Source organism: Schistocerca gregaria, chromosome 8 (assembly GCF_023897955.1).
Source record: "Schistocerca gregaria isolate iqSchGreg1 chromosome 8, iqSchGreg1.2, whole genome shotgun sequence".
Lineage (NCBI taxonomy): Eukaryota > Metazoa > Arthropoda > Insecta > Orthoptera > Acrididae > Schistocerca > Schistocerca gregaria.
Genome location: NC_064927.1, coordinates 454,931,969 through 455,004,057, shown reverse-complemented (window position 1 = coordinate 455,004,057; position 72,089 = coordinate 454,931,969). Strand labels below are relative to the sequence as shown.

Genomic DNA, 72,089 nt, shown 5'->3' with positions numbered 1-72,089 from the left:
CGTACTGCTTTGTGAAAGTGATGGACATAAAGTTTTAACAAAATTGTGGTAACAATTGCGTTCCCGCAATAACGTGCTGTGTATTCGTAATGAGATTTTACTTTTTTAGTGTTTGGGCAATTTTTTGGTTTCTTTTGCAGATTTGAATTGAAATGCACATAGTGAAGAGATAATAACCATGTTGCCTGTTATTTTTGCTTTCCTGCGCACATATGCACCTTACATCACCCTTCCTGTAGCTGCCGTTGTCGGCGTAATAGGTTACAAAATCGAAGGCTATGTATCGGATAAGTATACACCGTATCAGGGAAGTATCGAAGAAAGAAGAGAAGAAAGACTGTTGGATGAAAAACTAAGCAAAGATGTAACGAAAGTTGATAGTCTGAAAGAGAAGAAATTTGTGCCACGAACCGTGTTTGAAAAAAATGTATCGCCTTCGCTATTGAATGAATCAAAACAATAGTTTCTGCAATAAAAACATGAATGTCTAGACCTTTTGCTTGAAACTGTAGTTGACTTTGTTCACACCAGGGAAGTTTAGTGAAAAGTTTCGTTTAGATGTATACAAATTTTTACGGTCGACAGAAAAACTGGTTGTCGTGGTTCTGTACTATACCGTACTAATTAAAGTAAAAAGTCGTGACAAGTAACAGCCGAAGTACTTATACCAAAGGGTTAGCACGCCAGATTTTACCAATTTTACGTACAGATTTATTAACATCGAACATGGCAGCTAGTTTTTTCTTGGACTGAAATAAAGTGTCCTAGCTTTGGTAAAACTGAGAAAAATGCATTATTTGTGCTGAAGTTGTTGTAGAGCGCCCTAATTTAATTTCGCCATTCAGTTATGAAGAGAGAATGAGCATTACCCTAAGGGAGAAGTTATTGCAGTGCATATCAGTACAGAGTGCCAGATTAAGGTTTACAGAAAATTTCGGCTGCATTAGCCGTAGGTGTTGTATTTTGTAATGGAGTTTCCACTGTAAATATTGGTTATAATTGTGTGAAAATTAAATTGATAACTGAGGTGTAAGTTTCTGTTGTTTTATACATTATGTTGAGAAACTGACTGTATTTTTTCTTTTAGATACCCGAAATGTTTTTATTTTCCCATTTTGGCTAGGAATTACATTTTTATGCATAATATATCAGTGACTGACAAAGTTGTTCTTATCAGATGCTGTTAGTGATGGTTCTGTTGGAGACTGAGTCAGTACACAAATCTAAGATTCATCATTCACCGATTGTGACAAAGTGCATTATTCAAAATATGCTTAAAAATGGATTCTCTGACCTATGCATATTGATCACATTGGCTAAACCTCAACTTTGTTGTCAAGGTGATCTCAACTAAACTTTTGATAAATGCCTATATCATTATTTGGTGCATGGGTGCTAAATAGATGTCTGTCTCTTAGACAGAAAATAAATAAAAAATATTATTACAGTAGAGTGAAACCATTGGTTTCGAGCCTTTCCTTTTCAAATAGAACGGCACACGAACTTTAGGCGTGGGTGCGTTGTATCTGAAAATGGAAGGAGAAAAATTCAGGATGTGCGTTATCTGCCTTCTTGACATTGTTTTGTCTTGTTTTGCTCCAATGTGATATCCCTCTGCCCAAATAGGTTGTAGGTATCTGCATATTTGAGGGCTTTTATCAGTGACAAATATCCAGTAGTATTTCATTTATTTATAATCGAAGAGATTGTCCCTAGCATTTTTTAAATAGCTCTGTTCTTGTTATTGATAAATTTTCAAAAGGTATCACTAAAACTTTGACCAAGCATCTGCTCACCCTCAGGTGAATGTTGGTGAAATCTCATAGCAGGGTACTGACTGTGGTAGGTTCCAAGTAATGATATCTAGCACTATTGTGCTTATACTGTGTGCACAGTTGAAAAGTTTTGAAAAACAAGCCACAATACGGACAAGACACACATGTATACTGCCACATTATTAAACAATATAATAATATTTGTTTACAAATGTGGCAGTATACATGTGATGTGTTAAGACAGCAAAAGGAACCTGTGACCACTGGAGGCGATGCCACAAGTTCCTCCAAAAATCTTAACACAACACACACAAATGCAATACTAATTACTGTAAATCCACCCGATGATGGAGGTTTAAACCTTCGAAACATGTCATGGAAATAAATAAAACAGTTACTGGTAACAGTGAACTTGTTGTTTAATTTAAGATAGTAATAAGTTCATTACAGACCCAGCAATAGTATACACTTCATCAGCTTCTTAGTGAACTGAAAAATATTGAATGGGAATAAGATTCCTGATACAGAAATGGAAGAAAGATTAGGGTTTAACATCCCATTGTAGATGAGAATATTACAGAAAAGCATGTCCTATCAAAGGAACCATCCCGGCCTTTGCCTTAAGCAATGTAGGGAGATCGCAAGTAACCTAAATGTATATTGCCCAGTGGGGAGTTGAGCTGCAGAGCTTCAGAATATGAGTGCGGTGTCTTTATCACTGGACCACCTCACTTGGTCACCAGGAACAGAATGAGTAAAAGAAAATAATTTGCTAGATAGTGGTGTTACTTATGAACATCATTTATGTCCTGCATTGTAAGTAGATCAACAGTTAACATCTCCACTATATCATTGGTGACTATCAGCCATAATTCAAACAAGTGCAAGTGCCATGAAGGGATGATATTTATCATGAATCTTTCAATGGATCTAGATAATCAAATGATTTGTAGGAGTGGATAATAAATTTTTAATGTGCTTTGACATTTATAGTCTCAAATTACTTCTGTACAATACAAGGGAGCTCGTTGGTGACTTTTCACCCCAAAGTAGAGAACCCCTCTCTGAACCATGTACAAAGAGGCAAGGGCTTTGCAGATCGTTTTGTGAAATATTGTTGAAAAAATTACAGTTCATATGACATTGATTTTAATTATTGACAACAAATGTCACAAAAAGTAAATGTAGTGGGAAAATAGTGTAAGGATTCAGAGAGCTTAAGAAAGGCCTCTGGAGTATCTGTGATTATCTACTTTGCAAAGTAATCTTACCACTTAAGTTTGCAAATTGAATACTAAATTTTCTTTACAGTTGTTACTCCTAATGGTAAGACCATAGGGGTGAGAGTGTAAAGTAAGCTAATTGCTTGGTCTTCAAATCAATGCATTGATGTATACTTCCAATTGCAGATCCTGTTAAATTGAGCATCTAGATTTGTTTATTACTCCATTGTAGCATATTATTGGGTCTGACCTAAAATATCTTTGAAGAGTCTTTCTCTTACAAGGGAAAAATCCCCATCTCAACACAGCCCTTGCCCCCACACGGGTTTAGCGGTAAGAGCCCAGTTCGCTAAAACTGAATAATGGTCAAGCATGAAAACAAGAAGAAGGTATACTGAACTGTGGGGGGGAAAAAGCAAATTAGAAACAGTCCAAGGACAAGAAGTGCAATATAGACCAGCCTGAAACAGCAGGGGCGTTGTGGTGAAGTAGTCACGATGTTGGACTGCCAAGTGGAGGAGCCGTGTTCAAATTTTCTTCATTCCAATACTTTTTATTTATTCTCGCTTCTTTCATATTTGAGTATGTGTTGTGGTGTAACGTCCGTTCGCTACAGCGAGGTGTAAGGAAGGCACCTATAATGACAGTTGATTCTGCACAACTACTCTACTAGCAGCCAAAACGAAGTGGCTTTAGAATGGGAACCGCAAATGTTTGATGACAAGTCAACCAAATACTCCACCAGAAAACATGTCTGGTTTGTCACACGTGGCATTAGTAATGTTACATATGTAATATGATAGGAATCTCTTACCAATGAACCTAATTTGTATGCTTGGTGAGTGAGTGAGATATGCCTCCTTGCCCAACTTAGGTGTTTGTGTGAATGTGATCATTCCCGAGGAAATGATGAAAACTGAACAGTTTGTCACAAAAGCTGCAACAAATGAACACAATTGTTTCACTCTCACAGAGTCTCTCTCTGTTCTCCGTCAAAACACGCGTTTTTGAAGTTGCTTCGTTTCGGAAGTTTTGACTCTTTGAATTCCTTTTTGTTACACAGTTCACACCTGTTTCTTTATTGTTTTCATATCTATGAGACGTGTGTTGTCTCACTATTCAGCACATTTACTTGCAACAGTGACTTATACTTACCATATGACTTGTATTCTATAGCCAGTGTACAGTGCGACAATTGCCAAGACTACAGAAAGGGGACAAACATTTCAATGGCTGGACAGACAGTTCATAATGTTGTGAAAAATAAAATAAAAATGAATAACATGAGGGAGTTCTGAACATGGCTCATCCAGTTCACAGTACAACACTGTGACCACTTAACCACGACGCTGCGGCTGTTCATCTGCTCTCAATATTGTATTGCACTTGTTAAAATTGGACCGTTCACTGTTTTTTTTTTTTTTTCACAGTGCGGTACACCTTCTTCCTGTTTATGATGCGCTATCCACTGGGCCATCTTACCATAAATCTGAGGGAGGGGGGGGGGTGCAATGGGCAATTTCCTATTAGTAATGACCAGTACTGCCAACTTCTGGTACTAGAAGAGCCCTAGAAATTGCGTAATACGAATATTTTTGGAAACAATGTTTTACAGTTTTGTCTGTATTTGGTGCCTTCATTAGTGGTGTTCATTTCATTTGCATACATTAGTGTGTGAATACTTCTAGAAATTCATTGTAAGATAATTGATACAGGCTGGGAAGGAGAGTGGACCGTGTACTGAAAGTTTCAGCAGTCAACATTTGTTGGTTTCACAATTCTGAATGTGTTTTATTCCTGTTCCTAGTTTGTCATTGTGGTGCTATTTTTGTTTTGAAGGTAAGACTCCAACCATAGACAAGGAATGCCATCAGTGCTACAGCATTTTTGTTTCCCCAAGTACAGTTTTCTAATGAACACAGGTCAAATGCTCGCCAAGGCTACAGAATATATCAAACTAGTTTTTTGTCACTTAGTTCCACTTATTCTGTGATAAATGAATCGGTATTCCATTGTAGATAACTATCTCAAAAGTTTATGATAAGACAGGGAGGAGTGGATTGGGTTTTTACAAGGGTCAGCTAGAAAAATAGATACTGTTTAGTTATATAAAATGGAAACAATATTTATTGCAAAAAGATTATTCTGTTACATACATAAAGCTTCCTTGACTTCTCCTCATAATAACCTCCACTATATAAAAAAATATGGTATCTGGTCGTGAGCTTCAGAATTCCGATTATACTCTTCTGTTGCCAGTTCATTAAGCTAGGTGACTACTTCAAATGAAGGTCACTCAGTTACATCATTAACAAATTGCAGTCTATGCCTGTTATCCTGAGCTTTTGATTCTTGCTCCAGTTGGATTTTGTAAGGTGCAGTTTAAGATCTTTTTGAAGAATTCAGTGTAGTGATGACCTAAGCTGGTTAATCCAAATGAAGTGGTCCAGTAAAAATTAAGTTGGTTGCTTGACCATTTTTAAATATTTTTATTTTTTTAAGTGTGATTACCCTAAATTGAGAAGTTTAGAATAGTTTTTAAAAAAGTTTTACGTTTCACCTTTACTGAATAGCGGCCATTTTTGTTTCTAAGCACGTGATGATGTTTCAGTTTAGAGATGTTAGCAAACATATGAATATCTCTGCTGTGGGTTAAGTTACAACATTGCAGTTGACACGATTGTTTTTAGAAAAGTGTCCACTGTGACATTATCTATTACATGAAGTACCCTAAATTCAAAAATAACCTCCAAAGCTTTGTATCCAAATTTTCAAAAATCCACTTTTTAGACCCAAAAATAACAAACAAGACGTGATTTGTGAGAGTCTATTTCATCCTATAGTTAGATATCGTACACTAATAGTGTCATATAGGGCAAGAACACTTAAAAATGTTTCCTTAATTTTTTATGAATTTTTGAAAATTTTCATTTTTGGTAAAGTTTGAGGTTAGTTATCTTAGGTGGGACTGAATATAAGAATATGATTTTTGCGCAGTTTGTACACCTATATAATAGCAAAGTACTGTAAAAATTTCAACATTGATATCTGACTGTGAACAAAGATATGAATTTTTAAACTGAGATAATTCACATTACTGTACAACTGATCTTGTGGCTGTTGCCTATTCATGTGTGATACTGGTGGGATATAATCAATTATTATTGAAGTAAAGCACTGAATTATATACAAAAAGTAGAAACATCGCTGAAATTAACATTTATATTATTTTGACATACTTAAAATAAATATTTTCAATTAACATAATTCAAGATGTGACTGTTTAGAACACTTATTTCTTCAGACAGTTTCTGTGGTATAGAATAATACCTCTCAGTTGCTGTTGTAAGTTCAAGCACTGAAAGTTTCCTTAAAACATTTTTCATTGGTGTCCAAACTTTGTCACTAGTAGATTTCTTGGATGATGTTCTTGGGCCAGCAGGGTGTTAAAAATGCACAAAAACTTCATTGTTTTCCAAACTTTTCTTTCAACCTCTGCAAGCCACCACTGTGCATCATACACACATGCCACTATGTCATTCAACGTTAAAGACAGAGCTGTAATTTTACTGACAATGATCGTCATAAATTTCGGTTTCTGATTATACATAGCATCGAACTAAGTTTTCTGCAATGTCCAGGAATTTGTGGAAATGCCTTGTTCCTTGTATTGCTATACCTTCTTTAAATCTGGTTTGAAGTGTTGTTTTCATATGCAGAACCACTTCTCTTGATCAGAAAATAGGTAATGCCTTTAATATTATCCTTGCAAAAGACATACATGTCCTGTACTGTGAGAATTTGGTCTGTGATTGGTCTTTGTAGGCTGGCTTTACTTACTTCACATTTTGTTGTACCAGTACTCCATCACATGCATTATTTACCATAGCAAGTTGCAAAAAAGTGCCATTCAACCTCCAATCCAAAGTCTACTTTTTGGTTACTCAGATTTCAAAAATTCTTTTTGTTCTTATACTGACTAAAACTTCCATCTGAAAAGTATATCAGCTTCTCAACCTTGGGAAAATTTTCTTTTATGTAATTTATTACATAATTTTGAAACACATGTACAGCCAAAGTGTCGTGCTTCAATTAGTTGCTTAGAATGCAAAATTAAGCACTGCAAACTTCATGTTTCTCATTTTTAAAGTAGAGAATGAGTGGATGCAGTGCTGCCTGGTCGTTGGCCCAGTGGTACCCTTGTATTGCATCCTGAATCACAAATGTAAAATTTTCTGCAAAATCAGCTAGCAATATGCATTCAGTTTCATGAAGTTGTGCTTTTTTGTCCTTCAGAAACTTATTTTGGATTTTAGAAACATAGTGATGACTTTTGAATTTTTGTAAGTTATCAATTAAAAATTTCTAGTACTCTTCCTGAGATTTAACCACTGTATCATTTCTTCCCTGTCAGTTGTGAACCACTGTCTGGCATTTCCTCATCATATTGGTGAAACAATACAATAATGGTTTCCTTACCAGGGCATTTATTACACAAACTCATCATGCAGTGTCACAGACCATTAAATTTCTGCAACTCTTTGTAGTTACGATCACCGAGTTTTGCACCCGCAGTCATCAGTATGACATTTTGATGATATAAACGAACGCATACGGAGTGTGTCCCTCAGGATCCAGCCAAAATACACCACTTAGGGTGGAGGTCACAAAATTCTGACCTTCCAATTTTGCATTCAGATGAGAATTTTGGAAAGCTACATCAAGTTCATTTAAATTTGACAGCACTATTCGTTTCTGCTTTTCTACTTTAACTCCATTTATAACAACTCTTTTGCTATCTTTGCAACCTGGGCACATTCTACTGTTTTCTTCATCCTTAAAAAACTGCTGGATCTTTTTAATTGTTTCTTCACTTATACCTACTCCTTTCTTCTTTCCGAAAACTGGAAGAATACCTTGCTCTTTCACTAATTTTTGGGTTAGTTTAACCAAATGATGAGAAAAGTTGAATTCATAAACTATTTTTCTCTTTTAAGTTTTTCCTCTTTAGATGTCACTGGACATTTAATTTTTAATTTCTCTATTAAGCTCAAATATTCAGTGTTAGATGACGCTGGTGGCAGGTTTTCAATAATGTTGGTACCTGTATTATTAAAGCATGATTCCAAGTCTTTTCTAATTTTGTCTGAAATTTGTTGTACCTTATTTTCAATAGCTGCCTTTCTTTTTCTGCTACTTAATTTAATTATTTTTGAAGCAGGAGGTACGTCTGACTTAGAACAGGCAAAATCCAATATGCTGACAGCTTCCTCATTAGGAACATAAATGTCATTAACAAGATTACATGATTCTGGTTTTGGATTCACATCAAATATTTTTGAGTCACAATTTGGGCCCAGGGAATTTCCAGGAATTACATTACGTTTCACTTGGGAAGCTGTTTCACTCTCACATATCCTCAAACCCTTAGTAATAGGCTTTTTATGAACTTTGAGTGGATCACAGCACTTTCTTCCAAAAATACATTTCTTCTCATGACTGAAGAACTTACTCGAAATTTAAACAAAGTCATAATGCCACATCCAGCAACAATGTACTTCTACAATGCCACACCAAGCAATAATGTACATTTTTATTGACAATAAATGTAAATGGGCATTTTTATTACCATAACTCCTATTGTTTAATATTGCATTATTAAAAGAAAATAAACTAAATGAATATTGGGTGATGTGTTAACTAAATATATGCCATAATCAAATTTTATTAGAATGAAACAATAAACCATTTAAATAGGCAACTGCCATAAGATCACTTGTAGAGTAATGTGAATTATTTCTTCATTTTCAAAAATTCATATCTTTGTTCACAGTCGGATATCAATGTTGAAATTTTTACAGTACGTTGCTATCATATAGGTGTCCAAACTGTGCAAAAATCAAATTTTTATATTCAATCCCACCTGAGATAACTAACCCCAAATTTTACAAAAAATGGAAATTTTCAAAATTTATTAAAAATTAAGGAAACATTTGTAAGTGTTCTTGTCCTATATGATCTATTAGTGTACAATATCTAACTATAAGAAAAAAATAGACACACGTAAATCACTCCTTGTTTGTTATTTTTGCGCCAAAAAGTGGATTTTTGAAAATTTGGATACCAAACTTTTGGAGGTCATTTTGACAAGTTATTTTTGAATTTAGGGTATTTTGTGTAATGGACAATGTTGTAGAGGACACTTTTCTAAAAACAATTATGTCAATCGCAATGTTGTAACTTAACCCAGTGCAGAGATATTCAAATTTCCGGTAATCATCTCCAGACTAACCACTCGTCGCACGCCTACAAATAAAAATGGCGACCATCCAGTAAAGGAGCAAGATAAATTATTAAAAAAAAACTGTTTTGAATTTCTCAAATATAGGGCAATCACACACAAAAAAATTAAAATATTTAAAAAAAATTGTCAAGCAACCATCTCTGGACCACTTCATATGGATTGACCCAGGCACATTTAAAGAACTTGCACGCTTATGAGTGGAGAAGTTAGTATTGTCACAAACAGACCAATTTACACTCTCCAAAGATCTTGGTTGCTTGGATTTTGGTTTGACCCATGCTGAACTGGTTTCTTCCGAGATTTTGATCCATTTCTGGATAAGAGGAACACTTGGAGCATCATTTACTTGTGTGCAATCCACGATAACTGCAAAATTTCCTCCATGCTGCAGTTATCAAAACACTGTTTGTAAAATTCTTTCACACAGAATGCGCAGTCCACTCTCGAGATTTGCTTCATATCGACTGAATTTCTAAAGGCCAAGCAAGCTCCTCCAATTTCTTGCACATGCACAATGAGCTCTTCAGATATAAACTTTCTTTTGAGACTCGTGTATTACTAGATGGGCTTTACTTTCTGGATACACTTGCTGGATGAAACATGATTTTATCAAGTGTTGGTCTGCCAGAAATACTGATATAACCAAGTGGATCATGACAACACAATATTTTATTGTAATCTTGCAAATTGTTCTTCGAAACTAACAGTTGTCAATGTGTGCTGTAGTAAATTTAATGCGAGTGAATTTGATTATTTAGTGCAAGACTCCATACGTGTTTATTTCTCCCATAGCTATTGTAATTGGAATCACAAGTGATGGCAGGCAAGTGGCTCATTCTGCACAACTGGCATCATGTATTCTCAGACAGCTAATGAATGTTCAGTACTGTTCTGGGTGGTATGCTGTGAACATTGTTGCTAGTCGAGCATTAAACCATGATACTATCAAATTATTCCATTTATTGTAGTCCTGGATGATGGAGGAAAGTGGCAAATGCTACATAAGCAAGTGAGAGAGAGAATTTGCAGCATCCACACTTTCTTCAGCACAAAGCCCCCCTATGCAATGCTCATGTCGTCGTTACATTGCCCTCTTGATTACACCACAGGAGGGTACAAAACTGGTGGGCTGAAAATGCAAACACCCTTTGCCACGTTGAATAATGTTCATATTTTGTCCAATGGTTTTGAATGTTGCCTAGTCATTCAGCCCTGTATACTAGAGAACACGTTGTGGTAACACTACCTCAAGATGTGTCAAAAGAAAGGGTTTGATGACCTTCCCATTGTATGACATGTCAGTGGTGGTGTTGGGGACAATTGTGGTAAAATCTGGTGCCAGTGTGATATCATTAACCCATCTTATGTCTCACATGAACTAAGTTCTGACCCTTTTTTTCCACGGGTCGAGACCTTGCTGTTTGAAGCATCGCCGAGCCCAGGAGTGACACACTTGACACCATTACAGAGGAAGGTTGAAGGCACCTTTGAACCAAATTTCAAATTTATGCGTCTCAATTGGAGACAATTCTGGGGTTTTGAAAAGGCGATACTTTTTTGCGCAGTGTAGTTATCAGCAGCATTTTTTATCTCTGGGTGTTTGCAGTAAAGATATCTCCTCCAGTACACTTCATACTCACCACGAGAATATGACAAGCCTTCTAATTTAGTGTTTGATATAATAGGTTTTGTGTTTTCAGCTGCTTTGGCTATTATGTACTGGTGGAACTCAAATTTGGTGCTGGGGCAGGCGAATATGAAAACTACTGCACCAGGATATTGCTTCTGCTTTTTTTTCTGGTTACATGTTTAAGCACTGAAAATTTTTCATTTATTTGTTAATATTTTTGCTGCCACAGCTTGAAGTAGATTTCATGTTCATTTGTACAGAGTATTGCTTATAATCGTGTCAGTTGTTGCTGGTTTCTGTGCTGGCAAGTGTCTAGATTCAAATCTTAAGTCATCTCAAATGCTCCTTGCTATTGTGTTAAAGTTTCTTGTCATTGCAGTGTATAATGATTGGAACATATTGCATCCTAGTTGGTATATTCTAGGTATGGAGTCTCTCTCTCTCTCTCTCTCTCTCTCTCTCTCTCTCTCTCTCTCTCTCTCTCTCTCTGTCTGTCTCTCTCCGCTCCCCTCCAATACTACATTCATGGTCTCTTGATGTCTCATAATGTGTTATATCAACCAGTCCCTTCTTCAAGCCAGGTTGTGCTACAAATTTCTTTCCTCCCCGGTTCTATTCAATACTTTCATCTAATCTTTAGCATTCTTCTGTAGCACCATATTTTAAAAGCATTTATTCTCTTCTTGCTAATCTGTTTATCATCCACATTTCCCTTCTGAACATGGCTACATTCCATACAAAAACTTTCAAAAAGAACTTCCTAAAACTATATTTGCTGTTAACAAATTTCTTTCTTCAGAAACACTTTTCTTGCCATTGCCAGTCTGCATTTTATATCCTCTACTTCAACCATCAGTTATTTTGCTTCGCAAATAGCAAAACTTGTCTATAACTTTTAAGTGTCTGGTTTCCTAATTTAATTCAAGTACATTCCATTATCCTTGTCTTCCTTTGTGGATGTTCAGTTTATATTCTCTTTTCAAGACAGTGTATATTTCAATCAATTGCTCTCCCAATCCTTTGCTGTCTGTCAGAATTTCAATGTCATCAGCAAACCTTAAGGTTTTTATTTCTTCTCGCTGAACTTAAATTCCTACTCCAGTTTTTTCTTTGCTTTCCTTTATAGCTTGCTCAATGTACAGACTGAATAATTTTGGCAACAGGCTACAACCCTGTCTCACTCCCTTCTCAGCTGCAAGTACAGGGTGGAGCAGAGGAAACACACGTTTTTCACTATTGAATGACTGGGACACGGTTTGATAAAAGAAAAAAAAAATCATTAAGTGATAGATTTTTTTAATGCTGTTTTGAAATATACATATTGTAATTGGGTTCGAAAAATAACAAATTTGGATCCTCACACGAATGTTACACATGGCTCTCTCCAACATTTCATTCAATTTACTGATGAATGGAATTCTTCAGGTCATGATTGTGCAAGGCTTTGTTCATGTAGACTTTTGATTTTAAATATCCCCACAAAAAGAAGTTGCATATTGACAAATTGGGTGAGTGAGGAGGCCAATAAACATCACCATATCTCGAAATAACATGTCCTGGGAACATTTGTTGAGCCACTTCCATGGACATTCTCGCTGTGTGAGCTGTGGCATTGTCCTGCTTAAACCATATTTCTCTCTAGTTCACTTGACGTCTTTCAAGTTCTGGATGAAGAAAGTTGTTTAACATAGCGTGCTGATGTCACAGTAACTGCAGTTCCTTCCTCTTCAAAAAAATAGGGTCCAACAATCCCTACCAATTCTGACAATTTTGAACACTGACATAACCATCTACATGAAAATGTGCTTCATCACTCACGTGAACTGTAGCATCTGCATCTTCTGTAAAAATTTCGTACATTATGCGACAAAAGTCTCTGCGCTGCACAAAATCCCCTTCACTAAGCTGCTGGACGATCATTATCTTGTATGGGTGATGTAAGATGCGGTGAATCGAACGACATAACATTCCCAGCGCTACAGCCTGTTGTGTAGCAAATCATTCCAGACTAGCAAGAACTGCCATTCTCACTCGGTCTACCTTTTTGCGGAGTACGAACTGAATGGGGAAGACCAGGTGGTTTCTTCTTCATCTCAGATCCAGTACTTCTAAATGCTGCAACCCATTGGAGTACAGTGTTTTGATCAGGCTCTGCACCTCGACGTCCAACTCAAATTTTGATGGAAAAGACGTTGCACTGTGACTACGGAATCATTGTTTCTAAAGTACTGCTCGACAACGAACACACGATGCTCTATGCTCCAACACTCCATAGTGACAAACTTTTTTTATTTTTATTTATTTTACAGCTCGAAACATGTATTTAACATGCATGGGCAATGTTATAATAATTACATTTAGATTATTGATACACAGTATAAATAGATTACATGCTACTAAGTAAAGTATCATTTAATTATATTTAACATAGCATTCCTGAGGTCAAATCATGTCAGCACCATACTGTATGGACATTTCAATATAAGCCATTTTTTTAACTCGTTTTTAAAAATTCTACCAGAGAGCTGTTTGACGTTGTTTGGCAGAGAATTATAAAATATTGCTCCCTTAATGAATGGGGTATTTGTTGTTAGATTCAATCGTCTGCTCACCATATGAAAGTCTGATTTTTGTCTTTTCTTGTAATAATGGATTTCCGTATTCCTGTTTGTCACTTTTTCGTCTTTTTTAACTAATAATATTGATTGAAACATATATACTGCATAGATTGTCATAATATTAAACTTAATAAACAGGTTTTTACATGAAGTTCTGGGTCTTACTTTTGCCATAGTTCTTATTACTCTTTTCTGCATTACAAATACCCTTTTTATATTGTATTGACTACACCCACCCCACAATACAGGGTGATTCAAAAAGAATACCACAACTTTAGGAATTTAAAACTCTGCAACGACAAAAGGCAGAGCTAAGCACTATCTGTCGGCGAATTAAGGGAGCTATAAAGTTTCATTTAGTTGTACATTTGTTCCGTAGCACGCATCCAGCAAGCATTTGTTCGCAGCCCAGGAAAATCGACTCGCAGAGCTAGCAGAGAGCTGCAAATTCCACAATCAACTGTATGGAGAGTCCTACGAAAAAAGTTAGTTATGAAACCTTATCGTCTGAAATTGGTTCAAGCACTGTCTGCAGCTGATAAGATTAAAAGAATCGATTTCTGTGATTTTATCCTTGCTCAAATGGAAACAGATGAATCTTTCGTTTCAAAGATTGTGTTTAGTGATGAAGCAACTTTCCACACTAACGAGAAAGTCAACTGTCACAATGTCTGTATATGGGGCACTGAGAATCCGCGGGAAACAACTCAGTATGAACGTGACTCGCCTAAGGTGAACGTTTTCTGTGCCATTTCAGCCAATAAAGTTTTTGGTCCTTTTTTCTTCAAAGGTGCTACTGTAACTGGACTACAGTATCTGGAGATGTTAGAGAATTGGCTGTTCCCTCAGCTCAAACAAGAAGCACAACAATTCATATTTCAGCAGGATGGAGCACCACCACATTGGCACTTATCTGTCCGTAACTATCTGAACGTCAGCTACCCGAGGCGATGGATCGGCTGCCAGGCAGCCAGTGACACAGCACTTCATCACTGGCCTCCAAGAAGCCCTGATCTTACCCCCTGCAATTTTTTCTTATGGGGGTATGTTAAGGATATGGTGTTTCGGCCACCTCTCCCAGCCACCATTGACGATTTGAAACGAGAAATAACAGCAGCTATCCAAACTGTTACGCCTGATATGGTACAGAGAGTGTGGAACGAGTTGGAATATCGGGTTGATATTGCTTGAGAGTCTGGAGGGTGCCATATTGATCATCTGTGAACTTGTTTTTGAGTGAAAAAAAAAACACCTTTTTAAATACTCTTTGTAATGATGTATAACAGAAGGTTATATTATGTTTCTTTCATTAAATACTCATTTTTAAAGTCGTGGTATTCTTTTTGAATCACCCTGTACAATTCCATAAGATAGATGGGGATACAGCAACCCAAAATACTCTATTTTTATTGCTTCGATATCTAAATATTGAACTAATCTCCTTAGTAAATACAGACTACATGTTATTTTACCACAGACATGATCTATTTGCTGATTCCACAAAAGTCTGTAAAATAGAAAGAAACTTCCACATGGGAAAAATATATTAAAAACAAAGATTCCAAGACTTACCAAGCGGGAAAGCGCCGGCAGACAGGCACATGAACAAAACACACACACAGAATTACTAGCTTTCGCAACCGATGGTTGCTTCTTCAGGAAGGAGAGGGAAAGACGAAAGGATGTGGGTTTTATGGGAGAGAGTAAGGAGTCATTCCAATCCCGGGAACGGAAAGACTTCCCTTAGGGGGAAAAAAAGGACAGGTGTACACTCGCACACACACACACACACATCCATATTCCCCTAAGGGAAGTCTTTCCGCTCCCGGGATTGGAATGACTCCTTACTCTCTCCCTTAAAACCCACATCCTTTCGTCTTTCCCTCTCCTTCCTGAAGAAGCAACCATTGGTGTGTGTGTTTTGTTCATGTGCCTGTCTGCCGGCGCTTTCCCGTATATATATATATATATATATATATATATATATATATATATATATATATATATATATATATACCCAGAAATTTACATTCTGAACAGGTATTTTCCTGAATGTCCTCATTTAGAACAGTATTTTTATTTGAACTACTTGTCCTAAAATAAATTAAATTAGTTTTGTTAATAATGACCCTCAGGTTTTCTTTTCAAAATGTGTTTGGGCTTTTTCAACAAAATTCTGTACCACTGAATTTAGGTCATCATTACTACGTGCCCAGCAAACCCCAGAGGTGTCATCAGCATACATAGTAATATGATGACTGGCATCTAATACTTTTGGGAAATCATTCACGTGGCAAATAAACAAGAAGGGGTCCAAGATAGAGCCTTGTGGCACACCAAAATTTAAATTCCTTATCTTTGACCTTCGTTTTTCAATTACCTTTCCATTATCATACACAACTTCTGTGCATTGTAGTCTATCTTTAAGGCGAGATTTTATTAATAACAACAGTTTCCCACTGACACCATTATAAGAAGTTTACTTAAAAGAGCACCATGATGGACTCTGTCAAACGCTTTGGAAAGATCTAAAAACACATCTGCCGTTTTGTAACCCTCATTTACTTTCTCCATCAGACAGCGTACAAATTGTACTGCTGCAGATATGGTGCTCCGGCCACTTCTAAAGCCGTGTTGGAAATCTCCTATTAAGTTATTCATTTTAGTGTGCTCAATTAGGATTTCTAGCATTATTTTTTCAATTAATTTACCAAACACTGAGGTTAAGGCAACTGGTCTGTAGTTCTGTGGTTGTTTTCTTTCCCCTTTTTTATTATAAAGGTTTAACTATAGCAAGTTTCAGTTTCTTCGGAAACACACCTTCTTCAAGTACACAATTTATAAGATGGACTAATGGTCTGGCTAACTCACCCTTGCATTTTTTTCAGTAGAAAAGGAGAGAATTCATCCCATCCAGCTGATCTTTTATTTTTTATGTTGTCAATTATCTGTGTTACGTCCTTGATGGTTACACGTCCTTGATGGTTACTGTAGGTAGCTTACAAGAGTACCATTCCTTCATATTTGAACTGCCTTTCCTGTTTCATGCAAGTATCATTTTCAATAGCATCTATAAAGTAATCATTAAATATATTGCTAATTATATAAGGATCAGAAAAATTATCATTATGCATACTTAACTCTCTATTATTAATTTTAGTTTCTGAATCAGCGTTCCTCTTATCATTAACTACTGCCCAGCATGACTGAGACACAGTCAGAATTTCGGATTGTTTACTAACATGTTCTACTTTCCTTCCCCTTACTTCCTTGCGATACTCATATTTATATTTTTTTATAATCCTCTTTATATGAATCAAGACTGGTTTCTCTGTGTTGCTTATACATATACTCCATTCCTTCTTCGAGTCTTTTCATCCAGTTTTACACGTTTGACTACTGGAGGTTTATTTTTATTTACATTGATCTTCTTTGCCAGGATAGTAATATCAATATGTCTAGTTAAAATTTTTACAAATACTTCCCATTTGCTGTCAACTCCCCTTTCTCTATAAACTGATTCCCAAGATTCATGACCCAAAGTTTTCTTTAGCAAGGTGATGATGTATTCAGAAAATAATCTTCTATTCTCATATTTTTGGTTTTGTTTAAGTTTATTAAGACAACCAATCACTAATAATTGTCCTAGATGATCAGATATGTGCCCGTTTACAGTCTGTGCCGACACAACAATTTCATAATTGGTCATTACATGATCTATGGAACTGCTGCTTGACTCAGTTAACTCTAGTGGGCACATGACCAAGTAGATCTTTAATATCATAGGATCGTACGCAGTCTTGTAAACCTTTGCATTCCTGGCTGTTGCTTAGTGTGTTTATATTAAAGTCTCCTAACATTATAATATTTACTGTATTGCCACCCTTGCTTAGCTTCCCCAATACACTATCCAGTGCTTCCAGGAAAACCTCGAGATTACCAGAAGGGGCTCGATATATACCTACCACAATAAGTGGGACAGATACAATAATCATAAATCCTTGATACTTTTTCTACAGAACTTATTAGGTTACATTTCCTTACGTAAGTAAGAACACCCCCTCCTTTATGTTAGGTTCTACAAAAAAACGATTTAAGATTATACTCCTGTAACTTATAATACTGAATATTATGGTTAGCTTTTTGATGCTCTGTAACCATGATTACATGTGGAGCTAGATCTGTAACTAAGGCCTCAAATATATCGATTTTGTTACCCAAGCCCTCAACATTATAGTGTAAAAATTATACATTAGTACAATCATGAGAGGATATATCCTTCTCAAGCTTAATACACTCCTGGAAATTGAAATAAGAACACCGTGAATTCATTGTCCCAGGAAAGGGAAACTTTATTGACACATTCCTGGGGTCAGATACATCACATGATCACACTGACAGAACCACAGGCACATAGACACAGGCAACAGAGCATGCACAATGTCGGCACTAGTACAGTGTATATCCACCTTTCGCAGCAATGCAGGCTGCTATTCTCCGATGGAGACGATCGTAGAGATGCTGGATGTAGTCCTGTGGAACGGCTTGCCATGCCATTTCCACCTGGCGTTCGTGCTGGACGTGCAGACCGCGTGAGACGACGCTTCATCCAGTCCCAAACATGCTCAATGGGGGACAGATCCGGAGATCTTGCTGGGCAGGGTAGTTGACTTACACCTTCTAGAGCACGTTGGGTGGCACGGGATACATGCGGATGTGCATTGTCCTGTTGGAACAGCAAGTTCCCTTGCCGGTCTAGGAATGGTAGAATGACGGGTTCGATGACGGTTTGGATGTACCGTGCACTATTCAGTGTCCCCTCGACGATCACCAGAGGTGTACGGCCAGTGTAGGAGATCGCTCCCCACACCATGATGCCGGGTGTTGGCCCTGTGTGCCTCGGTCGTATGCAGTCCTGATTGTGGCGCTCACCTGCACGGCGCCAAACACGCATAAGACCATCATTGGCAGCAAGGCAGAAGCGACTCTCATCGCTGAAGACGACACGTCTCCATTCGTCCCTCCATTCAGACCCGTCGCGACACCACTGGGGGCGGGCTGCACGATGTTGGGGCGTGAGCGGAATACGGCCTAACGGTGTGCGGGACCGTAGCTCAGCTTCATGGAGACGGTTGCGAATGGTCCTCGCCGATACCCCAGGAGCAACAGTGTCCCTAATTTGCTGGGAAGTGGCGGTGCGGTCCCCTACGGCACTGCGTATGATCCTACGGTCTTGGCGTGCATCCGTGCGTCGCTGCAGTCTGGTCCCAGGTCGACGGGCACGTGCACCTTCCGCCGACCACTGGCGACAACATCAATGTACTGTGAAGACCTCACGCCCCACGTATTGAGCAATTCGGCAGTACGTCCACCCGGCCTCCCGCATGCCCACTATACACCCTCGCTCAAAGTCCGTCAACTGCACATGCGGTTCACGTCCACGCTGTCGCGGCATGCTACCAGTGTTAAAGATTGCGATGGAGCTCCGTATGCCACGGCAAACTGGCTGATACTGACGGCGGCGGTGCACAAATGCTGCGCAGCTAGCTCCATTCGACGGCCAACACCGCGGTTCCTGTTGTGTCCGCTGTGCCGTGCGTGTGATCATTGCTTGTACAGCCCTCTCGCAGTGTCCGGAGCAAGTATGGTGGGTCTGACACACCGGTGTCAATGTGTTCTTTTTTCCATTTCCAGGAGTGTATTATCACACAAATTGATAGTTTCTAAATTGGGAAGCCCTCAGGGGCTCAGCATTCACTTGCTGAGTACGGGCTTGGCGACCCCGGGATCCTGAGCTGGGGACTGGTCTGCGCCACCGGTCTCTTGTCACCGTAACCCCCGGACATGCTTCAGCGACCACCGTACGGCGCGGCGGTGAAATGTTGTGTGCTGCGGTGCGCATATTATGAAACGAGTCGATGGGGACCTCGTCAAATCTGACTCGTTTATTCTCACGTTCAGTTGCCCGAGACTTCCAGAGCATGTTAAAGCGGGGTTCTTACGTTTGCCAGTACAGCCATATTTCCCCAACCCAATGCGCTGTTTTAAATGTCAGCACTTTGGGCATACTACGTTGGGGTGCAATGGGATAGCCACTTGTGGTAAATGTGGTCAGCCTGCCCATGACAGAGCCGATTGTTCATTGCCTGTGAAGTGCGTGAATTGCTCTGGGAGTCACCCTGTCTGGAGCCGGATCTGCCCCATGTACCTCGAAGAACGGAAGGTACAGGAGATTAAAACATCTAAGCGCATCCCCTATGGTGAGGCCAAGAAGCTCTTTAAGGCCAAGCAACCTCCTGTGTTTTCAACATCTTTCGCTTCCGCTCTCAAAAAACCGGTACAACTGGCCACTGTTGCTACACAAACGGAGGTTGCTAGTGTTAGCACTAATACCTGCACTTGCCAGTGCACTTGTGCTGCTGCGGTTGTTTTGCAACCTGCGGTTCTCCCCGCTACGTCGGACAAGGCCGCGGTTGCTGACATTGGGGTACTTCCTGCCTATCCCCAAGCCTTCTGCCCAGGCGAGTAAAGCTCCAACTGTTGACAAGGCTCTGCATTCTAAGCCCCCAAGACAAAGCCTCAGAAGGTGAAGGTTTTGCCACCTGAGGAGACTAGTCAGCGTTGGTCCGATGACGAGGCCATCGTACTGTCTGACATCTCCCGTGGGTCGTCATCGGAGCTTATGGACATTGATGTCGACCGGGGACGATCTTCTCGCCCCAGGAATAAATCTCTGGCCAGTACGGGCTCACCTCCAAAGCACAGAGGCAGGGTGAAAGTTCAGCCATCCTGATAACTGGGTCCCATATTACAGTGGAACCTGAATGGGTTCAGGACACATGTGGCCGAATTACAACTCCTTATACGAGAGTGCCCCTTGTGCTTATGTCTCCAAGAGACACATTTTCGGGCCACTGATGCTCCTTCTTTACGGGGCTATATCGTATATCGAAAAGATGATCTGACGAGGGAAAGGGCAAAGGGTGGTGTTGCGGTTTTTGTCCGTGACATGCACCCCTCATCTGAGCTCCCTCTCGTCACCGACTTGCAAGCAGTTGCAGTTGACATTCTTGTGGGTCGGAGGCTCACAGTCTGTTCAGTTTATTTACGGCCTCAGGATGCAGACCTTATTAGCCAACCCTCCCCCCCCCCCCCCCCCATTTCTTCTTCTGGGGGACTTCAACGCTCATAATGTCGTATGGGGCTCTCCGACTACTTGCCCCAGGGGTCGCATTCTGGAAAGCCTCATGATGTCTGAAGAACTGTGCATCCTCAACTCTGGTGCTCCCACTCATTTCTGTAATGCTTCCGGGTCGTCATCGGCTATTGACCTTTCCTTTTCCTCTACAGCACTTGCGGATTCTGCTCTGTGGGAGGCTGCTGCTGACCTCCATTCTAGTGACCACTTCCCCCTTTGGATTCGCCTCCTGGATGAGGCTGTGGCATTACCAGTGCCGCCCCGGTGGCACCTCTGCAGAGCTGACTGGACACGTTTCAGCCAACTGGCTGTTTTGGATCACCGTGCCAGCGTCCACGAATGGGTAGACCATGTTACAGCCGTGATCTCCCATGCTGCTGAATTGTCAATCCCACGGTCATCCGGTCATCCCAAGAGGCGTCCTGTCCCTTGGTGGACCACTGAGTGCCGCTCAGCCATCCGAGCCCCGCCGTGCAGCTCTGTTCCGCTTCAAGTGCCATCCCTCAGCTGACAATCTTGCGGCCTTTCGGGTGGCAAGGGCCAGAGCGCGGCGAGTGATTAAAGAGAGCAAACGATGGTCATGGCAATCATTCTTGAACTCCATCTCTCGCTCCACTAGTTCTATGAAAGTATGGGAATCCATCAGGCGGATTTCCGGGAAACTCAGCCAGCTACCTGTCACGGCATTGCTGCATCAGGGATGTCTCCTCATGGCGCCAAGAGACATTGCCCAGACACTGGCCATGCATTTTGCGGACTCTACCGCCACTATTAACTGTGATCCAGATTTCTGCCGCTACCGCACTGCCATCGAGAGGGGCCATTTGGACTTCTGGTCTCTAAATTCTGAACCCTATAACTGCCCCTTCACAATGTGGGAACTGGATTCTGCGCTGTCTGTGGCTCATGATACTGCGCCTGGTCATGATCAAATCTGGTACAGCATGCTGCGGCACTTGTTGCTGCCATCCAAGGAAGTTCTCCTGAACTGTTTTAATATGATATGGTTATCTGGCACGTACCCTGACTCGTGGAGGGAGGCGATTTTGATTCCCCTCCTCAAACCAGGGAAGGACCGAACGCATCGCAGTAGTTATCGGAGTATTGCTTTGACGAGCTGTGTTGGGAAGACGTTGGAACGCATGGTCAACCGCCGCCTGGTTTGGCTGCTCGAGACCAGGCAGCTCCTTAGCCCCTCTCAGTGTGGCTTTCGGAGATGTCGTTCCACTATAGACAACTTGACCCTGCTTGAGGCCGCCATCCAGCAGGCCTTCCTACGTAACCAGCATTGTCTAGGGGTCTTCTTTGACATTAATAAGGCGTATGACACTACTTGGTGCCGCCTTATCCTCAATTAACTCCATGAGTGGGGCTTTCGTGGTCGTCTCCCCATCTTCATTCGGTCCTTTCTTTCTCACCGCCTCTTTTGGTATCGGGTTGGTAATGTGCTATCTGATTTGTACATGCAGGAGAATGGTGTTCCTCAGGGCAGCGTTTTAAGTGTCACCCTCTTTGCCATCGCTATTAACAGTATCACGTCCACTATCCGGAGTCCTGCCCAATGCTCCTTGTGGCATTTTGCTGTTTTCTGTTCTTCCTCCAGTCTTGTCACTGCTAGTCGGCAGTTGCAGCTTACGATAAAGCGCTTAGAGGCAGGGACTGCAAAGACGGGTTTTACCTTTTCTACAGACAAATCTGTGTGTGTTCATTTTAATTGTTCTCGGCGTCCTTTTACCTTCCCTGAATTGCGTCTGAGGGACACCGTTCTTCCTTTTAGAGACACTGTGAGGTTCCTGGGCCTCACTTTTGATTCCAAGTTGTCGTGGTTGCCTCACCTTAAAGACCTCAAGGTGCGGGCCCTGAAGGCACTGAATATTTTGAAGTGTCTGAGCCATCGGTCCTGGGGAGCACATCGGGCGCATCTGCTGCAGTTTTATAGGGCTTTCGTCCAATCGCGTCTTGACTATGCTTGCACCGTGTATGGGTTAGCAAGGCCTTCGTATCTGAAGATCCTTGACGCAGTACACCTTGAGGGTATCAGGCTGGCCACTGGTGCCTTCCGTACCAGTCCCATCCCCAGCCTGTGTGCTGAGGCAGGGGAACCGCCGCACGCCATCCGGCGGGTATTCCTCATGGTGAGACGGGTGTGTCATTTCCTTGCCTGTCCTACCTCCCCTGCGTACCCTACCGTTACCCGACCACCTATGGAACGTCTCTTTTCCAGTCATCCCAGGGCAACGAGACCATTTGGGATTTGTTCCAAGAATTTGCTTGAGTCCCTTGGTATGGAGCGTGTGGCCCCCCAACAACAAGGTTTTACTCGCCTGCCTCCCTGGTTGCTTCAGAGGCCCAGCATCCTTCTAGACTTGTCGGAGAACCGGAGGAACTGCACTCCAGCGTTTGTTTTTACCTCCTTATTTTACGATATTTTAAACCAGCATCTGGACCATGTACCTGTATTCACAAATGGCTCTAAACAGGGGAACTCTGTTGGTTGTGCTGTGGTTTTCCCTGATCGAGTCGTCTAGTTACGGCTTCCTGCGGCGTTTACCATCCTTGATGCCGAATTGTTTGCAATCTTGTGGGCATTGGAACAGATGAGATGTGTTCCCAGTCTTAAGTTTCTCATCTGTTCTGACTCCCTGATTGCCCTTCAGACCATGCAACACTTGTACCCAGCGGATACGGTCGTCCAGAACATCCACCTGCAACAGCAGGGGAAGGAGGTTTCTTTCTGCTGGGTGCCGGGGCATGTGGGTATTAGGGGAAATGAACTGGCGGATGTGGCTGCCAAAGATGCATGTTCCCTCCCTCACGTTGTTGAATGTGCCGTCCCCCTCCATTCTGTAACCTCCTTTTTGCGTTTTCGTGTTATACATCGATGGGAAGAGGAGTGGCTGGCAGTTTTTGACAATAAGCTGCGTCTGGTAAAGGCCACTACACTACCATGACGTACGTCCTACCAGTCATACAGGCGGGATGAGGTTCTCACTTGCCTCTGCATCGGGCATAGTCCCTTAACGCATGGTTTTTTATTCCGGCGGGAGGACCCCCCAATCTGCAGTGCTTGTGGCGTCCAGATTACTGTCCGCCACATTTTACTTGACTGTCTTTTATTCTCTAACCAGAGGGCGGTGGTTTCTTTGCCACTGGATTTGCCCTCTATTTTGCAAGACGCAGCGTCTGTGGTTAAGGTCTTACGGTTTTGTGTCCTGTCCAATCTGTTGCCTCGGATTTTAGGGAGAGGGTTTTAATGTGCTGCTGGGTGACTGGCTCACCCAGGTTTTAGGTAAGAGGTCCGCCAGTCATGATTACCTCCTTGTTTCCCTTCGGTTTCTGTTCTCTTTTCCTTGTGTTTCCTTTCCTTTTGTAGTGTGTTTTTTCTCCTCTTGTTGTGCCCCTGTATGTGGGGATTTGGAACTGCGTCAGGTCTGCATCTTTTAGCCATTCTCCTTGATCGGTGTTCGTCTTAGTCCCTTCACTGCATGTGTTCCTGCTTTTATGTGCTTGGGCGCTGATGACCACGCTGTTTAGCGCCCGTAACCCTCAAACACACACACACACACACACACACACACACACACACACACACACACACACACACACACTAAATTGGGAACACTGAGGGACTTTTTTATCCTAAAAAAACAACCGTCTTGACACTGCAGTGAGGAATTATTTCCGTTTGCTTGCTCTGCAGGCATATATAATTATCACTTCCGTCTTTCGTGTGTATGACATCTGAGGTACAAGGTAGCAGATTTGAATGATTACTTTTTGTTTCCTCAATAGCTCTGTTGATATCAGTTGCTAGAGTATTCTTACCCAGACGATTAAGATGTAGTCCATGTACAGTGAAGCTGCTTCTTTGATAGCTCTTAAGGTCCAGCAGTCTCACATTTTTTAACTTGGAGCAGAAATGTTTTAATTTTTTATTTGTAGATCGGATTTCTTGGTTCACACACGACCAGCCAGGCAGATCAAATCTCACCGGAATATTTGACAAGATCACATTTGTATGGGACAACATCATTAACAGAACAATCAACTTTTTAATAAATGAACTGGCCTCGTTGCAATAAACGTCGTTCGAACCTGCTATAATAACGGCATCACTTTCTGTGAAATCGGTGCAGTCATTGTTTACAGAGCTTGTTACATCAACAAACTTCGCCCCAGGTTTAATAACAGATGAAATGCGCACGTTTTCTGTGGTCGAGTTAGACATACAATCTGAAATATTGCATGCATGACTATCTCCGTAAATTTTAACATTCGTTTTACACTGAAATTGAGCTTGTTTAACCTTAGTACTGCTTTTTCTAGTTTTGGTCACACTACTTGCATTTGCAGTTGCACTTTCACACATGGTTTTCAATTCTTGTTGCTGTTTTGTTTTATGTATTTCACCCACATCGGACTGTTTTTCAAGTATTAAGCTAGAATTTTCTTCCTTTAAACATAATATTTCAGTTTTTAATGCCTGAATGTCATTTTGAAGTAATTTTATAATTTCATTTTTGGAGTCCACTATAGTTACAAGATCAGCCGTTTCATTATGTAAACAAGCGTGACACGTCCACGGAAAATCCTCACTGATGTATTTTAAGTTTATTTTTGCGCACTTTCCGTGTAACCAATAGTTGCACTTGACACACCAAATACCTTTCATAACTCGCTTTTCACATTCTTTACACGCCGAACTGCTTATTTTTTGTCTTTTGGACGAGAGCACAGTGCCACTACACTTTTCTATCGGCGCCATGACAAACTGCATTGTATGGGCAGTCTACCAACATTCATTCAAGGTGAATACCCATCGTACTAGGGGTTCAAAAATCACGTGTTTGCTCTGCTCCATTTACAGTTATTTTCACATCTTAGCCAATTTTGATGTCGCAGCAGCATTGCTCTTCCCGAGAGAAACAGTGTACAGAAGGATGTTGACTTAAAAGTAGATCATATTTATATATATATATTTAAAAAAAAGCTATTTTGCTAGAAATCAAAAGTCCTTTACTGCAGGGATGAGAACTTGTCATCTTGGCATAATAAATAGTTAGGAATGTGACAAATAAGGACTCATTTTTGCATCTAATATTTCACAATATTTTATAATGATTGCGCATGTACACGTAAAACGGATTACCACAAACCTGAGAAAATACAGAGGTCGAAATGTCAGGACAGTCTTATAAGAATCAGTTCATATAAACAGGACACAAAGTGAATATAAACACAGTATAAACATGTAAAATTTGTCTTTTGCAATGTCTTACATTTTTAAAATGTGATTCCAAACCCAATTCACCTATGTCCTATACTTTTTAACACATTACAGTGGTCTGAGAACTACTGCAGATGCAGCTCATTTGTTGCCTTAAAACTACTCTTGCTGCTATACTTTCATTCTTTTGTTTAAGTTTCTTTACAGTCTTATGCAGTGCTGAACTGGTACACCATTGTGTGTGAGTATCTGCGTCCAGGATTCAGTATGCTATTTGGGAAGTTTTTCTGCAATAAAATAAAAAAAAAACATTCAATACTTTCCACACAAGAATTAGTTTTTTCTGAACACATTTTACAGACTATAGAGAAATAACAAATTAACTTACAGAGTAAGCAGGAAGAAATCACAACTGGAACAGACAATTTTAAAGCGGCATATGGAACCTTAAGATATTCTACAATATAGTTTTGAAACATTTTCTGCAGTATGGTAATAAAATTACTTATCGTTACTCACATGGTTCACAGCATCTGGATAATTCTGTGTCTCAAGGCAGAGTGCACCATACTTGTTGTACTGTGCACCACCTTTTCCAATTACTACTGTATTTGGATCAGTTGTTCCTTCTTCTGGAAGCCCACCTGCCGTGTAAAACTGCACTCCAGGCTGATCAGAATGGACTTCCAAAACACGGCCAGAATCTGGATGCACAACCCTGCACAAGAAAATTTTGGAAATGGAATGAGTTAATTAGAGAGATCAGAGAGTGACTGCTTTCAGCCACAGCTATGAAGAAAGGGGCAACACTAATGGTCTGAAAATTCCATTTTTGTTCATAGTATTCTGATCACAGACTTACTTTTACTTGTCTTATCAGGCATGTGGGGCAATGGTCATACATTTGCTTGTGGGCTGGCCTTTAATATCATAAATCACATTTTCCAGTAGCATTTCAGTTCCAGGAATGGCCTTTAAATGGTACGCATCTTACAATTTCATAAAGCTGTAGAGTGACTTTAATTTTTATCACTGTGAAACATTTTATGTACAGAGAAACAGACTCAGCAGATACAAATCCACATTTAGTTGTTTACTCACAATATTTTCACACCATCAGTCCTCAGACAAATCTGTTTAGCTGCATAATGGACCTGTTCCATTCTACTAGATGTTTGTTTTTGTACGCCTGTTTTACTCTGATGTATGTACGTACATCTACTGTATTTTGCCTATATTTAGTGATGCTAAAAGTGAAGTTCACCCATATTTGTCAATTATTCAGGCAGCCAATATAAACTATAGATCATTTCTTTGGTTTATATAGTTCATTTTAGCCACGTAGTCCATGATAGTTGACACAAGCAGATATGTATGCTCATATGAATTGCATAACATTTTGCAGGTGATAATTTTTCCCAATAGGGAAAAAATTATAAAATGTTATACGATATTAAAAACGTGTGGCTAAATTAAAACCTCAAGCCCTTCTGAATACTGCTAGAATAACAATGCATTGGAAAGTGAAAGATGCCATTATAGTATAAACAGTGTGCTGCAGTTTCCTTGTGCATTGTGTACCATTACCTTGCAACAAATGTCATCCCACATACACTGGCCTGGTTGACACACAGATTGTTGTCATACCCGCCAGAAACTTGAGGAAGAACATCTCCCAGACGACGTGGTATTCTCAAGTCCAGAAGAGTGCCACCAACGTTCACAATCTCACCTGCATGAACAATATGAAAAATATAGGAAATACTTTGTAAAAGAACAAATACAATAAGAATTTTAAAACCTCTTTGGGAAGCGCATAGCATATTTGCCAGGCTGATTCACAAAAAGGAATTTCATTTTTATTAAACGAAAAGCCAAATTAGGAGAGAGAAGAATTGTTAAGAAAACATACCTGTTGGAATCAGGTCAGAATCAACTGGAGTGTACTTGTTTGCATTAATGGAAACAATGTGCTCATTTATCCCACTTACACCGGCAGACTGAAAAAAAAAATTTTCTTTTAAAATCATGTTAACATTATACTGCATTATAATATCAAACATTTCCCAAGTTTTCAAATCTCAGCCAACAATAGTAGTAAAAATGACAGCACTTTGCAAGTAAAAGATAAAACTGTCTTCAGAGTAAAAAATGGTTTGATGTCTAGGGTGTTTTATTAGGACTGGCTGTATTGGAAGTAGTACACACCTACTTTGACCTGACTTACCCTGGGCTAACTCCAGACATTTGCATTTGCTATTCAGATATTTACCCACTTAGGACTAACTGAAAATTAAAAGTCATAAGGTCCTCCTACTGAAAGTTGTGAATTCCGGTACACTTTTGAACTTCAGAGACATACACACAATAGCATCAACTACACTCTATTTTAACAAATTGAATAATGTATGACTATTACATGTTGTCCACTGTCATTCTCTATGTGGTATTTATTTTCCATCAACCATGGAGGCAAAATGTTAAAACCTTGACTATGGATAAGCACTGCCAGAATAAAGGTCGACTTCTCCTTATGCTCACCTTCCTAACAAGGTATTGAGATGAACAAGTTGTACATATGTTTACCAAACGTGGACATCAAAGGGAGGGTATAGTGGGTGTCAGGAGTTGGAATAGTGACATAGGACCAAAAACATTTCATAAGTCTGGTTGGTTGGCAGCAAGTACATAAAGAAATGAAAGGGTCAGTTCTCAAGATATTGTGCACAACATTGAAACAATAATGCCGATGAACACCTGACATTACACCATTAACTAGAGAAGAGTTCACACTTATTGCCAAAGTTTCAAGCACTCCTAAAAACAGTGGAACTCACGATACTAGGTGCGGAGAGCTGGCTAAAACCTAAAAGTCACAGCAGGGAGATTTTTACAGCAGACCACATGTTTATATTGAAAGGATGAAGGCTAATGGAAAGTCGACAGTCTGTACTCATTGCAGTAAACCAGATCCACTGAGATTGAATCACAACTGCATTTGAGATTGTGTGGACAAGAATTGGTACCAAAGGTGGGCATAAAATTGCAACTGGATCTCCCTATCCACTACCAGACTCACTCCCAGATATAACTGAAAACTTAAAAATATCAGATGGGCATGACAAGACATCTTGCAAAACAATATAAAATTGTTTATATGGAAACTACTTGGTAAACCCACTGTTAAAGGAAATATATTAGAGCTAATAGCAGCAACTATACCAGCTCTCTTTGAGGTTGTCCACACTGAAGCTTTTATAACTGATCGTGTGACAGTGGTAGCGACAGTGATTACCAAATTACAAAGGAAGCATTTGTATGTTCCGTACTCACTCCCAGCGGTAGCACTGTTTTTAGTGCAAATGCAAGAGGCAGTAGTTTCATACCTGAAGGATATGTAAAAGCACTTTAAATATTTCTCTGTGGGCATTAGCATTTAGAGGAATTGTGTCTCTGGTTTAAAAAAATAATGGAACAAGCAGTTGATAGGTAGGTTTCTAATACAACAGTTCATGACAGGAGGAATACACTCTCAGTAAAGAAACAGACTACAGCACAGAAGGTGAAATGAAGCATGGGGCTATAGATAGATATATGCCGAATGAAACGTATTTTGCTGCTAAAATGGCAATGGGTGCTGCTTTCAATGAGTACTGAATCAGAATCATATCTAAAGACCATATTTCGGTCATATGTTAAAGCAGTCAGTAGCAATGAAGATGCATGTTCAGACACTCAAGGATGAAATTTAGGGTAACAAAGCAAAAGCATATATATATATATATATATATATATATATATATATATATATATATATATATATATATATATATATATATATATATATATGAAATTCCATTTTTAAATGTTCCTTTATGAAGGGAAGTCCATCAGCACACCACAGTTTACATCTTGCACTGCTACAAAGAGAAATGACTTAGCTATTAGTGTTAGTGACATTGAGAAACAGCTGAATTTGTTAAAACTGAAATTTGCAACCAAGTTAGACACTATCATGACCATAATGCACGAAAGCTCATGTGCCTGGTGGTTGGAAGAAAGCTCAAGACAGGTAGCTGAATTTTTAAGCAAAACTACTATTCAATATTACTGACATCCTTTCATTGAAAAACCTTACATCATATTCTGAAATCTAACATCTTGACTGGAATGAACTCCTCCACATTGACTGGCCAGGTCAGGGAACACAATGGTCATGCGAAAACCAGTGTCTACTTCTTGCTTGACATCCTGAAAAACATGGATCAACATAATCAGATCAATGATGCGCTACTTCTTAACTTCCAAAAAGCATTTGACTCAATGGTATCACAACAACACTTACAAATGTGGTCTCTGATGCAGAGTGGTCAGTGTGTCCGACAGCCAATGCTAGGTACAAATTCTCAGTACTGCCAGTTTTCCTTTTTCGCCCCACTGGTGGGAGGACTTAAACGGGATGCACTTAGCCCCTCAACACTGCCAGAAAAACTACTTGTGTCAGAGGTAGTGGCTCCATCATCAAGAAAGCCAATGATGACTGACCCCATGTGTCTCCATCCTGCATCTGAATTGTGCCATACGGCAAAGGACGACATGGCAGACAGCTGGCATCGTGCAGTTCTCTAGCCTTAATCACAGAACTATTTACTATAATCACATAGGCTAACAACTGAAATTGGGAGTAACTGGTAGGGACAACATAGCATGTTATTTTGGATGGAGAGTCACTGACAGATGTACACGTTTTTTCTGCACGTGTACACAATTTTGAACAATTCAGACAGGTGGCAGAGCTGTAGCCATCAAAATAGTATCTACATGAGACACTCGTTACAAGCAATATGCTGCAATTGAATTCTTGGTTGCAGGAAAAGGAATCATGATGAACATCCGTAAATGTTTTTGTGTGGCAGTTGGCAGGAGTGAAGATGATGGGTAAAGAAAGTTAAAGTGCTAAGAAATGTCACAATGACCTGTCACAGCCCATTCCCGACAAGGCGAATTGTCATTATTCATGCAGACTGCTGCATCACACGATGACAATAGGCTCTACAGCTATCAGTGTGCATCAGAAAAGCATGTGCAATGATCGAGACTCGGAAATTCCTGGACGGAGCAATATATAAAATAAGGAAAAGGCAAATTACTCACCTATAGTGTACCAACACATGGAGCACAGAGACACATAACAGGAAACAGCATTCACACTGGATTTGAGTTCTTGCTCTTTTTCTAGCAAAAGTACACACACACACACACACACACACACAACACACACACACACACACACACACAGACATCCAAATGTGCGTGCCCATGATGAAGATGGGGATGGAGTAAGGAAGGATGCAAAGAGAGGGTAGTGGAAAAGAGACATGTCTTTGGACAGCTGGAGCCCATGGCCACACAAGATGATGAAAGGAGTACAGAGGGTAGAGCACAAAAACATATAGGAAGAAGGGAAAGAAAAGGGAGAGAAAGGTGGAAATGAATGGGGGGAGGGAGAGAGAGAGAGGGGGAGGGACACACACACGAACTGGAGATGGGGGGGGGGGGGGGGGGGCGTGGAGAGAATTGTGGGAGAAGGGAGTACCAACATCTGGACAGGGTGAGGTGAGACTGGTATGCAGAGAAGAGAGAAGGGAAAAGGTAAGTAAAGTGAGGCAGTGGAACAGTTTAACAGAGGTCTAGGCCAAGGGGATTGTGAGAACACAGGAAATGCTGGAGAGAGAATTCCCATTTGCACTGTTCAGTGAAACCTTTGCTGGAGGGAGTATCCAAATGTCCAGCATAGTGAATTAGCTGTTGAAGTCATTTGTGTTGTCGCGTGCAGCATGTTCGGCAACTGGATGGTCAAGTTCACAGTTTGTCAACTACAAGGTCATTAGAGACAAAGCACAAGCTTGGATTAGGAAAGGATGGAGAAGGAAAGTTGCCATGCCCTTACAAAGGAAGCATCTTGGCATTTGCCTTATGTAATTTAGATAAATCGTGGAAAACAGAAATCAGAATAGCCAGATGTGGGTTTGAACCATCATCCTTTCAAATGTGAGTCCAGCGCTTGTTTTGTTTTAGGGTGCAAAAACAACTATAGTCATACACGCCCAAGTCAAAACTGTAGAAGAAGACAAACAGCAGTTGAAAACGACTACATGTCAAGAGGAAGTGTGAGGAGTGTAAAGTTGAGCAGTAGTAAGGATAATGTGTGTAAGATACTCTACTTGGTCATCACAAATGGGGAAATGTTGTTTGTTGAGGGTCACCAGGGAGGAGTAAAGCCTCCAGTCGGCCTTAACAAGATGCCATTTGGATGTGCACATAGGAGGTGAAGGAGTCAGCAAATGGATAGCACATGGGAAATGGTTGCTCAAGTATGTGTCAGAGAGAACAGACCACTTGAGATGATGGGCAAGCTAGGCAGTGCAGAAGGATAGGTCCAAATGGGAAAAGGTTTGCGTGGGGCCTGAAAGGAACGTGGGTGCTCCCATCTTAAGGCAGACGAGGTTAAGTTGATTGAGAAGGTCAGCCAAGAGGGCACCTCTTGGACAGATTCTGGCAGAACCCCGAAAGGGGTGGTGTGCATTAAAGTCAATGAGCAGCAGAAAGGGGTGAGATAGCTGCCTAATATGATGGAGGAAGTCTGCCCTGGTGACCTCGTATGACAGAGGGATGTAAACAGTACAAAGAGAAAAAGTCAAGTGTGGAAGAAAAGGGCAAACTGCAACAGCTTGAAGGTGGGTAGTTAGGGAGATGGGTTGACTACAAACGTCATTCTGTATGAGCAGCATGACTCCCCCACGAGATGGAATGCCGTACTCATACTCGGGGGGAGGGGGGAGATCAAAACAGACTGGGAAGAAACACAAAAGCTCAAAGTGGTTGTGAGGACACAATTTTGTTTCCTAAAGGCAGAGAACAAGTGGACTCTGCGATTCTAAGTGCAGCTGTAAATCCTCTTTGTTGGATCAAAGGCCACGAACATTTCATTGGAGGTGGAGCAGAGACATGACTAGAAAAAATGAAGGGGTGTCATCTCGGCAGCTGCCAAGTGGCAACCTTTGAAGACTCCCCGCTACAGCACACTGCGGCAAGAGGATGCAGCTCCACGAGGTCTACAGAAGCATTGACATTTTCCTTCTGTCGGCCTGCGGAGTCCACAGCAGAAAAATGGTTCATGGTGCGCACCAGGGACATGGAGGTCAGGCGGGTGAGGGTATCACATGGAGACTCTGTTGAAGAGGATCTCCGAGTTGGGCCCTGGTGCCTTTGTTTGAATTCTTGGAGCCTTTCTGGTTGTCGGAGGTTGGCTGTAGAAATGTGGGAAGTCTTCACGGAAGTATTCCTTCTGTCCTTTCTGGCCTGGCGGTTGTGTAGCTGGTGACTTTGCTCCACGAGGCAAAAGTTTGGTGGCCTGTTGCACAGCTGGACGAGGAGGCGTGGATGCTAACATGACGGTGGGCAATTTTACAACTGTGCTGCTAAATTTGAGATCACATGTCTATGTGGTCATGTCATTTGTGGAGCGAGATGTAGCAAGAACAGCACTGTAGGTGCCAGATGGTAGAATGCAGGGTTTCCGACTAGCCAACACCTTGGGAGAGAGCAGGTAAGGCACTTTTTCCTTCACTCACTTTTCCCGGACAGCCCGGTCATCGAGATACGCAGGAAAATCACAGGAGGCGGCAGCATGGTTACCACTGCAGTTGATGCACTGGAGAGAAGGCACCAGACAATCGCCCTCGTGAGCATCCCTACCACAGGTTACATATTTGGCTGGCTGTCAACAGGACTCTTGAGTGTGGTTGTAAGGATGAAAATGGTAGCAGCACATCGGGTTTGGAATACATGGTCTGACTGTGATAACTTCATAACCTGCTTTGACCTTTTCCAGAAGAACCACGCTATCAAAAGTGAGAAAGAGAGTGCATGTGGGCATTAAGGAGGCATCTACTTTTTCACCACCCGATGGACTGCTATGACACTCTGATCAGAGAGGTACATTTGGATTTCTGCCTCAGTCAGACCATCGAGCAACCTAGTGTAAATAACACCACGGGAAGAATTCAGCATTTGATGGGCTTCTACACGAACAAAATAGCTGTGGAGGAGCGAAGTTGCAAGTAGTTGTTATGCTTGAGAGTCAGAAGTAGTCTCCAAAAGCAACGTGCCAGTGCGCAAACAAGAGTAGGATTTCACAGGGCCAGCAATTGCATCAACACTTTTCTGAATAATGAATGGATTTACTGTAGCAAAGGACTGACAGTCTTCAGTACATGAAACCACGAGGAATCGTGGCGCAGCTGGGAGTGTCTTTGAATCGTTAGCCTCATTCCATTTAAGTTTCATAGCCATTGATTGTGAAGATGATTGGAACATTGCAAGAAAATCCCCGATTGCTGGCTTCTCTGATGGCGCACTCCTTCCAACTGGAAGCCCACTTCAGAAAGGGGTGCATCCGCCTAAGGTGATTGTTCACACCTTCTGAATACCTGACGGAGGGATCAACTGGCAATTTGGGACAGTATCAGCTCAAGGCAATCACACCACCTGGGCTTTGCCTGTACCAGGGGCTATGTACAAACCCTACCTGTCATCCCGGGGCTGGGAATTACGCATTACCAAGTCACATGTTACACGTCAGACACATGGGAAGGCCTTCAGGAGCACGTGGGGAGGAAGAAGAAAAAGAGAAACCTCAAAAGCCAAAACAGAAGAATGATAGGAGGAGGTGAATGAAGAAAGAGAAAAGGAATAAAAAACAGTGGAGAGTATTTTGATATTGACTACCAAAAATGCAGAACACATTTCCAAAAACAGCCCAGATATGTTCCCAAGAAAGGAGAAAAAGAGCAGCAAGAGTATAAACATGCAGCACGGAAGGGAAAATATGCTGCAAAGGCTTGGGCCCCGTGGTAGCCAAGCATGAACCCGCCGAAAGGGGGTGAGCCCCCAGCAGGGGCAGGGGGCGGGGGCGGTGGCGAGTCCAGTTTGTTAACGACGGCGAAGCCCCACTCGGTGGTATAACAAGTAACAAACTGTCTACTCACACGAGTGCTGTTTGTCACAATTTGGCAGTGACCAAACTTCGTCATTCACTTTCTGAACGCGCTGCACAACATGCCTAAACCTCTGCCAATCTGTTCCCACTGCCTCACCTTACCTATTCCCTTCTGTCTTCTGTCCACAACACTGCCTCCCATCCATCTCATGCACTGGCTTCTTCCAACACTCTTCCCTCCCCCTCCCCTTTTGTCCTGTCTGGACAAGAAGGCATCTGCCAAAAGACACACTTCTATCCCAGTACCCCATCTTTGAATCCTTCCCTACCTCCTCCCTAACTCCATACGCTAAGGCACCTGCTTGCAATAACTGATTATCAGTCTTGCTGTAGCCACGGGAGTTCAACATTTGGGTGTGTGTGTTAATGTGTATACTTTTGCTAGAAAACAAGCAAGGATTCGAAAGATGGCGTGAATGCTTTTTCCCATTACACGTGTCTGTGCTCCATGTATCAGTCTGCTATACATAAGTGGTTGCCTTTCCCCTATTTCACAGACAGACTCTTGGATATTCAAAGGTGTGCTGAAGATGAGTTCCACGAGTGTTCATAATAAGACTACAAGAATAAAACCCATCTCATCTGAATCACTGGAGCACTTTGAGGCAAACTGAGAGGCCTTTCCGTCGCTGATCCTTACTGGTGACAAGAACTGGGTGCATCATGTTCAGTTGGAAACAAAAATGCAGTCACTGGAGTGGCAATACCCTCAATCAACAAAAATGGAGAAATTCAAAGCAACTACCTCTACTGGCAAAGTCACGATGACAATCTTTTCGGAGAGCAATGGTGCCGTTCAAGTGGGAGTGTCGCTGAAAGGGCCAGCTATTAATTCAGAACAAATGTGAAGACTCAAACTCAAGAACCATTTTTGAAGTGCCCTGTCTGACAAGAATCCAAAATAAATCTTGTTCCAACATGGTAATGCATGCCCACACACACATCTCAGAACTCGAGAACACATCTTCAAACTGGGTTGAACATCATTACCTGAACTACCTTACAGTGCAGGCCTGGCTCTTCAGATTTCCATCTGCTAGGGACACACAAGGACTATTTATGTGGGTCACACTTTGAGATGACGAGAGAATAATTCACAATGTGAAAACATGGCTACAAGCAAAAGACTACAACTTTTACCAATAGGAAATATATGCTCTTACACAACACTGGTGTAAGAACATAGAAAGTGAAACTATATAAAAAATAGTAGATCTACAAAGGTTGATTAATTTATCCATCAAATTCTCACACTTAAAAATATACATGTTCTGAGGGGGTGGGAGGGAGAGGGGGGGGGGGAGGGGGGAAGCATTACTTATTTAACAACCCTCGTAGAAGCAACTTCTGGTGTGACCCAGCCCAGAAAAATGTGTTGGGATCCTTTCTGTTTACGTTGTAAATTATTTTGTAATGATCTGGCACACAATATTAATAGTAATGTCAGGCTTTTCACAGAAATATTCGGAAATATAAAACTGTATGTTTCACAAACTGTAGAAATGTTCATCGAGTTCCAATTTTCCAATTGGAATCAATAAACTTTTGCAATTAGCCAAGTATAAAGATTTGTGAGGATACGAAATAGAGTGATCACACAAGCTTAGCTTTAGATAAGGCAGGTGGCAGACTTCATTTTACTGGTAGCATACTGGGGAAGTGCAGTATAACTACATAGGAAACTGTTTACAAAACTCTCCTTTGACCCATCCTAGCATATTGTTCAACTGTGTGGGACTAACACGATTAGTTCAACAGTTTGTCTGATCCATGGGAGATCATTACAGAAAAGCTGGAAAGCTATAATTGGCAGAGGCACTTTAAGACAAAGTTTTGGTACCCATTATTAAGTGTGGAATCTAGAAATATACTACTGCCCACAATGGAAAGCAATGCTTTGCTTTCACAACGACCACAAAAGCACATTAGACTAATTATAGCATGCACAGAGCATGGCTCAATATGTGATCGAAATAGTAAGAAACCTTCATTGTGGTACAGTGGGAAGTACAACCATACACTTCACAATGGTTTGCAGAATATGGGTGACAAAAAAGATGGAAGGACAGCTGTAGTATACTGTATTAACAAATATGCCACCTTGGTCAGTTTAATTGCACAAAAGTATTCTAGGATAATAATGTGGTATTCTCGGAGAATAATACGCGGTGCTTTTTCCACCATGATCCAGTCTGTACCTCTTCAAAAGAGTCCAACCTTTGTCTAAAGTGCTGAAATACTAATACCTCATACCAGCCTTCACTGATGGATCGAGGCTAGTTTTCCACTTGTTCTGAATTAATAATTAAGATCTCTCCTTAGATATACAACTTTTACCCACTTAAAAAGACATTTACAAGTTGTTAAAAAATCATGGTTGCTCGCAACTCTGTTAATTTATTATACAACCAGTTCCAGTCATAAGCAAAACATCTTAAGGTGTATTGTGAAGTCAATCAGTTGTGACAGCCCATAACTAGTATTAAGCTTCATGTCACAAACAAACATCTTCATTCAGCTATGAATGAGGAGCAGGTGAAGTAAATCAGCAGCAATGCACTTGGGAGTATAGATAGCAGCAGCTCACGGGAAGCAAGATGTAGTGGGGGACAGCACGATAAGTCGAATTTTGTTATTGAAATTCAGAAGGAGGAGAACATGGAAGACTTGGTGTTTACATTTGAAAGAATGAAGAGCTCTGTGTTCAGGATATGAGATTATAAAGTTTATTTTTACCTTTCTTTCTAGACAGCAAGTGGCTGTATAGTGCAATCGTTGGGATTTAGATTATTTCAGAAGTCCAGTTCACATCATGACTTATTTTGCATGTTGGGCCACAAGGAACAGTAACACTTTTACGTGGAAATATGTTGATGTACTTTGTAGACTCAAGTGTTTGATTATTCATTAATAAACTGAAGGCACACTTTGGGTTAGCTACTGTGGATTTGGCTGCCAGCAAACATTGCCGAGAGAACCTCTGCTGCTACAACAGAGTTAGGTTTTAGTGAATAAAATATTGAATTTGAAAGTAACTTCTTGTGTCACATAGCTCATTTGATAAAAATCAGCTCCGAATACATTTATTTATTTGAACTGCAGCTTACAAATCTGAAAAAACTTTAATAGCAATTATTAAAAGAAAAAAAATAGGAACTGTTTTGCACCAGTGTGCAATAGCTCTCTAGGCAACTACTGATGGGCCAAAATCGTTCCAAGTAAATCCGATCAAGCATTTACATTCCTCTCCCAAGATACATTTATTAAAATTGGGTGGTGGCTATAAACTTGTCTTACAAATCACACAGAATTACCATCTTTCTTCATGTATCTGAAGTTTATTGGAAACAAAAAGAATGACACATTTACATTAAGTTGAATTGTAGCGGTACAATCTGTCACATATGCAGATTCAAACATCAACACGGAACAACACTTGGCAGGGACAGGACAACTGATAAACTGGCCAGACCAGCACCAGTGGACCTTCTCAATGGCGTATATACAAATTTTAATTTTCTGATTCTATGTGGCCAAGGAAGCTGGTTCTTCAGGTTGGATAAAGGTCACCTTCAATATGAGCATGCATAGCAAAGCACTACAAGTCAAACTAATCACAGGATTGGTGATTGCTTTACTTTAAGCTACATAAAATTGAAGCTTTCAGAGAAAGCACATTGAGATTATTATTATTTCTTTCCTTTCTCAGACGTTATGTCTGGTTAAAAATGGAAAGTGACGCAGACCTTGATCAAGCGTGACTTCCTTTTAACTGTACGGTATATGTTACATTGCATTTAGGAACTTTCGGGTATTTGAACATGTATCAATAATTACAAATTTCTGTAGCTGTATATATATATGTTTGGATGTAGCTGTATTGCGTTGATGTACTGGTGGATATTGTGTGGTATGACTCCTGTAGTTGATAGTATAATTGGTATAATGTCAACTTTATCCTGATACCACATGTACTTGACTTCCTCAGCCAGTTGGATGTATTTTTTCAATTTTTTCTCCTGTATATTTGTTGCATTGTGTATGGATATTTCGATTAGTTGTGTTACTTTCTTCTTTTTATTGGTGAGTATGATGTCAGGTTTGTTATGTGTTGTTGTTTTATCTGTTATAATGGTTCTGTTCCAGTATAATTTGTATTCATCATTCTCCAGTACATTTTGTGGTGCATCCTTGTATGTGGGAACGTGTTGTTTCATTAGTTTATGTTGTATGGCGAGTTGTTGATGTATTATTTCTGCTACGTTGTCATGTCTTCTGGGGTATTCTGTATTTGCTAGTATTGTACATCCGCTTGTGATGTGATCTACTGTTTCTATTTGCTGTTTGCAAAGTCTGCATTAATTTGTTGTTATGCTAGCTGTAATATCTGGTGTTTATTGTTTGATCCTGTATTGCAATCATGAATCCTTCCGTCTCACTGTATATATTGCCTTTTCTTAGCCATGTGTTGGATGCGTCTTGATCGATGTGTGGCTGTGTTATATGGTACGGGTGCTTGCCATGTAGTGTTTTCTTTTTCCAATTTACTTTCTTCGTATCTGTTGATGTTATGTGATCTAAAGGGTTGTAGAAGTGGTTATGAAATTGCAATGGTGTAGCCGATGTATTTATATGAGTGATTGCTTTGTGTATTTTGCTAGTTTCTGCTCGTTCTAGAAAGAATTTTCTTAAATTGTCTACCTGTCCATAATGTAGGTTTTTTATGTCGATAAATCCCCTTCCTCCTTCCTTTCTGCTTGATGTGAATCTTTCTGTTGCTGAATGTATGTGAATGTATTCTATATTTGTGGCATTGTGATCGTGTAAGTGTATTGAGTGCTTCTAGGTCTGTGTTACTCCATTTCACTACTCAAAATGAGTAGGTCAATATTGGTATAGCATAAGTATTTATAGCTTTTGTTTTGTTTCTTGCTGTCAATTCTGTTTTCAGTAATTTTGTTAGTCTTTGTCTATATTTTTGTTTTAGTTCATCTTTAATATTTGTATTATCTATTCCTATTTTTTGTCTGTATCCTAGATATTTATAGGCATCTGTTTTTTCCATCACTTCTATGCAGTCGCTGTGGTTATCCAATATGTTATCTTCTTGTTTAGTATGCTTTCCCTTGACTATGCTATTTTTCTTACATTTGTCTGTTCCAAAAGCCATAGTTATATCATTGCTGAATACTTATGTTATCTTTAGTAATTGATTGAGTTGTTGATTTGTTGCTGCCAGTAGTTTTAGATCATACATGTATAGCAAATGTGTGATTTTGTGTGGGTATGTTACAGTAATATTGTATCCATAATTTGTATTATTTAGCATGTTGGATAGTGGGTTCAGAGCAAGGCAGAACCAGAAAGGACTTAATGAGTCTCCTTGGTATATTCCACGCTTAATCTGCATTGGCTGTGATGTGATATTATTTGAATTTGTTTGGATATTAAGTGTGATTTTCCAATTTTTCATTACTATGTTTAGGAACTGTATCAATTTAGGATCTATTTTGTATATTTCCAATATTTGTAGTAACCATGAGTGGGGTACACTATCAAAAACTTTTCGGTAATCAATGTATGCATAGTGTAGCGACCTTTGCTTAGTTTTAGCTTGATATGTCACCTCTGCATCTATTATCAGTTGCTCTTTACATCCTCGTGCTCCTTTGCAACAGCCTTTTTGTTCTTCATTTATAATTTTGTTCTGTGTTGTATGTGTCATTAATTTCTGTGTAATGACTGAAGTTAATATTTTGTATATTGTTGGTAGGCATGTTATGGGGCGGTGTTTAGCTGGGTTTGCTGTGTCTGCTTGATCTTTAGGTTTCATATAAGTTATTCCATGTGTAAGTGTATCAGGGAATGTGTATGGGTCTGCAATGTAACTTAAATCATTTAGTTAGATGTGAATATGGTGAGGTGAACTACTTTAGCCAGAAATTTGCTATTTTATCTTTTCCAGGGGCTTTCCAATTGTGAGTAGAATTAATTGCTTTGGTGACTTCATGTTGCAAAATTATCACTTCAGGCATTTGTGGTATCATCTTGTATGTGTCTGTTTCTGCTTCTATCCACCGTGCATGCCTGTTACGTGGTACCGGGTTTGACCATATGTTGCTCCAGAAGTGTTCCATGTCTGTTATGTTTGGTGGATTGTCTATTTTAATTGTGTGTGTTATCTATTGTCTGGTAAAATTTCTTTTGGTTTGTGTTGAATGTTTGGTTTTGTTTCCTTCTATTTTCACTTTTTTTGTATCTTCTAAGTCGTTTGGCCAATGCTTGTAATTTCTGCTTCTTTTCATCTAATTGCTCCATCGCTTCTTGTTGTGAGATTTTACCTAACCTTTTTCGGTTTTTTTTCTGACATTTGATGTCTTATAAATTGTGTTAGCTGTCCAATGTCTTTTCTCAGTTTTTCTATTCTGATCTGTAGCCTGTGTTGCCATGCTGGTTTTGTGGGTTTCTACTGTGTGTTGGTTGGTTCTGATCTCTGCCTAGTGTGTATATTTAGTGTAGTGAGTGTTCCTATATAAACAAGTAGTTGTAACTCTTCCATAGTTGTGTTTTCATTTATTTTGTTGTGTATGATTGTGTTTATAGTTTTTATTGTTGTTTCGACTTGTGGGTTATTTGGCGGTCTATGCAAGAATGGTCTAATGTCTGTCACTTCGTGTTCTATTTGAAATTGTTCTGGTGGCAGTCTTAAGATTTCGTTTTCCTCTGATTGTTGTTCTTTGTTTGTTTGCTCTGGGATGTGTGGGTCCATTACTGTATTTTCTTCTTCTTCTTCTGATTGCACATTATTTTGTTTCAGTATTTGTTGTACTTGTTGTTTGATGTTTTCTAATTCTGACTGGGGTATCCTGTTATTTTTGATTATTCCACGGATCTGATCAGCTAGTCGTTGTTCTGTTAAAAAATTTAATTCTGGGTATCTGGTAATAAATGTTGTGTATACTTGTGATCTGTATCCAGTTGTATTGGTTCCTAGGTTTGTTGCTTGGTAATAACAGAACATGAGGTGTTGATTAACTTCATCTGACCGTCTCATCCTCTGTCTTTGTTTTCCTTCTAGGGTGGTTGCAGGAAGCATATCCTGCAAAACACCTATTTGGATTTAAATCATTTTGCAGTTGGCTAGCAGTGTCGTTACCATTGTGGGCAGGCATAGGGTTCAAGCATCGTACCCGACCATGACGGCGCTTGTCCGGGGCTTCTTTAGTTGTGTCCTGAACCGACTAATCGCACTAAAAGGGGGGTTAGCCCTATTAGTGGTTTGTTCTTTTTGTCGCCTTTTACGACTGGCAGAACAAACCGGAGGCCTATTTATTATTATTATTATTATTATTATTATTATTATTATTATTCTGAAAATGTTCATAGGGAGCATTTGCATGTATTCAGTACCAAATCACACAGCTGTTGCTGGTATGAGCACACAGTGCCTGGGGCTAACGCCAATCCAACAAAATTTCGCCTACTGTGTTGTGATATTTGACAGCCAATCTCTAACATTATGATCTGGGTATGATACATTTTTCCTATTGAAGCTACTGATGTTAACACCCAGACAATATACTGGCATCAAATAGTGTATTATACAGAATATTATTTTATTCATGGATACAATTTTCAGCAACTGTAGTATTATTTTTTCAGGATAAATTTTAGTCATCAGTTGCAAATAAATTTTTATCTTTACCAGTTTCAACAAATTAATTTGTCGTACTTAGAAGCTTAGTTTAGCAGACAGTCAAGATGTTCCTCGCTGCAAGCACATCAGATACAGAGATCTGATTCTGTTACTGTAAATTGTCAAACAATGTTTAAAATAATCTCATACGACATGTTAATTTCTGAATGTACACATGGCGTTACCCTTCTTTGAAGAAGATCTGACTGACTACTAAACTACACTTCTGAAGATGACAATTCATCAAAACTGGTAAATATAGCAACAATTTATTTGCAACTGATGATACTGAAAAAATTATACTGAATAGCTTGTAATCTGATTGTTGTCTATGTAGCATACAAAGAGTAATTACAGCAAACACTTTGTACGGGATCATTGTAGTTCAGGAACTTAATCACAGAAAATGATTTGACATTGAAACAAATTTAAAACACTCATGGGAGATGGACTTTCATCATATTGTAATGGTGATGTGGATTACAATTTTAGGGGATTGCCTGTGATCTCTTGAAAGTAGTCTAGACTTAGTGGATTTCCTATTGCCCTACCTTCAGCTCTTGGAAACAGAGAAGCACCATACACAAATGTAACTGTGTGTGTTATCCCCAACCAAAACACCTAACTGCAGACTTGGGGGCGGGCAGGGTGGGGGGGGGGGGGGGGGGGGGAAGCAGTATTTTTACCTGTGAGACACAGTCCTAGTAATCACTAAATATTCACTTGAGTTGAGAGAGGAGTTTTTATTTCAGAAGTGGTGAGGAACTCTTACACACCAACAGCAGTTATGACCCACACTGACAACTATATGCTTCCTGAAGTCCCACAGGCTGCTTATCGACAAGCATGTAGCCTTCAATACTTAATTTCCTGAGCACCCTGCTCGTAACAAGAAGCATTTTTAATAGTTTTATATAGATTTTCTGCAAATTAAAGCCAAAAACAAATTACATTGCACTGGCATTCCCAATGATAGTCACTGAAATATGCACTGGGTTTATGGTGTTTGATGACTGACAAACAGCCAATACTGCCACGTGCTGTGAATATTGATTGTGAGCTACCTACGTGTAAAGTAATTTTAAAGAGTAAAAACAATGTAATACCTTAAACAGACATCACTAAAAGAAAGAAAACAATACAGGGACTAAGTCATAAAATAGCTGGAGAAACCTATACACAATGAAAAGGATTTATGCTACATGGCATGCAATGAGAAGGTTAAGTTTGTACTCACATGTCCGGCAAGATTGAAGTAAGAATGGTTGATGATGTTAACGGGTGTCGGCTTTGTTGATGTAGCTTTAACCTCAATTACTAATACATTGTCTTGGGTCAGATGGTAAGTCACTTGTGCCAGCAGTTCTCCAGGGTAGCCTTCTTCCCCGTCTTTGCTTAAATAACTCATTGTCACCTTCTTGCCATGTACATGAGATTCCCAAAGGACCTGCAAACAGTATAATGATATCTTCTTGTTAATACAATATACAAATTAAGTTCTACGAATTGCTTGTCTTTTGTTACTCTCATTTCATATGTCTGAAGGTTATTCTACTTGATAGAAACTATGGATGACAGAGAATGAATTAAAAACACTTATTTACACATATAAAATCAAGTATCACACAAGATAAACTACAGTCCATTCACTTGGTCCAGTCACAAACAAACATATGACAAAAGTATTACACAAAGGCAGTTGTTAAATACATGCAGTACAAAAATGTGTAACAAATTTGATTGTTACTGCAATGTAGCATCTATTTACCTAGTTTGTAACCATGCTATGCCAGTTCTCTGTTTATCATTCTTCTTCTATGGACTTTATGAAAGTTATACTTCAGCTGTATGACCAGGCAGATCTGTGTTTTCAATAGCTGATTGATATGTCACACATTGACACACTTGACAGCACAGAAACTTAGATACATTTCAAACTGCTGCTATTTTACCTGGTCTAAGTACACATACAAACATATCCACAGCAAATCCAACTTCAAAGTGTCATTATTGTAGAAACTCTGTGGTAGTCTGCTCTTGCTGTTGTCATTCACAATAAATGTCATACACATGAAAGTGAAGGCACAATGTAGGCTTCTATATTCTGGGGACACTGACAAGGGCAGGCCACGACATTGGGATCATGGATTTACTTCAAACTTTGTATTGTACACCTTTAGTAGGCCATTAAAACAACATGATGTGCAAGTAGTAAGGTGAACTACTACAGCAATTCCGAGAAAATCATAAGAGAAGTTTTATGGGTCTATCATGTAACTGATGTATCTGTGCATGGACGCCATGGTGATCAAGTGTTAGTGTTCAAGCTTCGCAAGACACATATGTAACAGATTATGGTTTGACTTTCGCTCAAATTGTAATTTTAGAGTGCAAGTGTAAATTCCGTGATATTAAAAAAAAAATTTGTACCTACACTCTTCATTCTCGCTACATTAGCAATGTCTCACCACTGCAGAGGACAACTAACAAAATGGGACCTGCCTCTGTGTCTACAACTCTAAGTGTTGAAGTGCAAAGTAGTTCTGGGTACCTTATCAGACTGCATGTATAAGGGATTTTGCAAATCACGAAAGGCATATGTTTTCAGGAAAACTGTGTGTTTCTTCATTTACTTGTCGATAGTTATAATTTTGTTTGTTTCAATAATTAAATTTATTAAAATTAGTAAGTAGTCAAATATCATTAAATTCACTAAAACCTCATGCAGATACACATTTTTTTTTAATTACATTCTCTCTCAAACGTCAAATTAAATATTATGATCAGTGATGAAAGAAATATACAGTAAAAGTTAAGTGTGGGTGGGAGTCGAACCATCACTTTACACATGTCTGTCTTGCTATGCTCAAATGCTAACAACTTGACCATCATGAACTCTAACATCTGGCACGAACATAAAGACACATAATTTTCGTAATAGACATGTAAAACTTCTGTAACAATTTTCTTGGAACTTTTAGAATAGTGCACTTTACTACTTGCACATTACATTTTTTTAAGGGCTGGCTAAAAGTGTACGAAGTCTGAAGTAAATCTGTGATCCCATAATAAACCATGACATACAAATGTCATTCAGAAACAATGGTCACCCGAGTTAAGTGAGCCTGTTTTAGTACGATGGAAAGCAAGAAATATGCTAAAACAATCACGTTACTTGAATAATTATTTATTTATCACCACCAGCCTTCTGGGAGGTTTGATGTAGCCGGCCACAACTTCCTCTCCTGTCCCGACCTTTTCATCTCACAGCAGCACTTGTACCTACTGTCCACAATTGTTTGTTGGATGTATTCCAACCTCTGTCTTCCCATACAGTTCTTTCCCTCTACAGCTCCCTGTAGTAGCATGCAAGTCACGATTTCCTGACATGTCCTATCATTTATCTTTCATTGATTTACCCTCAATCCATATTTTGTATTCATTGAACTGTACATTCCATTCAACATGACTTGTTCGTAGCAAACAGCTTGTCTTAATACCATAAATATTCACATCTTGCAATTTCAAACAAGCAAAAATGATCTGCTGGTACCAGGAATAGACATTAATGGCCATACAAACTAAACTAAACATCGTAAAACCCTGTGGGGTCTGGCTTGATTACAAGGTTGCATCAACATTCTCAACACAGCACATTTTCGTTCAGAGGTATCTCACACTGCACTGATTTGATGAGAAAGGAATTGACTTATTTCATGCCCTTTCATTCTTATTGTTTGTAATTTTTGTCAGGAACAATGCACCTAAACTAAATAAAAGAATACAGTCAGCAAAAAAAGAGCAATTGAAAAACCTTCTAAAGCAGATAACATTTATTCCTTAATGGTATTTATTGTTAATGGTAAATATTAGGTTAGATTTATTTTTGTATTAAAAAGTGAAATTTGTATATCATACATTGACTCAGCATGTATAATGTAATTCCTCTTCACTTTCACTGAAAATAGCAACAATGTCATTATCAAATCCTATCATTGATATCCTTTCACAGTGTAACAAAAGTGCAGATATAGTACAAGAACTTTCAATGAGACTTTTTACACTGATTAGTTAATTCCATGTTAATGCAACTCTTCTTTGCTGTACACTTGATAATTACATAGGCCAACAATTAAAATGGCTTATTCTGATGGTTTTTAGTGTGCAAAATTCTAATACGATAAAAAAGCCATATCAGTCTCATTACAACTCAGTGTTATAGAAATGCATTTGCTGCGATTTTAATTAGATATAATATCCCATACATTATTTCAATTAATAATTTAATTAATATACAAATGGTAGGGACCAACATTAATCCACAATAAACTGTGTCCACAAGAAAACCTTTGCAGTCTGTAAAAAATAACTTTTGTACATGATTCCTCAGAGACCCAAAAAAATTTATGTTCCCATTAAATTAGGCCTATTGAAACTGTCAGTACAAGATTTGCCCAAATATGGAGAATGTTTCTGAAACTGTATCTTCTTTGTTTATAAGAAGTGTAACTGAAGGACGTTGTGTTTGTTGGACTTGAGGTTTAGAAAGATGTTTTGATTCCAGATTTGAACCAAAGATTACTGAGTAATAAGGAGGCTTATGTATCATTCAAGGAGGTTGTTGCTATATACTTAGGCAACAAAAGGGACCCTGATTATACTTCTATTTTAGTCAACTTGCTGGAAAAATTAAAAAAATCAAACCTCTCCCAGCTGTGACAATCGGTCTCTTAAGTTTTGTGATACGCAACAACTTTTTTTTAGTCTTAACAAGCATTTATGATAACTGCAAAGAAGCTGATAAAATGGATGAGTTACAAAAACTCATTCTGACCCACCTACGTTATTTCCTAACAATATTAAATATTCCCACACCAGTTTAACTCAATCCAGGTTTGAATATGAGTAACAAAGTTTGGCATGTCTGCCTAATGAAAGCAAAATTTATTTTAATTATTAAGTGGGAGGGTCAACAAGTGAAGCTACAAACATTACGAAGTTAGGCACTTTGATGAGACTCGAGATTCACCTTGATTTCTGTTCCTGAAAACTTGGGTGATGTTAGTGATAATGTGAGTTCTTCCACCAAGATATCAAAATCATAGAAAGACAGACGGGAATACCAATATGATGAGATAGTACTACTGGACGCTTCACCAACACATAAAACCATCAATTCATCAGAGAAGAAGCTATATTAGATGCTTTATGGAGAAAAGAGAGGAAACATAAGCCAATGGACACACAATTCCAGTGTAAGGAGGAGGTATTATGTGTATAAGTCAATTTTCATCCCAATTACATTCATTTTGCTATTTAGTTTGTGATGAAGCCACTTTGAGAAAAAACTGAAGCAAGATACAAATTCAGTGTCCCAATATCATGAGCTTAAGTTGTTACCTAACAAACAGTATTAAAAAGTTTGTCAGTCTGTTACTTGCCAAATAGCTATAATTTTCAATGATAGCTTTATTTTCTTCATTATGGAAACAATGTAACAATTCTGAATCAGTGAATGATAGATAAGATTCATTTTGAATACAAAAGTAAATTTACCCTAATATTTACCATTAACAATAAAGACCATAAACATTATCTGCTTTACACAGTATTCCTACTGTTTACTTCTGCTGACTGAATACTTTATTTAGTTTAGCTGCACATTGTTTCTGACAAAAATTACAAAAAGAAAATAAGAAATGAAAAAGTGTGAAATAAATCAATTCTTTTCTCACCAAACCAGCACAGTGTGGAATACCTCTGCACAAAAATGTGCTATGTTGAGAATGTTGACGGAACCTTGTAATCGAGCTAGACCCCAAAGAACTTTACAGTGTTTCATTTAGTTTGTATTGCCATTAATGTCTATGTGTGGTACCAACAGATCATTTTTGTTTGTTTGAAATTGCAAGATATGAATATTTATGGGATTAAGACAAACTGTCTGTTATGACCAAGTCACAGACATTTTCCAATGTAATGGTACCCTGTGTCTCATATAGTCAAGTGTCAGTAAGCATTTCACTATGAACTTCAGTCTGCATTGGGAGGTTTCCCGTGGGGGAACAACATAATCAGTCTTTACTCTCAGCCAGGAAATCAACATTAAACTCACCAAAAGTTATAAATATTCCAGGTAAGTATCATCAGTCATTTACTGTTTACTACTGAACTGAGGAGCCTTCCAGATTTCTCCACGCCTTCCGATCTTTAGCAGTTCACATCTAAATGATTGCTGTTTGTTTCTTTATGTTGTCAATCCATCTTCTCTTGGGTTGGCCTCTTGGTCTTTATAACACAGAACCTCTACAGTACAACTGCCACCATTGTATTGCTATCACACTCAGCCTAGTGTGATTTTAAGTTTCACTACTGCATCCTCAACTCCTATCTTTTTGGTTCTCTGTTTATATTTCTGTTCCTGTTTGTTTTGTCCAACATGCATCTTCCAATTTCTCATAGGGCAACCATCAATCTTTGCATAGTTTGTGCCTTTAATTCCCACATTTCACTTCCCTCAAAGTTGGTACTGGCAGTATACACTGTTATAGACTTTCTGTTTAAGACACCTTCAGAATTTACTGCTGAATATAGCATTCAGTTTCCTAAATGAACTCCACACCATTATCACCTTCCAGTTTATTTCTCTGGCACCAACTCTCTTGTTACTTTTGGTTATTCTGTCATGCAACTTCAATTAATTCTCTAACTTCAATGTTAATATCTACTGTCAGCCTACTGACTAAGTGGTGCAGATAAGATCTTTTTCTGTGTATTCCTTCTTGAGCATAGTTTGATGAACTAAAGACCTTTTTCCAGCTTGCAGAAAATAAATTGGTGAAATGGAGTAACTTTGTCTGGAATGACTTTCCCACTTATGGGCTTTTCATTCTCGTGGGAAGTTGTAACCTTGCTGTGTATAGTCTACAACAAATCAATGTATGTAGAGTCTGTTACTTTGTTCTGAAGGGAGAACTATGGACAACTTAAAGGCCTTTTCATGGGCTATAAATCTCCATACAACACTATCTGATGTTTGTGGCTTCTTTCTACAACTCTGTTGACAACTTTTAGTTGATCCAGTGTTATATCCATTTGTAAGCTAGCTTGTTATTTTCCCTAGACACTTATTAAAGATTTTTGTAAAAATCTTTTATAGCACTGATACAAGACCACTCACCAAACAGTATGAGCACTGAGATGTCAACAGAAGAAAAAAAAAAAAAAAAAAAAAAGGTAAGCAAGCTTTCAGACAAATTCTTCACTTCAAAAGACTTGTTCAAAAGCTGCCACATTCTTATTCTATTTAGAGTGCCCATTGATGACTCAACGCTTTTATTATTCAGTGGGTGGTCTCCTTTACTCCCACAATATTTACGCTCTACCAGAACTTTCCTTACCATACACTGACTGCTTGCTGAAATTTTCATAGTCCTTTCAGGTAGCCTGTAAACTGTCAGCACTGCCAGCCTGCATGCTTACAGATCTACTATAGAGGCATGACATTTAATTGCATTTTCAACACAATGGTCACTAATCTTTAAGGGCTGGAATTCAATACTAATTGTATAGTGCATATACAGGCATTTTCCTTCCTATTATCGGTTCCCAAACAGTATACTATGAGCTTGTATCCATCTAGATGTATCTGTACAGTTTCAATAATACAGAAGTAAAGTTCAGATAGGACACCTGCCATTATACCATTTACCCTTCCACATTCCTGTATTAATATTAGAAGCTGTTAATCTTTTCTATTTCTACTGACACGAGATGTTTCCTTTCAGATCCACAATTTAGTTCCAGTTACAGTATTTTGTTTCACTAGTAGCTTTGAGCTATAAATACTGTACATACAGCTCTTCTTTTCAGAGAATTCATTCAACAAAACAACTACTGTTACATTCAAAATCACTGGGATAGTATGGATACTGATTTGATCAAAATGAGTCCCACTGATTATTCGTCACAAACATAGCCTCTCACTGGAGGTGTTCACATGCTGTGTTATAACACTGCACAAACACTGTCTCTGCAGTGCGACTCATCAAGCTCTGCATTAAAATGTCCAAGTCACTTTGCCCCATGGTTTGTTGTACGAGTCAAAGAAAGAAAGAATCTTCACATTAGAGTGAGGAGCATTCTCAGTGAAGTTTCTGGTGTCGTCCTCAATTACATAATTGTGGCATAGGATAAAAATGTGATGCATGTATTTCAATTGTAATGACATGATCCCCTTTAGCAATACTATTTTTATAGTGCTTAAATGACAATTGACGTCAATTAAAAATACTACAGTTGTGTACTAGTTCTGATATTCCCCTCGTATGTCTGCTACTCATCAATACGATTCTCCTGGTCTTCTGGAAACTTTTCTTTCTAGCCTTTGCTTGCGCCCTATGCCCTGTACTGCTGGATTGCTTCCCATTCTTATATAGATCCTTTGCAATCTTGTTGCTAAGGGCCGCTAACTCTTTATATATATATGAAGAGTTGAGATGATATATATAAAAGAAGAGCTGAGATGAGATGATGGAGGTAGACATCATCATCTTCAAATCCAACTTCCAATACATCGAAATCAATACGTACACATTGACTGTACTTACTTTGTCGAATCCAACGAGACCGCCATGCAAGCTGTTCTTTCCATTTTCATTTTTATTCAGCACATACGTCTGGTTCCCAATCTGAAATGTACCGTTTGCAATTCTATTGGCAACACGACCGACTGTGGCACCAAAATAAGGATTCTGCGATTGTCTATAGCCTGCAATAGTTATAGATTATTATGATATTGTAAACATTTACTTTGTCTATTTGCATAATAAAGTAATCAACATACCGTCTAAATTGTCAAAACCTAACACTACATCCTCGACATTTCCAGTCTTGTCGGGAACTTTAAGAGATGTAATAGTAGCACCATATGTGATTATTTGAACAGACATGCCATTACTGTTAGTTAAGGTAAATCTTCTCACTCTTTCTGACGTATCTGTCGCTGTATCCTCATACGTTCCAAAATCGTCTTCCACTAATTGTACGCCGTCGTCTGCAGTTTCCGTCATATTTGCATAAATACAGTCCCCTACGGCGTTCCTTACGTGGTAGCGCGAATTGTGTTGATGGCTTACTGCAAAGCGGCCTAAAGCACTATCTACACAACACAAAAAAATGAACACCGATAAGTACGGAACGATAGTGGCATGTCCAAAGCAGCCACGCTTTTGATTTTGTTTACGTCCGACAGCCGTCATTCTTTTGTTGTTACACGCTCTTGCCAACGTGACTAATCCTGACCTCTGCCTCAAACGAACTGAACTAAATTCTTAAAAAAACAAAACTTCCCTGGCTGCTCTGTGTGGAATTCAATGTTGACGTGAGAAAATAGCTACTGAGAAAATAAGTTTTGTAAGTCCAATCTTAGCATGGAACGCTCCCAACCAACCGACAGCGGTGAACACGACACTGTAAGGTCGCCAGTAGAGGCTATGCAGCTTTTATACCCATACGTAACAACAGGTGTGCGACAGAGCGTGCAGACAGTTGTGTGGGTGGCGCCTATTCATAAAGTTGCACTGTACAAACAACAAGATCCTCGGTAGCTTGAAATTTCTTGGCAAACATATGAGCAAATAACAAGATATAACGGTTACGTCATAGCTATGCGTCTGGCTTGTAGTAAAATTGAATCAGGTAATGAAGTTCATTTCGACATAATTTAGCCAAAAAATACGATAGAAAGATTTTATTTAAAGTCACATATCGTATTCATGAAATATAGGCACAAGGGACGCGAAGAGCTGTTACCAGCTCACGATTTCCGAGTGGCGTCTTTGAAAGACTCCCCGTGTACGAACGCAACATTACGTACCTTCTCTTCTAAGTAACATTAACTGTGAGAATTATGTTGCACAAAACGCATTAAATCGCGAGACAATGTTATACAAGTTTCGTTAAGCGTAAAATAAGTTTACTGCGTGAATGTTTCCAGGACGAGAATTTACTGATGAAGACACCATGTGTTGTGCGTAGTGCCCCAGCAGGAACTCGACATACTTGAAGGTCGGCTTTGCTTCTCGTAGCACTGCTCGAAGACTGTTCCATACTGGCAGGCCATGTACTACTATCTCTTTACAGATTTCAAGAAGTCTTATACTAGGTGACAGAAGACAGAAGTGGTCATTGTAATTTTTCTAACTTTCAGTTAGTCCCGGCAAGCAACTGGAAGTATAGAGCGTTTGAAAAAATTAATGTAAAGGGTCTTAATATCGAAAATGCTGCATCTGAGCTTGGGAAACATGTATTTAATTTAATTTGATTCATAAAAATGTTTTTGGCTGGGAGTGCAGTTAATTGCTTTTTTTCGTAGTGTGATAGCCTTGGTGCAAGCAAAGGTGTGGTTTGCTTCTTCGTCAACAATAGGCTAACGTTCTACAGTGACGATATCAACGAATTGGTCTCTCGTTGGGAGAAATGTGTTCGTCGCCAGGGTGACTATGCTGAGAAATAAATATGTAGTAGACATGAGGAATATAGACGTAGAATGTTAATAACGTTTATTTTATTTAAAAATCTTTACGTGTTTTCACATAAGAAATTCGGAGGCATTACTTTTCACCGCGCATTCTTATATTGCGAAATTTTTAGTTAAACATCCACACTGCCAGACTTTCACCACTGTGATGCAGTTCAACACAACACAAACGGCGAAAATTCCAGACTCGAGGTGAGATGGCGTGCGGTATTACGTCTACATCATGCGCACAAACGCGGCGCAGGTCTGCGCAGAGTGGAACAGTGTTCGTATGTGCGCAGCAAGGTTCCAGAGCGCGCGCGCGGCAGTACAAACGGAAGCTTCAGCTCTGAAAATTGCGAGTGTTATTTTCATAGTTGTTCATCATCATCTGAAGGGGGAAAACGTACAAAATGGCAGTGGACGAAACCAATGATGAAAACCCGAACGATATATGGCAGAAATCATCTTTTAAGTGATTTACGTATCGGTAGGATATCAGTGATGAGAGTCACTGATCGTACTGCTATCCTCAGTGAAAGCGAGAAAGACTTACAGAGCATACTGAATCGAACGAACAGTATCACTGGGTACACGATCAAAAATTCTTATTGCAGCATTGTGCACTCGTTTTGTCTTTAGTACAAAAATGGGTGCACAATACTGCAACAAAAATTTTGGATCATTTACCCAGAGCTACAAAATGTCTTTTTGCAAAAAAAAAAAAAAAAAAAAAAAAAAAAAAAACCCAGATATTCAGAATGTAACCTTATGCACAAATTAATTTGCCATGTGAATGTGTAAGGTCTCGTTCCACATCAATACGATCTATCGTGCAAAATGATCCACGGAACATGTTACTAGCTAACCAACCACAGAATATGGAATAAGTGTAAACCGAAGACGAAAGTAATGAGTGGCAGAAACGGGATTAGTGAGAAATTTAACATAAAAATTGGTGGCCATGAAGTAGGCAAAGAAAGCACTCCTGGCGAAAACAAGCATACTAGGATGAAATATAGGCTATAGTCTGAGGAAGAAGTACCTGAGGATGGACTGTAGCAGAAGAACATTGCATGGATGTGAATCTTAGACTGTGAGAAAACCGGAAAAGAAGAGAATCGAAGCTTTTGAGACGTAGTGCTACAGAATAATACTGATAAGCAATGAGGAGGTTCCCTGCAAAATCTGCGTGGTGAGGAAGGTGTGTAGAAGACTGCAAAGAAGGGGCTGGATGATAGGACATGTGTTGAGACACCAGTTACCAAACCAAACGAAAGACGGAAAATTTGAGCATTTTAATCGCATTTCGTCTGTAGTCTTATTACACTTGATTCGTATGATTGAACCCATAAGCGTCATCAAACAGGGTTGGTGTGAGAAGGTGGGGGTGAGGGGGGGGGGTGAGGCGAGAGAGGGCACCTCCCACTCCTGGTATCTGCAGTACCGAGTTTTTATTCGTTACAGAATTCTTATACACAATGGACAATCACCAATTCTCTGGGCTATTATAAATTTTTTGTGCTGCCTATAAAATTTAGTTCTTTTGGGATAACACGTCTCGATACTGAACAGCTCATTTACATGAAAAAAAAAACCGGACGAGTGCGAATAGGACTTGCCGTCTGAAGATTCCGTGCAGACGTAATTATGTATATAGACAGTTCATTTGTAGGTTTTGATGAGTGAGGTTACGAGTATCAAAATATGTGACAGAAGTGGTCCTTTTTTTATTGAATTGTCTTACAAGCTCAAATTTTTTACAACGCCAGGGGACTGTAGATCTTAGTAATTGTCACAAATTCCTGCTTGAAACCTCCAGATGATCCTGAGAATAAAGGGCCTTAACAGACGGACAGATTGAGAACAAAAGTCAAAATTTTTTATGTAGCATAATTAGTCCTTACCATTTGACATATATTTCCACTTTATACTTCTGATCGTTCCTGAGAAAAAGGGGTTTTAATAGACGAACAGAGAGAGGGGCGAACATCAGAACGATCTTATAACAACAGTTCCGTTTTTGCCAACTGAGATAGGGGACCCTAGAATCTGGATAAATTTCGTGGACGACTATGATTGAACAAGTAATAAAGACACAAGCCAATAATTACAGAAAGAGAGAATGGCACTAGCACTGCGTTGTTTGAATACGTTTAAATGTTTGATGTATCTCTTCAGAGTATACAAGCAAAAAATCTGTAGATTTTAATGGTATACACATTCTGTTTTTTGTCCTGTTTCTGAAGATATTCCAGGAATGGTGTGAACTGTAATTTAACACAATTTTAATTACCTTTTAATATAATTGTTGCAAAAATATGGTGGACACAGTCGTGACGATTTTAGCGTTCCTAACTTGTAAATTATTTTATTCAATTCTATGTACATTGTAACTAGGTGTTATTTATGGCTAAATCGAGTTGCAAAATAAATAAATAAAACCCCAGTGATTGTTGTTTAAGTGTGTGGTGGACTCTTTAACGATGCACTGGAAAAAAAATGTTCTTTATTTTAAATTCCCTTTATTACTAATACAACTTAGGATATAAAATTATTAACAAATTCCTACAAAGAGACACATTGCTGATAGGGAAGTACCTGATGTCCTCCTCGAAGGGGCAACGGGGCTACCTAACGTTGATGTACCGACACTGCGCTGAATTGGTTCACTGTTGTTGGACGATTTGCCATCCACACTAGGGGTGGGAAAATTGATACCGGTATTTTAGTTCTGAATATCGGGTAATTTTCGGTATTTGTTTGGTCTCGATTATAACAGGCGTTACTTATTATTTGCTAATAACTGGGAAAAAAATCAGTATATTAATTAGCTATAGCAGCAGTGCTAAAATTTTTAGTCTTGAAGTGAACCTTTTTTAAAATAACGAGTAATTTTTATCTGTAAAATTTCAGTTATTATAGAAAATGGGGAAAGCAATCAGTGCTATTTTAATAACAATGGGGACAAAGCGAGCAACACACACTTGGCATAAGAATTCGTACAGCATTGCTAAGGCAATAATGTACTTTTACTATGTGGCATCGCCTATTGGAGACACAGTGCGAGACTTGCCTCATCTGGTCTATATGGTACTTTCTCGCTGTCGTCGGATATTAGTTGTATTTTACGAAGCGTGGTATAAATGAAGCACGACGCTCCATTTACGAGGGTATTTGAAAAGTTCTCGAAACGGAATAGAAAAAAGTACTTACTTCACTGAAATGTTTTTTTATGTTTCAATGTAGTCTCCTTGTAGATTAACACACGTGGTCCAACGAATTTCCAGTGCCTTGATCCCATATCGTAAATGAGTTTCCTCCAGGCCTGCAAAATACACTCCTGGAAATGGAAAAAAAGAACACATTGACACCGGTGTGTCAGACCCACCATACTTGCTCCGGACACTGCGAGAGGGCTGTACAAGCAATGATCACACGCACGGCACAGCGGACACACCAGGAACCGAGGTGTTGGCCGTCGAATGGCGCTAGCTGCGCAGCATTTGTGCACCGCCGCCGTCAGTGTCAGCCAGTTTGCCGTGGCATACGGAGCTCCATCGCAGTCTTTAACACTGGTAGCATGCCGCGACAGCGTGGACGTGAACCGTATGTGCAGTTGACGGACTTTGAGCGAGGGCGTATAGTGGGCATGCGGGAGGCCGGGTGGACGTACCGCCGAATTGCTCAACACGTGGGGCGTGAGGTCTCCACAGTACATCGATGTTGTCGCCAGTGGTCGGCGGAAGGTGCACGTGCCCGTCGACCTGGGACCGGACCACAGCGACGCACGGATGCACGCCAAGACCGTAGGATCCTACGCAGTGCCGTAGGGGACCGCACCGCCACTTCCCAGCAAATTAGGGACACTGTTGCTCCTGGGGTATCGGCGAGGACCATTCGCAACCGTCTCCATGAAGCTGGGCTACGGTCCCGCACACTGTTAGACCGTCTTCCGCTCACGCCCCTACATCGTGCAGCCCGCCTCCAGTGGTGTCGCGACAGGCGTGAATGGAGGGACGAATGGAGACTTGTCGTCTTCAGCGATGAGAGTCGCTTCTGCCTTGGTGCCAATGATGGTCGTCTGCGTGTTTGGCGCCGTGCAGGTGAGCGCCACAATCAGGACTGCATACGACCGAGGCACACAGGGCCAACACCCGGCATCATGGTGTGGGGAGCGATCTCCTACACTGGCCGTACACCTCTGGTGATCGTCGAGGGGTGCACGGTACTTCCAAACCGTCATCGAACCCATCGTTCTACCATTCCTAGACCGGCAAGGGAACTTGCTGTTCCAACAGGACAATGCACGTCCGCATGTATCCCGTGCCACCCAAAGTGCTCTAGAAGGTGTAAGTCAACTACCCTGCCCAGCAAGATCTCCGGATCTGTCCCCGATTGAGCATGTTTGGGACTGGATGAAGCGTCGTCTCACGCGGTCTGCACGTCCAGCACGAACGCTGGTCCAACTGAGGCGCCAGGTGGAAATGGCATGGCAAGCCGTTCCACAGGACTACATCCAGCATCTCTACGATCGTCTCCATGGGAGAATAGCAGCCTGCATTGCTGCGAAAGGTGGATATACACTGTACTAGTGCCGACATTGTGCATGTTCTGTTGCCTGTGTCTATGTGCCTGTGGTTCTGTCAGTGTGATCATGTGATGTATCTGACCCCAGGAATGTGTCAATAAAGTTTCCCTTTCCTGCGACAATGAATTCACGGTGTTCTTATTTCAATTTCCAGGAGTGTAGTTGTCAACTCTGGCTATCAGTTCTTCGTTTTAAGTGAATCTTCGTCCACCAAGAAAAATTTTCAGTTTTGGGAAGAGATGGAAGTCTGACGGAGCCATATCAGGTGAATAATGTGGGTGTGGCAATAATTCATACCGTAGTTCGTGTAACTTTGCCATGGCGACGGCACATGTGTGAGGGCGCGCGTCAAGAGTCGCGGCACCCATCTTGCGGATAATTTTTTCACTTCTAATTCTTCAATTAAAATGTAATATACCCTTTCAGAAGACATCTGGCAAGCGTGAGCAGTTTCACACACTTTCAATCGGCTTTCCTCCGTGACCATTTTGTGCACTTTTGCAATGATTTCTGGAGTAGTGACACATCTTGGCCGACCATTGCGCGGTTCATCAACTAAGCTCTCCCGACCAAATTTAAATTCATATGTACACTGGAATAAGAAAGAGCAGAGGTACCCAGTGTGTTCTTGAAATCGGCATGAATGTCCTTTGCTTTTATACCTTTCTTTACGAAGTACTTAGTCATTGCTCGAATCTTGATTTTTTCCATCTTCGCAAATCACTAAGCGTGGATAACAACAGAGCCAAGTCACTATCACAGCTCTTTTCCAAGAGCACTGGCGAGGCGCATGTTTACAGGCAACAGTCCAATGAATATCATGTGAGCAGCTTGTTGCTCTAGCGCTGACCTCTTGTGGTGATTCCGAGAACTTTTCAAACCACCCTCGTACTGTAAAAGATTTAGAAAGATTGTGTGCTATATAACAAGTTCCTTAATAGGGGCAAATTATTTAGTTTCACTTGAGAGCTTCGGTAGTTAGGTTCTTAAAATCTATTACTAGACATAGTTCGTGTGCTTTTTCGTCAGAGTCAACATTAGAGTTGCGCAGCACGTGCCGATAGTCCGTTTATCTGCATAATTTAGTTTTCCACGGTCTTTGGTATGGATAGGGACTGCGATTGTTGTGTGCGGATGCGAGCCGAGTTGGTGACACTTCGCTCTCAGCTTCAGGCTGTGATGACTTCGGTTACACAGCTTGAGGCTGCAGTGGATGGGCACCACTGTTGTGGGCCGGCTGTGGGGATCCAACGGACGTCCAGCACGTCAGAGTCCTCCGATCGGTCCTCACCCAGTTACTGCTCGCACTGAGGCTCACCCCTCACCTGTGGTCGAGTGGTAGGTCGCCCCGGGGCGTAGCAGGCGGCGAAAGACTTCCCAGGACTCCCCGGTTTGTCTGACAAACAGGTTCCAAGTGTTGTCTGTGGCTGACATGTCGCTGAGCCGGATGCTGTCGGCTGTCCTGTTTCAGAGGAAACCACTCAGCTTCCAAGATCCGGGCAATCACAGAGGGAGGGAGTATTGGTAGTTGGGAGCTCCAACGTTAGGCGCGTTATGGGGCTCCTTAGGGACTTGTCTGACAAGGAGGGTAAGAAAATCAATGTGCACTCCGTGTGCATACCGCGTGGAGTCATTCCAGATGCAGAAAGGATCCTCCCGGATGCCATGAAGAGCACAGGGTGCACCCAACTGCAGGTGGTTGCTCACGTCGGTACCAATAATGTGTGTCGCTTTGGATCAGAAGAGATTCTCTCTGGTTTCGAGCGGCTAACAGAAGTGGTAAAGGCTGCCAGTCTTGCTTGCAAGATGAAAGCAGAGCTGACCATTTGCAGCGTAGTCGACAGGACCGATTGCGGATCTCTGGTACAGAGCCGAGTGGAGGGTCCGAATCAGAGGCTCAGACGGTTCTGCGACCGTGTAGGCAGCAGATTCCTCGACTTGCGCCAAAGGGTGGTTGGGTTTCGGGTTCCGCTTCATAGGTCAGGTGTCCACTATACTCAGGAGGCGGCTACACGGGTAGCAGGGGCTGTGTGGCGTGGACTGGGCGGTTTTTTAGGTTAGAGGGTCTCGGGAAAACACAAGATGGGCTTCAGTCTCAATGGATGCAGGCTGAATACAGGAAGAACACAGGTACAGGAACCATTGGTATAACAGTTGTAAATTGTCGTAGCTCTGTTGGGAAAGTGCCAGAGCTCCAAGCGCTAATATAAAGCACTGATCGTTATAGGTACTGAAAGCTGACTAAAGCCGGATATAACTCAGCCGAAATTTTTGCGAAGAACCTAACTGTGTTCCGAAAAGATAAGCTAAACACGGTTGGCGGTGGCGTGTTTGTTGCTGTTAGAAGTAGTTTAACTTGTCGCGAAATTGAAGTAGATACTTCCTGTGAGTTATTATGGGCAGAGGTCATTGTTGGCAACAGGAATAAAATAATAATTGGATCCTTTTACCGACCTCCCAGTTCAGATGATGCAGTTGCTGAAAGGTTCAAAGAAAACTTGAGTTTCTTTCAAACGAGTACCCGACTCATACGATAATAGTTGGTGGTGACTTTAATTTACCCTCTATATGTTGGCGAAAATACATGTTTAATTCCGGAGGTACGCATAAAATATCATCCGAAATTGTGCTAAACGCATTCTATGAAAATTATTTCGAGCAGTTAGTTCATGAGTCCAGGCGAATAGTAAACAGTTGTGAAAACACACTTGACCTCTTAGCAACAAATAATCCTGAGTTAATAACGAGCATCAAAACGGAAACGGATACAGGGATTAGTGAACACTGGGTTGTCTTAGAGAGACTGAATGTTGTAACCCCCAAATCCTCCAAAAATAAACGAAAAATATGCATATTTAAAAAACACATAAAAACTCACTTGACGCCTTCCTGAGAGACACTCTCCACTCCTTCCAAATCACCAATGTAAATGTATCAGATGTGGCTTCAATTAAAAAAAATAGTATCGACAGCAGTTGAGGCATTTATACCAAATAAATTAACAAACGACTTAGCCGATCCCCCTTGGTATACAATGAAGCAATGAAAAAAGCGTGTCAAATATGAACGAACGCAAGATTTCCAAGATTGGCGATCTTTTACAGAAGCTGAAAATTTCCACAACGAAACTTTATCTCGCAACTTGGAAGAAAATTCAAAGAGATTCTTACTGTATATCAAGTATGCTAGGGGGAAGACACAATGCCTTCTCTGCGCGATAACAACGAAAATACTATGGACGACAGTGCTGCAGAAAACAGAGTTACTAAACACAGTCTTCCGGAATTCCTTCACCAAAGAAGACGAAGTAAATATCCAAGAAATCGAAACAAGAACAGCTGCCAACATTAGTAACTTAGGAGATATCCGGGGAGTAGTGAAGCAACTTAAATCACTTACTCAAAGCATGTCTTCTGGTCCAGACTGTGAACCAATTTTGTTCCCTTCAGAGTATGCTGATGCAATAGCTCCATACTTTACAATCATATGCAACCCTCGCTCGACGAAAGATCCGTACCCAAAGACTGGAAAGTTGCACAAGTCACACCAACATCCAAGAAAGGAAGTACGAGTAATCCTCTACATTACAGGCCCTTATCATTACGCAGCAGGATTTTGGAACATGTATTGTGTTCGGACATTATGAATTACCTCGAAGAGAACGGTCTATTGACACACAGTCAACACGCATTTGGAAAACATCGTTCTTGTGAAACAAAACTAGCACTTTACTCACACGAAGTGCTGAGTGCTATTGACTAAGGATTTCAAATTGATTCAGTATTTATAGATTTCCAGAAGGCTTTTCACACTGTACCACACAAGCGGCTTGCAGTGAAACTGCGTGCTTATGGAATATCGTATCAGTTACACTATGTGATCAAAAGTATCCAGACACATGGCTGAAAAGCCGGCCGGGTTGGCCGAGCGGTTCTAGGCGCTACAGTCTGGAATCGCGCGACCGCTACGGTCGCAGGTTCGAATCCTGCCTCGGGCATGGGTGTGTGTGATGTCCTTAGGTTAGTTAGGTTTAAGTAGTTCTAAGTTCCAGTGGACTGATGATCTCAGAAGTTAAGTCCCATAGTGCTCAGAGCCATTTGAACCAGTTTTTAACAAGGCTGAAAATGACTTACAAGTTCGTGGAGCCCTCCATCGGTAATGCTGGAATTCAATATGGTGTTGGCCCACCCTTAGCCTTGATGACAGCTTCCACTCTCGCAGGCATACGGTCAATCAGGTGCTGGAATGTTTCTTGGGGAATGGCAGCCCATTCTTCACGGAGTGCTGCACTGAGAAGACGTATCGATGTCGGTCGGTGAGTCCTGGCACGAACTCGGTATTCCGAAACATCCCAAAGGTGTGCTGTAGGATTCACGTCAGGACTCTGTGCAGGCCAGTCCATTGCAGGGATGTTATTGTCGTGTAACCAGATTGTCACAGGCCGTGCATTATGAACAGGTGCTCGATCGTGTTGAAAGATGCTCGCCATCCCTGAATTGCTCTTCAACAGTGGGAAGCAAGAAGGTGCTTAAAACATCAATGTAGACCTGTGCTGTGATAGTGCCACGCAAAACAACAAGGTGTCAAAGTCCCCTCCTTGATAAACACGACCACACCATAACACCACCGCCTCCGAATTTTACTATTGGCGCTACACACACTAGCAGATGACGTTCACCGGTCATTCGCTATACCCACACCCTGCCATCGTATAGCCACATTGTGTACTATGATTCGTCACTCCACACAACGTTTTTCCACTGTTCAATCGTCCAATGTTTACGCTTCTTACACCAAGCGAGGCGTCGTTTGGGATTTACCGGCTTGATGCGTGGCTTATGAGCAGCCGCTCAACCATGAAATCCAAGTTTTCTCACCTCCCGCCTAACTGTAAGAGTATTGTATGGTATTGTGTGGAACTGGGGACCTAGAAACGACGGAGAGGCTTCGTCCCTGCCGTAGCCCGCAGTGGTACACAACCCCACAACAGGCTACAGCAGTCCACTCACCCCGCCGCTGCCCCACACCACTTGCAGTGGATCCTTATGCAGTTTGGAATTCCTGTGTGATGGTGTGGATAGATGGCTGCCTATTACGACCCTCTTCCATTGTCGGCGGTCTCTGTCAGTCAACAGACGAGGTGGGGCTGCACGCTTTTGTGCTGTACGTGTCCGTCACGTTTCCACTTCACTATCACCTCGGAAACAGCGGACCTAGCGATGTTTAGGAGTGTGGAAATCTCGCGTACAGACGTATGACACAAGTGATGCCCAATCACCTGACCACGTCCGAGATCCGTGAGTTGCGTGGAGCGCCCCATTCTGCTCTCTCACGATGCCTAATGACTACTGAGGTCGCTGTTATGGAGTACCTGGCAGTAGATGGAAGCACAGTGCACCTAATATGAAAACCGTATGTTTTGGGGGGTGTCCGGATACTTTTGATCACACGGTGTATGTGGATGAATTCGTGATTTCTTGCCAGAGAGATCACAGTTCGTACTAACTGATGGAAAGTCATATAGTAAAACAGAAGTGATTTCTGGCTACCACAAGGTAGTGTTATAGGCTCTCTGCTGTTCCTTCTCTGTATAAACGATTTAGGAGACAATCTGAGCAGCCGTCGTAGGTTGTTGGCAGATGAGGCTGTCATATATAGTTTAATAAAGTCATCAGAAGATCAAAACAAATTACAAAGCGATTTAGAAATGATATCTGTATTGTGCGAAAATTGGCAATTGACCCTAAATAATAAAAACTGGGTTATCCACATGAGTGCTAAAAGGAATCCGTTAAACTTCGGTTACACGATAAGTCAGTCAAAGCTCGACGCAGTAAATTCTACCAAATACCTATGAATTACAATTACGGGCAATTTAAATTGGAAAGAACACATAGAAAATGTGGGAAGCAAACTAAAGACTGCGTTTTATTGGCAGAACATTTAGAAAATGTGAAGATCTACTAAAGAGACTGCCTAAACAACGCTTATCCGTCCTCTTTCGGAGTACTGCTGCACGGTCTGGGATCCTTAACAGAAAGGATTAACGGACTACATCGAGAAAGTTGAAAGATGTGCAGCACATTTTGTATTATCGCGAAATAGGGGAGGAGTGATGCAGGATATCCTTAACATCGGCGTGTTGCAGGATTCTCGAACATATTCTCAGTTCGAATATAATGAATTTCATTCAGACAGAGAAGTTGCTGTCCATGCATCAGCACGGCTTTAGAAAGCATCACTCCTGCGAAACGCAACTCGCCCTTTTCTCACATGATATCTTGAGAACCATGGATGAAGGGTATCAGACGGATGCCATATTCCTTGACTTCCGGAAAGCGTTTGACTTTGTGCCACACTGCAGACTCCTAACTAAGGTACGAGTATATGGGATTGTTTCCCAAATATGTGAGTGGCTCGAAGACTTTTTAAGTAATAGAAGTCAGAACGTTGTCCTCGATGGTGAGTGTTCATGGGAGGTGAGGGCATCATCTGGAGTGCCACAGGGAATTGTGGTAGGTCCGCTGTTGTTTTCTATCTACATAAATGAACTTTTGGATAGGGTGGATAGCAATGTGCGGCTGTTTGCTGATGATGCTGTGGTGTACGGGAAGGAGTCGTCGTTGAGTGACTGTAGGAGGATACAAGATGATTTGGACAGGATTTGTGATTGGTGTAAAGAATGGCAGCTAACGCTAAATATAGATAAATGTTAATTAATGCAGATGAATAGGAAAAATAATCTTGTAATGTTTGAATACTCCATTAGTAGTGTAGCGTTTGACACAGTCACGTCGATTAAATATTTGGGCGTAACATTGCAGAGTGATATGAGGTGGGACAAGCATGTAATGGCAGTTGTGGGGAAGGCGGATAGTCGTCTTCGGTTCATTGGTAGAATTTTGGGAAGATGTGGTTCATCTGTAAAGGAAATCGCTTATAAAACACTAATACGACCTATTCTTGAGTACTGCTTGAGAGTTTGGGATCCCTATCAGGTCGGATTGAGGGAGGACATAGAAGCAATTCAGACGTGGGCTGCTAGATTTGTTACTGGTATGTTCGATCATCACGCGGGTGTTAAGGAAATGCTTCAAGAACTCGGGTGGGAGTCTCTAGAGGAAAGGAAGCGTTCATTTCGTGAATCGCTACTGAGGAAATTTAGAGAACCAGCATTTGAGGTTGACTGCAATACAATTTTACTGCCGCCAACTTATATTTCGCGGAAAGACCACAAAGATAAGAAAAGAGAGATTAGGGCTCGTACAGAGGCATATAGGTAGTCATTTTTCCCTCGTTCTGTTTGGGAGTGGAACAGGGAGAGAAGATGCTAGTTGTGGTACCCTCCGCCACGCACCGTATGGTGGATTGCGGAGTATGTATGTAGATGTAGATGTAGATGGACCTCGTTAAAACAAAGGCATTTTTCGTTGCGGCGAAATTTTCTCACGAAATTTCAACCACCAACTTTCTCCTCCGAATGCGGAAATCTTTTGTTGACGCCGACCTACACAGGGGTAAAAGATCATGGTAATAAAATAAGAGAAATCGGGGCTCACAAGGAAAGGCATAGGTGTTCGTTTTTTCCGCACGCTGTTCGAGCTTGGACTAACTGAGAATTATTGTGAAGATGGTTCGATGAACCTTTTGCCAGACACTTAAGTGTGGTTTGCAGAGGAGCCATGTAGATGTTGAGTATGGGATCGTCAACCTCATGAACACGTTCGTTTATGGTCAGCGGTCAGAAGAAGTCGTGGCGACACTGACGGCTTCGTTTTTTACCCGCATATTTTTTCTTTTCTTGGACGTTCAGATAAAACCTGGGTCCACTTATCGTCACAAGATTCGCAGCTTTCGTAACTTTAAGAAAATAATTGTATGATTTACACATTCTCTATTATAGTGAGTTTATATATGAGACATAAAAAAAGCATTTCATTACTTACTTTAATGCTTCAAAGGTATGTACTTTGAGCGATAAAATCGAGCGAAGTGGCACTGTAGGTAAGACACGAATAGCATTCGGCAGGAACGAGATTTCAAATCTTTGTCAGGCCGTTCTGGTTTTCTGTCATACACACACAGAATATACCTGTATGTACTAGGTGATCATTACCAAAACCGACAAACTGCAGGGACGGATTCCTGACTAGCAATGGAGGAAAAAGGTCCGATGAACATGTGTCCGGAAATGCGTCGTTGCCACGGTAGATGGCGCTGACGAGCGAAAGTTCCTCTGACCCCGTGCCGTGTGTTCCTCTGTGTGTTGCCAAATGTGTGACTGACGCAGCGTACTGTAAGCAACAGAATGGTCCCGTATCCACCGATATTCACCAATATTCGTGTCGGGAACAAGCCGAGATGGTGTCTGTGTACTGCCAAGCAGACGGAAACGTCTAGGGACAGCACGGCTGTACCAAAATAAGTACCCTCACAGACACCAACCATATCACACAACGCCGGCAGCGGTGGCCGAGCGGTTCTAGGCGCTTTAGTCCGGAACCGCGCGACTGCTACAGTCGCAGGTTCGAATCCTTCAGCGGGCATTGATGTGTGTGATGTCCTTAGGTTAGTTAGATTTAAGTAGTTCTAAGTTCTAAGGGACTGATGACCTCCGATGTTAAGTCCCATAGTTCTCGGAGCCATTTGAGCCATATCACACAACATTTCAGCACTGTTTTGGGCGTTTGTATGATCATGGGTTCTTTCAGACAGAGGAACGCGCAGGGAAGCGGCAGAATGTATGTACACCAGATTTGGAGGGATATTGAGACGAACCCTTTTACAAGGTCCAGGTAAGCGTTCTGCCAACATGCTGTAAGCCAGATTACGATTATGTGTATCCTGCATGACAACCGCTGCTATCCTTGTCACCTGCTACGAGTGCAAGGATTAACTGTAGCTGATTTCCCTCTATGGGAAGAATTTTATCGATGGTTTTTGCACAAGTCCATCACAATTATGGGACTTCTGTCATCAGTCCTCTTCACGAAAGAATGATTCTGCTACTTACAGTACGCTGTGCCGATCACACAGCCTGCAACACATAAGGAACACCGGCACAATTAGCCAGCGCCATCTACCGTGACAACGACGCATTTCCGGACACACGTTCGTAGGACCTTCCTCCCTCCATTTGCAATGAGGAATACTCCCTGCAGTTTGTCCGATTCATTACTGTTCACACTAAGTATATTAGGATGAGTCAGCTGCCTCTACCGATGCAGATTTTATGCAATCCGCAAAATTAAATGTGACTGACAGAAACCACGTGTGAGATTTTCATTTTCTGTCGCTCACTATGCGTAAACTATTAGTCCTGCAGAAAAAAAATGAACAGGACCTTTTTGTAGGAAGTGTAATGTAGTTAAATTTCTTACTGTGATACGTTTTCTCTAGGGGCCGTAGTTTTCGAGTTATTCAAGAAAACGTACTGTAAGTAGGCTGTTTAGGTTTTTGTGGCGTTACCAGCATACAAACCTAAACAGCCTACTTACAGTACAAAAGCGATCTTCAAACGCACCTCCACTCCAACACTCAGCCGTCAGCGGTCAGGATTTCTAGTATGTTGCTCACGACACTCCTTCCTACCACTTTATAAAAATTTCCGACTGCAAGAATTATTTCGCGCATTCCACCTTTTTTGGTCTTCATTGATTGGGTTTATTACGCCACTGGCTTAGTCCAGCACTTACAGATCGTGACATTGACGCTTTTGTAAACTTTACCTAACAATTTTGTGAATTTTTACAGCATAAGATAAACAATTACGTCTTCGTATTCGTCAGACCTCCTAACTACGAAACTACTGTGCTGGTAAAGGTTACGTTTGGATCGAATTGTCAACGTAATTAGTTTTAGCGTAATGTTTACAAAAGGCTTTTTTCTTCACGACTCTCATAGGCACGCTTAAATTAATAATGTTAACGAAGTAGCCGAGTATATTGGTGGCGCATCGCCCAGTCGATAGACTCCAAAATAGTCGAAAATCGGGCACAATTCGTGTAGTCAGGAATTTTTGTACAATGGTACTAGGCAGTGCCACGAACGACATACTGGAAATTCTGAATGGTGAGGGACGAGTGTGGGGGAGGAGGTGCATTGAAGTTCACTGTACGTTTTCCTTGAATAACTCGAAGCCGTGGCCTCCAAGGCAAAAGTATCGCAGTACAAAATTTAACTACAGAAATGCGTTACTCTAGAGGCAAATGTCACACAGCTGGGGCCCTTGTTTTTTGCCACACGCTGGGTGCACAAATGAGTGTACATCCCACTAAGGGACATTTTTTTAAATTTCCTACAAAAAATGCTGTTCATTTATTTGTAGGACTAACAGTTTGCACTAGGCGAACGAGAAAATATGAAAATCTCGTGCACGGGATTTGAAAACCAGATATAACATTGCGCGTTGCATAAAACGACATCGTTAGGAGCAGCTGAATGGAATGAACATTCAAATTTGATCGTCGGTAAAGCAGATGCCAGACTGAGATTCATCGGGAGAATCCTAAGGAAATACAATCCGAAAAAAAAGGAAGTAGGTTACAGTACATTTGTTCACCCACTGCTTGAATATTGCTCACCGGTGCGGGATCCGTACAAGATAGGGTTGATAGAAGCGTTACGGAGATAGTAGATAAACTCCAGAGGAAGACTCTGCAAGAGAGACGCTCAGTAGCTCGATACGGGCTTTTGTTGAAGTTTCGAGAACATACCTTCCCCGAGGAGCTAAGCACACTGTATTGCTCCCTCCTACGTATTATCTCCTGAAGAGACCACGACGATAAAATCAGAGAAATTAGAGCCCACACAGAAGCATACCGACAATCTTTCTTTCCACGAACAATACGAGACTGGAAAAGACGGGAGAACCGATAGAGGTACTGAAAGTACCCTTCGCCACACACCGTCAGGTGGCTTTGCGGAGTGTGGATGTAGATGTAGATCACTCCTGATGCTTGATTTGTGACGGTACGCACCGGTACTCCGTACCGTTACCTCTGACGAATAAAAATCAGAACAGCAGATTTTGAGATGTGGTACGATAGAACCTCTGTTGCTGTTGAAGCGATGTAAAACGATGCCTAACTTCACGTGTTGTATGCACACTTTTGAACGGCTTAGGAAAGCGTTAAAAATAACGTTTTAAGAAGTCCAAATTTCAGGAGCATCCCCCAGAAGGTCACAGTATCGGAACATCTTTTTTCACAAATCAAGCACTGTCTGCAGGGTGAACATTAATAAAACAGACAAGCAGCAGGGACGGATTCCTGGCTGCGTATGGAGAAAAGAAGCTGCTACGAACATGTGTCCGGAAATGCATCGTTGCCACGGTAGATGGCGCTGATGAATGAAAGTTGTGCCGTGTGCTCTTCGTGTGTTGCAAGCTGTGTGGCTAAGTAGCACAATGGGCGGTGTTCATGTTGGGAACAAGCCGAGATGGTGTTTGTGTACGGCCAAGCAGGTCAAAACGGTCGAGAGGCAGCACGGCTACACGAAACCATATCCGACAACATTGCAAGCCCTTTTTGGACGTTTGTGTGATCATGGGTTCTTTCACACAGACCAACGTGCAGGGAGACGGCGGACTGTACGTACACAAGATTTGGAGGACCGCTCTGGCTTTCGACCTTTTCCGTCAGCTTGCGCGTACACAAACACCATCTCGACTTGTTCCCGACTTGAATACCGGACCATTCTGCTGCTTACAGTACGCTGTGTCAATCACACAGCGTGCATCACACGAGGAACACATATCACAGAACATTTTTTCCTCCATTTCCAGCCAGTAATCCGTCCCTGCTATTTGTCGGTTTTCTTGATGTTCACCCTGCATAATGCAGTTGATCTAAGAAGTTCAGATGGCTCTGAGCACTATGGGACTTAACAGCAGAGGTCATCAGTCCCCTAGAACTTAGAACTACTGAAACCTAACTAACCTAAGGACATCACACACGTTCACGCCCGAGACAGGATTCGAACCTGCAACCGTACCGGTGGCGCGGTTTCTGACTGAAGCGCCTAGAACCGCTCGGCCACTTCGGCCGGCGATGTAAGAAGTTTAACAGTAACAAACTCTCAAGACGTTACAACATCATGATTTACACAACTTAGCTCTGCGATCGTGAACTATGCGGACTATGGCCGCATGGTCGAGTTATCACTGCAAACGCAGTTTATTTCAGTCGTTTCCTCCGACTTTTGGGTAGCCAGTCTTTAGAATTATGCTTTTTCTTTCCTAGTGGAGGGTCTTTTACTTATGACTTGCCTTACCCAACTTTTTGTGGTTTACGCGTTCACCGGTTCTACCTGTGGACTGACGAACCGCGTCGGATTTGTTGTCGACCACAAGTATAGTCAACCCGAGAACGTCTGGCTTTACCTGGCAACTGTTTTACCCGTCAGGCCGCAAGCCCATCCGCGTAACTTAGGGCTTGGGCCTCATCCAGGCAACTGGAACGCATCCTGCGTCAATTACAGTTTGTAATTTCTCTCCTCGCTGTTTTCAAGAAATTTCCATTTCACGCTACATTGTATTCCGAAACTTAGCTGTGAAATTTGGAAATTAATAAATGTAAGAATATAATCGATCCTACTAAAATATTTTCTTTATGCAGAGGCGATCATGACCTCTCCTCCCTCCCTCCCATGTTGCCCCTTTCCCTCCCCCTGGGTCCTCTACAGCTAAATCTACATTTATAATCCGCAAGCCACCCAACGGTGTGTGGCGGAGGGCACTTTTCGTGCCACTGTCATTACCTCCCTTTTGTGTGTCCAGTCGAGTATGGTTCGCGGGAAGAACGACTGCCGGAAACCCTCCGTGCGTGCTCGAATCTCTCTAATTTTACATTCGTGACCTCCTCGGGAGGTATAAGTAGGGGAAAGAAATATATTCGATACCTCATCTAGAAACGCACACTATCGAACCTGGCGAGCAAGCTACAATTCGATGCAGAGCGCCTCTCTTGCAGAGTCTGCCACTTGAGTTTGCTAAACATCTCCGTAACGCTATCACGGTTACCAAATAACCCTGTGACGGAACGCGCCGCTCTTCTTTGGATCTTCTCTATCTCCTCCGTCAACCCGATCTGGTACGGATCCCACACTGATGAGCAATACTCAAGTATAGGTCGAACGAGTGTTTTGTAAGCCATGTCCTTTGTTGATGGACTACATTTTCTAAGGACTCTCCCAATTAATCTCAAACTGGTATCCGCCTTACCAACAATTAATTTTATATGATCATTCCACTTCAAATCGTTCCGGACGCATACTCCCAGATATTTTACGGAAGTAACTGCTACCAGTGTTTGTTCCGCTGTCATATAATCATACAATACAGGATCCTTCTTTCTATGTATTCGCAATACATTACGTTTGTCTATGTTAAGGGTCAGTTGCCATTCCCTGCACCAAGTGCCTATCCGCTGCAGATCTTCCTGCATTTCGCTACAATTTTCTAATGCTGCAACTTCTCTGTATACTACAGCATCATCCGCGAAAAGCCGCATGGAACTTCCGACACTACCTACTATGTCATTTATATATATTGTGAAAAGCAATGGTCCCATAACACTCCCCTGTGGCACGCCAGAGGTTACTTTAACGTCTGTAGACGTCTCTGCATTGAGAACAACATGCTGTGTTCTGTTTGCTAAAAACTCTTCAACCCAGCCACACAGCTGGTCTGATATTCCGTAGGCTCTTACTTTGTTTATCAGGCGACAGTGTGGAACAGTATCGAACGCCTTCCGGAAGTCAAGGAAAATAGCATCTACCTGGGAGCCTGTATCTAATATTTTCTGGGTCTCATGAACAAATAAAGCGAGTTGGGTCTCACACGATCGCTGTTTCCGGAATCCATGTTGATTCTTACAGAGTAGATTCTGGGTTTCCATAAACAACATGATACGCGAGCAAACATCATGTTCTAAAATTCTGCAACATATCGACGTCAGAGATATAGGTCAACTGATATGGCAACTGAAGGCAAAGGAGTTTCTTTTTGGCAGGACGAAGCCATCCAGGGCAAGCAAGGTGTGAGTGCCAACATCCCCTGAAAAATGTATTTAACTCAAAGCAAAATATTAGCTCTCCCGAGTCCATATGTATTTCATACCCTTGTATTGTATGTTAACCGGGTACCTAGAAACGACGGAGAGACTCCGTCCCCGGAGCCGCAGTGGTCCACAACCCCACGACTACTACCGCAGTCCGCTTCATTCCTCCGCCGCCTCACGCACAAAG

General features: G+C 40.9%; 1 protein-coding gene and 1 long non-coding RNA gene across 2 annotated transcripts in view; one reads left to right on the top strand and one right to left on the bottom strand.

Moving 5' to 3' along the window:
* LOC126284943 (uncharacterized) overlaps positions 1 to 1,069 on the top strand; it is a 1,256-nt gene extending 187 nt beyond the window's left edge. The window contains exons 1-2 of the long non-coding RNA XR_007551579.1: positions 1 to 48; positions 141 to 1,069. The exon at positions 1 to 48 is cut by the window's left edge and continues 187 nt beyond it. This is a non-coding gene — a long non-coding RNA (uncharacterized LOC126284943). The remainder of the gene's footprint in view (positions 49 to 140) is intronic.
* A 24,774-nt stretch (positions 1,070 to 25,843) lies between these two features.
* Positions 25,844 to 52,861, bottom strand: LOC126284938 (galactose mutarotase-like). The gene is made up of 7 exons (XM_049984200.1): positions 51,578 to 52,861; positions 51,342 to 51,502; positions 43,970 to 44,179; positions 27,888 to 27,975; positions 27,563 to 27,707; positions 26,495 to 26,693; positions 25,844 to 26,262 (listed from the first exon to the last, which is right to left on the bottom strand). Exons 1-7 carry the CDS (start codon positions 51,990 to 51,992, stop codon positions 26,185 to 26,187), a joined length of 1,296 nt encoding a protein of 431 aa, XP_049840157.1. The 5' UTR covers positions 51,993 to 52,861; the 3' UTR covers positions 25,844 to 26,184.
* Positions 52,862 to 72,089: the final 19,228 nt, after the last annotated feature.

Coding starts and splice junctions, on each gene's coding strand:
- LOC126284938 (XM_049984200.1), bottom strand. CDS start 51,992: ATGACGGCTGTCGGACGTAAACAAAATCAAAAGCGTGGCTGCTTTGGA. Junction 51,503..51,577: donor AGGTTTTGACAATTTAGACG/GTATGTTGATTA, acceptor TAACTATTGCAG/GCTATAGACAATCGCAGAAT. Junction 27,976..43,969: donor ACTTCAATCTTGCCGGACAT/GTGAGTACAAAC, acceptor TTTTTTTTTCAG/TCTGCCGGTGTAAGTGGGAT.